Here is a 72,089-nt window from a genome sequence, read left to right on the forward strand (position 1 = left end):
CTTTGGGTGTTAGAACTCGAGGCAGGGGAAGGATTCGATTGAGCACGAGAGGAAAAAAAAGTAAAAGCCTTGTCCCTTTATAAAGAGGGTGAATATCAAGCGTCCTCCTAGTGGCCGTTTGGGACTTGCCTAAAATCTAGGAGTCCTAGGCACGGTTGGGGTACCCACGATCGTATTGATGAGAATCCCGTAATTAGGGGAACACGATCTCTGCTTTGACAAGACGTGTCAAAAAACTGCCTCGCATTATGTGCGAGGCTAATTAAAGGAAACGGTTCGAATAATCACCGGGCCACGGCTTAATGTCATGTGGCCAAAACGTGTCAGCAAATTAGTGGAAATATTATTCTCTCTGCGGAGATATGTGGAACTTGTTTTGCAGGGTCGGACACTATCCTTTTATTTGAACTCTTCCGTGGTATATCCGGAGGAGGAACCCGCCTTGCAATGCCGAAGACAACACTACGCGCCGGACTCATCGTCATTGAAGCCTGGTTCAGGGGCTACTGAGGGAGTCCGGGATTAGGGGTCTTCGGATAGCCGGATTATATCCTTTGGCCGGACTGTTGGACTATGAAGATACAAGATTGAATACTTCGTCTCGTGTCCGTATGGGACTCTACTTGGCGTGGAAGGCAAGCTAGGCAGTACGGATATGGATATCTCCTCCTTTGTAACCGACCTTGTGTAACCCTAACCCTCTCCGGTGTCTATATAAACCGGAGGGTTTTTAGTCCGTAGAAAAACATACAATCATACCATAGGCTAGCTTCTAGGGTTTAGCATCTCCGATCTCATGGTAGATCAACTCTTGTAATACTCATATCATCAAGAATAAATCAAGCAGGACGTAGGGTTTTACCTCCATCAAGAGGGCCCAAACCTGGGTAAAACATCGTGTCCCCTGCCTCCTGTTACCATCCGCCTTAGACGCACAGTTCGGGACCCCCTACCCGAGATCCGCCAGTTTTGACACCGACAGTAAGCCCAACATAAAAATTGTGAAGTAAAATCTTGAAATCTCCCTCTATGGTGCAACTACGATAAGATTCTACCATCCTATACCAAGCATCTATTAAGTTTTCTCCTTGTCTTTTTTTGAAGTGGAGAACTTCAAAATCAGGAGTACTAATAGTGATAGAAGGACTAGCCATAACAACAAAATAAACGATCTAACACACGGACACACGAGAAGCAAGAAAAAAATACGAACAGAAAAAGGGCGGACGAAAAAGAGGTGAATAAAACGGCAAGGATGGAGTGGGGGAGAGAAAAACGAGAGGTGAATGGCAAATAATGTAATGCGAGGGATAAGAGTTTGTGATGGGTACTTGGTATGTCTTGACTTGTGCATATATCTCCTCAGCAACAGCGCCAGAAATCCTTCTTGCTACCTCTTGAGCATGCGTTGGTTTTCCCTTGAAGAGGAAAGGGTGATGCAGCAAAGTAGCGTAAATATTTCCCTCAGTTTTTGAGAACCAAGGTATCAATCCAGTAGGAGACTACACGCAAGTCCCCTAGTACCTGCACAAACATACAAGAACCTCGCAACCAACACGATAAAGGGGTTGTCAATCCCTTCACGGTCACTTACGAAAGTGAGATCTGATAGAGATAATAAGATAAATATTTTTGGTATTTTTGTGGTATAGATTGGAAAATAAAGATTGCAAAATAGATAGTAAACTAGAATTGTAGATTGGAAACTTATATGATATAAAGTAGACTCGGGGGCCATAGGTTTCACTAGTGGCTTCCCTCAAGATAGCATGTATTACGGTGGGTGAACAAATTACTGCCGAGCAATTGGTAGAAAAACGCATAGTTATGATGATATCTAAGGCAATGATCATGAATATAGGCATCACGTCCGTGATAAGAACACCGAAACGACTCTGCATCTACTACTATTACTCCAGACATCGACCGCTATCTAGCATGCATCAAACAGACTTGCAAAGATCAATCTAGTAGGCCAAACTAATCCAATAATTCGAACAGACTTGCAAAGATATCAAATCATGCATATAAGAATTCAGAGAAGAATCAAATAATATTCATAGATAATCAAGTTCATAAACCCACAATTCATCGGATCTCGACAAACACACCGCAAAAAGAGTTACATCGAATAGATCTCCAAGAAGATCGAGGAGAACTTTGTATTGAGATCCAAAGAGATAGAAGAAGCCATCTAGCTAATAACTATGGACCCGAAGCTCTGTGGTAAACTACTCACACATCATCGGAGAGGCTATGGTGTTGATGTAGAAGCCCTCCGTGATCGAATCCCCCTCCGGCAGATCACCGGAAAAGGCCCCAAGGTGGGATTCCACGGGTACAGAAGGTTGCGATGGTGGAAAAGGTGTTTCGTGGCTCTCCCCGAAGGTTTCAGGGTATAAGAGTATATATAGGCGAAAGAAGTAGGTCGGTGGAGCTATGAGGGGCCCACAAGGGTGGGGCGTGCCTGGCCCCCCTGGGCGCGCCCTCCTACCTCGTGGCTGCCTCGCTGCTTCCTTGATGTCTACTCCAAGTCTCGTGGATCACGTTTGTTCCAAAAACGATCGTCGTGAAGGTTTCATTCCGTTTGGATTCCGTTTGATATTCCTTTTATGTGAAACACTGAAATAGGCAAAAAAACAGCAATTTGCACTGGGCTTTTGGTTAATAGGTTAGTCCCAAAAATAATATAAAAAGGTATAATAAAGCCCATTAAACATCCAAAACAGATAATATAATAGCATGGAACAATAAAAAATTATAGATACGTTGGAGACGTATCAACCCAAGATTGTTCAGATCCACTGTTGTCATTCCGTACTGTGGGTCTACCTGTACCCCGCCTCCTGACAGATTGACCCATTTGCACTTAAACAAAGGGACCTTAAAATCATGTCCATAGTCAAGTTTCCATATGTCCACTATGTAAACATAATATGTGTCCTTTCCCCTCTTGGTTGCTGCATCAAAGCGGACACCACTATTTTGGTTGGTGCTCTTTTGATCTTGGGAGATCATGTAAAATGTATTCCCATTTATCTCGTACCCATTGTAAGTCAATACAGTCAAAGATGGTCCCCTGGCCAACGAGTATAGCTCATCAGAAACAGTGTTGTCACCCATGAGACGTGTTTGCAACCAACTGCCGAAAGTCCTGATGTGTTCACATGTAATCCAGTCATCACACTACTCCGGGTGTTTGGGGTGCAGAATATTCTTGTGTTCATTAACATAGGGGTCACCAAGGTCGAATTCTGTAGAACGGTGTAGTGTGCTTGAGACCAAGAATGCCCGTCCCTACAATAAGCGATGATAGAAATAGCAACGGAAGAGTAAATAAGCGAAGAACAATATATGGAAAGCTCGTAGGCAATGGATCAGTGATGGAGAATTATGCCGGATGCGGTTCATCATGTAACAATCATAACATAGGGTGACACAGAACTAGCTCTAGTTCACCAATTTAATGTAGGCATGTATTCCGAATATAGTCATACGTGCTTATGGAATAGAACTTGCATGACATCTTTTGTCCTACCCTCCCGTGGCAGCGGGGACCTATTGGAAACTAAGGGATATTAAGGCCTCCTTTGAATAGAGTACCGGACCAAAGCATTAACACTTAGTGAATACATGAACTCCTCAAACTATGGTCATCAATGGGAGTGGTCCCGATTATTGTCACTTCGGGGCTACCGGATCATAACACATAGTAGGTGACTATTGAATTGCAAGATAGGATCAAGAACTCACATATATTCATGAAAACATAATAGGTTCAGATCTGAAATCATGGCACTCGGGCCCTAGTGACAAGCATTAAGCATAGCAAAGTCATAGCAACATCAATCTCAGAACATAATGGATACTAGAGATCAAACCCTAACAAAACTAACTCGATTACATGGTAAATCTCATCCAACCCATCACCATCCAGCAAGCCTACGATGGGATTACTCACGCACGGCGGTGAGCATCATGAAATTGATGATGGAGGAAGGTTGATGATGATGACAGCAACGGATTCCCCTCTCCGGATCCCCGAATGGACTCCAGATCAGCCCTCCCGAGAGAGATTAGGGCTTGGCAGCGGCTCCGTATCATAAAACGCGATGAATCTTTTTCTCTGATTTTTTTCTCCCCAAAACCAAATATATAGAGTTGGAGTTGAGGTCGGAGGACCTCCAGGGGCCCACGAGGCAGGGGGCACACCCTCCACCCTCATGGACACGGGTGTGGGCCCCCTGATGTTGATTCTTTCGCCAGTATTTTTTATTAATTCCAAATTGTGTCTCCATTGATTTTCAGGTCATTCCGAGAACTTTTATTTCTGCACAAAAATAACACCATGGCAATTCTGCCGAAAACAGCGTCAGTCCAGGTTAATTCCATTCAAATCATGCAAGTTAGAGTCCAAAACAAGGGCAAAAGTGTTTGGAAAAGTAGATATGTTGGAGACGTTTCAACTCCCCCAAACTTAAACCTTTGCTTGTCCTCAAGCAATTCAGTTGACAAACTGAAAGTGATAAAGAAAAACTTTTACAAACTTTGTTTGATCCTGTTGTTGCAAATATGTAAAGCCAGCATTCAAGTTTTCAGCAAAGATTATGAACTAACCATATTCACAATAACATTTAGGTCTCACATTTACTCATATCAATGGCATAATCAACTAGCGAGCAATAATAATAAATCTCGGATGACAACACTTTCTCAAAACAATCATAATATGATATAACAAGATGGTATCTCGCTAGCCCTTTCTGAGACCGCAAATCATAAATGCAGAGCACCCCTGAAGATCAAGGACTAACTAGACATTATAATTCATGGTAAAAAGAGATCCAGTCGCAGTCATACTCAATGTAAATTACTAGCAATGCATGCAAATGACAGTGGTGCTCTCCAACTGGTGCTTTTTAATAAGAGTATGATGACTCAACATAAAAGTAAATAGATAGGCCCTTCGCAGAGGGAAGTAGGGATTTGTAGAGGTGCCAGAGCTCAAGTTTTGAAACAGAGATAAATAATATTTTGAGTGGCATACTTTCATTGTCAACATAACAACCAAGAGATATCAGTATCTTCCATGCTACACACATTATAGGTGGTTCCCAAACAAAATGGTAAAGTTTATACTCCCCCACAACCAACAAACATCAATCCATGGCTTGTCCGAAACAACCGGTGCCTCCAACTAACAACAATCCTGGGGGAGTTCTGTTTGCAATTATTTTGATTTACACATAGGACTGGGCATCCCGGTTACCAGCCATTTTCTCGTGAATGATGAGCGGAGTCCACTCATCTTGAGAATAACCCACCTAGCATGGAAGATATGGACAGCCCTAGTTGATACATGAGCTATTCGAGCATACAAAACAGAATTTCATTTGAAGGTTTAGAGTTTGGCACATACAAATTTACTTGGAACGACAGGTAAATACCGCATATAGGAAGGTATGGTGGACTCATATGGAATAACTTTGGGGTTTATGGAAGTGGATGCACAAGCAGTATTCTCGCTTAGTACAAGTGAAGGCTAGAAAGAGACTGGGAAGCGACCAACTAGAGAGCGACAACAGTCATGAACATGCATTAAAATTAATCAACACTGAGTGCTGGCATGAGTAGGATATAATTCACCATGAACATAAATATCATCGAGGCTATGTTGATTTTGTTTCAACAACATGCGTAAACATGTGCCGAGTCAAGCCACTCGAATCGTTCAAAGGAGGATACCACCCTATCATACCACATCACAACCATTTTAATAGCATGTTGGCATGCAAGGTAAACCATTATAAACTCCTAGAAAATTAAGCATGGCATGAGCAACTATAATCTCTAATTGTCATTGCAAACATGTTCCATTCATAATAGGCTGAATCAGGAACGGTGAACTAACCATATTTACAAAAACAAGATAGGTCGGGTTCATACCAGCTTCTCTCATCTCAATCAGTCCATCATATATCGTCATTATTGCCTTTCACTCGCACGACCGAATGGTGTGGATAATAATAATAGTGCACGTGCATTGGACTAAGCTAGAATCTGCAGGCATTCAATACAAGGGAGAATACAAGGTAATATAGGCTCTTGGTTAAATCAACAATAATGCATACGAGAGCCACTCAACATTTTCATCATGGTCTTCTCCTCTCGACCCCCAAAGAAAAGAAAATAAATAAAACTATTTACACGGGAAAGTTCCCAACAAGCAAAAGAAGAGCGAGAAATCTTTTTGGGTTTTCTTTTAGTTACTACTACTACAGGAATGGAAAGTAAACTAGCTAAAAGCTACAACTAATTTTTTGGTTTTTCTTAAGGTTATTCAAACACACAAGAAAAAGGCTTAGAAAAGAAAATAAACTAGCATGGATAGTACAATGAAAAAGTATGAGCACCGACAACTAGAATGAGTGTGTGAACATGAATGTAATGTCGGTGAGAAATACGTACTCCCCCAAGCTTAGGCTTTTGGCCTAAGTTGGTCTATGCCCATGGATCGAAGCTACTCTCTCTGGTGTACTGAGGAGGGTCCTCAGGGTGCCACTGGTTGGCTATCTCCTCCGGATCCCACTGATAAACAGACTATCGGTAAGGGTCAAGTGGTGGCTCAGGCTCTGGCTCTGGGACTTGTGTCAGCCTCCAGTATGCATAAATGGCCTCTAGCAAGATGAGGTACGTGCCTGAAAGTATGTTAAACAAAGATGGTGCAGGCAAGGTAATAATCTCACAGTGAGTTTTATCAAATATCAAATTGTACTTAAGCATCTTCTTCTTATTTTTAACGATAAAATCATGTGCTACCATACTCTTATAATCTAGAAAAACATGGGGTAGCAACTTTTCCTCTTTCTCATAATGCCTAAAAGGTATCTCAAAGTGTTCAGCAGGGCGTGAAGCAAAGATGCCTCCGAAGATGGGGCCCTTTGTATGGTTCAGACTTAATCGTTTAGCAATAATAGTACCATAGCTGAAAGTTGTATCATGAAACAAAGCATGCCGCAAAATGACAAGGTCAGGAGCACTAAGATTTCCACTGTTCCCACGACCAATTAAGCATCTAACCAGCAGATATTGCAAAGTAACATAGAACAGGAAAATGTATACTAGTAATTCTTGCATATGAAACTTTCCTCGTTTCCCCTATAGCAATTCTATCAATAAATTCATCCATGTCACTACGATGTGGTTCCTCGATGCTACCCACAAAGGGTATCTTGCAGACCCGACAAAAATCATGAAGTGACATCTCCTTAACCTCATCATATAAGTGAAACTCCACTGAAGGTGGTGATTTCTTAGCATGGAAATAAAAAAAATTGCACGAAAATATTAGTGAGTAGAAGATATTGTTCGCGCTGGTCATGGAGGAAGTCGGTGAGGCCTGCATTCTCAGCCAAGTAATAAAAGTCATCGTGAATTCCGGCGGCTCTCAAGAACGCGTCATAAGGCCATTCGCATGGCCGAACCTCCGTAGTACGAGGAAGATTGTATTTGGGCTTTTTATTCTCCTCATTCTGCTTATCCTTCAAGCTTTGGCTTGAAGAGCCCCTCAACAATCTCTTCATCATTTTCTTTCTCGAAGAACAATCTCCCCAAACAGTTTCGTGAATGGAGCTTTGAGCAAGGAGATCGAAAATGGCAGTAAGAAGAGCTAGAACATGGGTTTGAGCTATGGGAGGATTTTTTTTTCTGGAGGAAGACGAAGTAAGTGGGTGCAGGAATAAGTGGAGGGTGTCCATGTGGGGCCCATGAGGAAGGGGGGTGGGCGCGCCCTGGACCCTCGTGGCCAGATGGTGTGTCCCCCGGTGTGTTCTTAGTGCCAGATATTCTTAAATATTCTACAAAAAATCATATTTCATTTTCAGGACATTTGGAGAACTTTTATTTTTGGGGTATTTTTTTATTGCAAGGATAATTCAGAAAACAGACAAAAATATTATTTTTGCTTTATTTATTCTAAATAACAGAAAGTAAAAGGAGGGTACAGAGAGTTGTGCTTTATAACTTCATCCATCTCATGCTCATCAAAAGGAATCCACTAACAAGGTTGATCAAGTCTTGTTAACAAACTCTTTCCGAATCGCATGAAACCGGGGAATTTTCGAATAACACTAGGTTACCTCAACGGGGATATGTATGTTCCCAACAATAAGAATATCATATTAGGAAGAGGGAATTGAAAACCTCAAATTTTTTCCAATAGAATTGATACTATGGACTTGAGGTTGTTTCCTCGGAAAGTGTATTGTATGCTCATGACCATTAACATGAAAAGTAACATTGCCTTTGTTGCAATCAATAACAGCCCCTGCAGTATTCAAAAAGGATCTACCAAGAATAATAGACATACTATCGTCCTCGGGAATATCAAGAATAACAAAGTTCGTTAAAATAGTAATGTTTGCAACCACAACATGCACATCCTCACAAATACCAATAGGTATAGCAGTTGATTTATCGTCCATTTGCAAAGATATTTCACTAGGTGTCAGCTTATTCAAATGAAGTGTACGATATAAAGAGAGAGGCATAACACTAACACCAGCTCCAAGATCACATAAAGCAGTTTTAACATAGTTTCTTTTAATAGAGAATGGTATAGTTGGTACTCCTGGATCTCCTAGTTTCTTAGGTATTCCATCTTTAAAAGTATAATTGGCAAGCATGGTGGAAATTTCATCTTCTGGTATCTTTCTTTTATTTGTAACAATATCTTTCATATACTTAGCATAAGGATTCATTTTAAGCATATCAGTCAAACACATACGCAAAAAGATAGGTCTAATCATTTCAGCAAAGCGCTCAAAATCCTCGTCATCCTTTTTCTTGGATGGTTTAGGAGGAAAAGGCATGGGTTTCTGAACCCATGGTTCTCTTTCTTTATTGTGCTTCTTAGCAACGAAGTCTCTCTTATCATAATGTTGATTCTTTGATTGTGGGTTATCAAGATCAACAGCAGGTTCAATCTCTACATCATTGTTATTGCTAGGTTGAGCATCAATATGAACATCATCATTAACATTATCACTAGGTTCATGCTCATTACCAGATTGTGTTTCAGCATCAGAAATGGAAATATCATTGGGATTCTCAGGTGTGTCAACAAAAGGTTCACTAGAAGCATGCAAAGTCCTATCATTTTTATTTTTCTTCTTCTTAGAAGGACTAGGTGCATCAACATTAGTTCTCTGAGAATCTTGCTCAATTCTCTTAGGGTGGCCCTCAAGATAAAAAGGTTCCTGAGTCATTCTACCTCCTCTAGTCACAACTCTAACAGCATCATCGTCTTTCTTATTATTTAATTCATTGAGAAAATCATTTTGAGCTTTAAGCACTTGTTCTACTTGAGTGATAACCATAGAAGCATGTTTACTAATAATTTTAAGGCCACCTTTAACTCTAGACATATAATCACTCAAGTGTTCAATCATATAAGCATTACGTTTCAATTGTCTATCAACATAAGCATTGAAGTTTTCTTGCTTAACAATAAAATTATCAAACTCATCCAAGCATTGGCTAGCAGACTTATAATGAGGAATATCACCTTCATCAAATCTATAGAGAGAATTTACCTTTACTACCTGTGTCGGGTTATCAAGACCATGTATTTCTTCAATAGGTGGTAAATTCTTAACATCTTCAGCTTTAATACCTTTTTCTTTCATAGATTTCTTTGCCTCTTGCATATCTTTAGGACTGAGAAATAGAATACCCCTTTTCTTTGGAGTTGGTTCAGGAAGTGTCCAATCATTATCATTACTCAATATATTATTCAATAGCAATTCAGCTTGCTCAACAGTTCTTTCCCTGAAAACACAACCAGCACAACTATCCAGGTGGTCTCTGGAAGCATCGGTTAGTCCATTATAAAAGATATCAAGTATTTCATTTTTCTTGAGAGGATGATCAAGCAAAGCACTAATTAATCGGAGAAGCCTCCCTCAAGCTTGTGGAAGACTCTCTTCTTCAATTTGCACAAAATTATATATTTCCTTTAAGGCAGCTTGTTTCTTATGAGCGGGGAAATATTTAGCAGAGAAGTAATAAATCATATCCTGGGGACTATGCACACAACCACGAGCAAGAGAATTAAACCATGTTTTAGCATCGCCCTTTAATGAGAATGGAAATAACTTAAGGATATAGTAGTAATGAATTTTTTCCTCATGAGTGAATAGGGTGGCTATATCATTCAATTTAGTAAGATGTGCCACAATAGTTTCAGATTCATAGCCATAAAAAGGATCAGATTCAACCAAAGTAATTAACTCAGGATTGACAGAGAAATCATAATCCTTATCAGAAATACAAATAGGTGAGGTAGCAAAAGCATGGTCATATTTCATTCTAGCATTCAAAGACTTTTATTTCGGCTTAGCTAACAGTTTCTTAAGATCATATCTATCTTTGCAAGTAAAAAGGTCTCTAGTAGTTTCTTCATCCATAACATAACCCTCAGGCACATCAGGCAATTCATATCTAGGGGAGAATCTTCATCATCACTTTCATCAATATTATCTGTTTCAATAAGTTCATTCTCTCTAACCCTAGCAAGTTGTTCATCAAGAAATTCACCTAATGGCACAACATTATCGAGCATAGAAGTAGTTCCATCATAAGCATCATGCATAGCAGAAGTGGCATCATCAATAACATGCGACATATCAGAATCAATAGAGGTGTAGGTGTCGCAAATTTACTCATAACAGAAGGTGAATCAAGTGCAGAGCTAGATGGCAGTTCCTTACCTCCCCTCGTAGTTGAGAGAAAAATCTTGGTTCTTTCATCTTTCAAGTTCCTCATAGTGATCAACAGATATAAATCCCAAGTGACTCAAAGAATAGAGCTATGCTCCCCGGCAACGGCACCAGAAAATAGTCTTGATAACCCACAAGTATAGGGGATCGCAACAGTTTTCGAGGGTAGAGTATTCAACCCAAATTTATTGATTCGACACAAGAGGAGCCAAAGAATATTCTCAAGTATTAGCAGTTGATTTGTCAATTCAACCACACCTGAAAGACTTAATATCTGCAGCAAAGTAGTATGGAAGTAACGGTAACGGTGGCAAAAGTAACAATAGCAGTTTTTGCAGTAATCGTAACAGTGGCAACAGAAAAGTAACTACGCAAAGATCAATATGTGAAAAGCTCGTAGGCAATGGATCAATGATGTATAATTATGTCAGATGCAATTCCTCATGCAACAGTTATAACATAGGGTGACACAGAACTAGCTCCAGTTCATCAATGTAATGTAGGCGTGTATTCCAAATATAGTCATACGTGCTTATGGAAAAGAACTTGCATGACATCTTTTGTCCTACCCTCCCGTGGCAGCGGGGTCCTATTGGAAACTAAGGGATATTAAGGCCTCCTTTTAATAGAGTACCGGACCAAAGCATTAACACTTAGTGAATACATGAACTCCTAAACCTATGGTCATCATCGGGAGTGGTCCCGATTATTGTCACTTCGGGGCTACCGGATCATAACACATAGTAGGTGACTATTGACTTGCAAGGTAGGATCAAGAACTCACATATATTCATGGAAACATAATAGGTTCACATCTGAAATCATGGCACTCGAGCCCTAGTGACAAGCATTAAGCATAGCAAAGGCATAGCAACATCAATCTCAGAACATAATGGATACTAGGGATCAAACCCTAACAAAACTAACTCGATTACATGGTAAATCTCATCCAACCCATCACCGTACAGCAAGCCTACGGTGGTATTACTCACGCACGGCGGTGAGAATCATGAAATTGGTAATGGAGGAAGGTTGATGATGACGACAGCGACGGATTCCCCTCTCCCGAGCCCCAAACGGACTCCAGATCAGCCCTCCCGAGAGAGATTAGGACTTGGCGGCGGCTCTGTATCATAAAACGCGATGAATCCTTCTCTCTGATTTTTTTTCTCCCCGAACATGAATATATGGAGTTGGAGTTGACGTCGGTGGAGCCTCAGGAGGCCCATGAGGCAGGGGCGCGCCATAGGGGGGGCATGCCCTCCACCCTCGTGGACAGGGTGTGGGTCCCCTGATGTTGATTCTTTCGCCAGTATTTTTTATTAATTCCAAAACGTTTCTCCGTTGATTTTCAGGTCATTCCGAGAACTTCTATTTCTGCACAAAAATAACACCATGGCAATTCTGCTGAAAACAGCGTCAGTCCGGGTTAGTTCCATTCAAATCATGCAAGTTAGAGTCCAAAATAAGTGCAAAAGTGTTTGGAAAAGTAGATACATTGGAGACGTATCAGTAAGCTAGAGCACCACAAAGCTCTCCCACGGCCAGCCAAAAAAATAGAGCAGTGCACTGCTCTGCTCGCGGGCAGAGGGTATATATAGGCTCTCTTAATCCCGGTTTGTGTCTAGAACCGGGACTGAAGGACCCCATTTGGTCCCGGTTCCAGCCATCAACCGGGACTAAAGGTGGTGGGACAGGAGCGAGGCCCATTGGTCCCGGTTCGTGTTTGGAACTAGAACCAAAGGGTTCAGACGAACCGGGACCAATGGCCCCCGAGGCCCGGCCGGCGCCCTGGCCTCCAAACCGGGATTGATGCCCCCATTGGTCCCGGTTCGTGAGTGAACCGGGATTAATGCCCTTTTCTGGCCTGGACCAAAACCCTGTTTTCTACTGGTGACTTGGCAACTTATGACATTCCTGTAGTGTAGGGGTGTGCAAAATTCACGCCGTTAGTTCACCGGGGACATGATACTAGCGGCATACTAGTGGACTGCTGATAGTAGATACTTCTTAACGTTCCTAATAGCCCTAAATAGAATTAATGGTGCACACTTGGTGCCCAAACCAAAGAGAAATGGAATACTTATGATTGAGGTAACTGAGTTTTTCCTTTCTAACTTCAGTTGATTGGAAACGAACAACTTCGAGTCACTAGATTAGAAACAGAAAGGATGGATATGTTTTCTCTTCCTCCAACCGTTTTTGCACTCTTTCAACCTATTCCATACATCACACTTCTCTCTCCCTGGACACCTCTCCCTACCACCCTTACCGCGGCGTCCTCATCTTGAGCTCGGCAACTACATAATCTAAGCGGCAACGAAAATGAAAAGGTCCTCCACGCACACCGGTCAACCCTCGTTCTTTCCTTCGCCGGTGAGGAACTATCTCTCCCTTCCCCCCTCCCAAATCGACTGATCTAAATGGTTTTTTTACGCAACTAATAGATAGCGGATACAAAAGAAAAAATTGGTAGACATGTACATTTGCAGAAATTCAGTGCCCCTTTAGCTGTTGCCTTTAATTAGCTTCAACCCCAAAACCTTAGGCTGGCCATAGTGATGGTATCATAGCGGGTATCATGTACTCGAGAATAGCAAACACGTTGATGTGGCAAAGAATTAAAAAAAAGAGAGGGTAAGATTGGTCATAGTGGGGAGTATCATATACTAGTATCATGCATATTATACTAGTGTATCATACTACATCAATAGTGCATAGTAACATAGATTAGTATCATAGGTGGTCTCATTTATTGCCATGCATGACACATAGTAGCATAATATTTATTATGTTACAATATCTACCTATGTTAATATAACCATCTATCTCTCTCTTTTTTAATTGACTGCCACATAAGCATGTTTGTTAGTCTCAAGTGCATTATACTACTTATGTTACCCCCACTATGGCCAGCCTCATATCATGATACTGTATCATAATAAATGTTATGTTACTATGTGTCATGCATAGCAATAAATAAAGTCATCTATGATACTAGTCTATGATACTATGCATTAGGAAGGTAGTATCACATCATATGCATGATACTAACTTACGAATTACAAGCAGCCGTATACTATGATACTAGCACGACACTCGTATTTTTTATATCCCTAGATCAGCTACAATACCTACATTTGGCAGTTGAGAACGACAAAAATGAAGTAACAAAACCAATCAAAATAAAGTTTCCACGAGCTAGACGTGCTACACGTCGCTCTATAATTGAGGTGCAGCTGCAGCTGCAGACATGATGAATGGGCTATCATCTGACTCTCCCCCTACATTGACCCTGCAACACATTTCTTTAATCCCAAGAACCCCAAACTCGCCATCGATCACCGATCACATAATACTATTAGAAAATAACCCGCATTGCAAGAACCAAAGTAAACACCGGCCAGAATGATACGATGCCTCTGCCTTGCAAACCAATTCAAACCCCCCTTAATTGGGGTTCCCACACACAAGAATATATTGTGGTGAATAAACTAACCTTTGACACCTAACTTGGTGCAGTTATAAAAGGGGGCTTGGCCTCACAGCTTCGACACCATCTCCCTTCTTCTTCTTCTTCCACCTTCCAATTTCCAGAGTCATTGCTGGTAGCTACCTAATCGACACACCTGAGACGTGCAATGGCGATCCCTGTCATCGACTTCTCCAGGCTTGATGGCGACGAGAGGGCGGCTGCCCTGGCGGAGATCGCCGCCGGGTTCGAGGAGTGGGGGTTCTTCCAGGTAAGCATACGCATATATATAGCTATTCAGAGGTTCAACAATGGATGCCAAATGTTCCATGATACTGATGAGAGGATCCTGTGATGCAGCTGGTGAACACTGGCATCCCTGACGAGCTGCTGGAGAGGGTGAAGAAGGTGTGCACCGACTGCTACAAGCTGCGCGAGGAGGGGTTCAACAGGTCCAACCCCGCGGTCAAGGCCCTGGCGGCCCTGGTGGAGCAGGAAGGCGAGGGCCTCGCCCCAAGGAAGGTCGAAGGCATGGATTGGGAGGATGTCTTCACCCTCCACGACGACCTGCCATGGCCCTCCATCCCTCCAACCTTCAAGTAAGTGAGGGACAGATGATCAGTCAGATGCCCAGTTTTTGTTGGTGGCGTTTGTTGATCGTCGTCGCACTCTGCAGGGAGACGATGATGGAGTACAGGACGGAGCTGAAGAAGCTGGCGGAGAAGATGCTGGGCGTCATGGAGGAGCTTCTGGGGCTGGAGGAAGGGCAAATCACCAAGGTCTTCTCCAAGGACGGCGACTTCGAGCCTTTCTACGGCACCAAGGTGAGCCACTACCCGCCGTGCCCGCGCCCGGAGATGGTGGACGGGCTGCGCGCCCACACCGACGCCGGCGGCCTCATCCTTCTCTTCCAGGACGACCGCGTCGGCGGGCTGCAGGTGCTCGGCCGCGATGGCCGCTGGGCCGACGTCCAGCCCGTGGAGAACGCCATCGTCATCAACACCGGCGACCAGATTGAGGTACGTTGAGTAGTACAGTATTGTACTATCATGCTGGTCTTGGTGGACTTGTGGAGCTCACGTTAATTAATCATCTTGCTTTGTGATCTGGAGAGGCTCATAAAGAAATGAGCAGTCAACCCAACAAACCACCACAAAAAATTTGGGTTCTGAATCGAGAATATCTTCAAATTACTTACTGCAATCAACTTGATCACAGGTGATGAGCAATGGCCGGTACAAGAGCGCGTGGCACCGCGTCCTGGCCACCCGCGACGGCAACCGTCGCTCCATTGCCTCCTTCTACAACCCGGCGCGCGCTGCCACCATCGCGCCGGCGATCCCGGCCGCCGCCGACTCCGGCGACTACCCGAGCTTCTCGTTCGGGGACTACATGGAGGTGTACATCAAGCAGAAGTTCCAGGACAAGGAGCCCAGGTTCGCAGCGGCTGCGGCGACCAAAAATATGGTGGACTGATCAGCCTGAGCCAGCAACCAAAAATGGCTGCACCTGCAAAGCTTCAGCTACTTCTTCCTCCACTTGCTCTCTTAATTAAGTTACTCGGTTAAGTGTGCAATTACAATACAGATTGGTACGATAAATAGGTTGTTAAGTACAGATGTATCGGTGCCGTTCGGCGGTCTCACAGCCATACATGCAAATATATGGTGGCATATGAGATTGTCAGAATGTGCTGTGGTCAGGAGATGCCGGAGTGATTTGTAGCTTGGAACGGCATCTCTCTATGGGTTTCAAATATTTTCTTCTGTTTGGGTGTGAGGTATGTCCGTGTGGTTTGTAAATGTACATTAGTGGGAGATGTGAGGACTGTGGAAAAGTCCTGTGAATGGAATATATATTGATGGGTTGCTTACGATGCAGTGTTACGTTTTTCAGTCTGGAGTCTGCACCATATATGTTGCCCGAGGCAGTACTACTTTCATGAATTTTAAGAGTATAGTAGTAAATTATATTTGACTGGCAAAACTATATTGTGAAAATTATTTATATAAAAAACTAATGGAACAATTTGTGCCTGAAGATTGAAAAATTGACTGCAGTCTACTGCAGCACTATTTTTCCTTTTCTTTTTTGAGCCAACTTGAGCACTAGTAGATCACTGATCTGCTGGCTTTTTTCTTGAAGCCTCACACGGTAGAACAATTGTTCTACGGCAATTTTCTCATATATAACCAGTATGTTAAAAAGTGGGGAGGAAAGAGTAGAAAACTAAAAAAAAGTCCTACAAATAACAGTTTAAGGATTTAACCAACTCCAGTTTTTTGGGAACATGTCCATCATGTCACTAAAATTTTATATCAAACCATTGCTGAAATTCTTCTGAATACTTATCCTTCAACTAGATCTTGAGACACTTTAAAATCTGCCTTTCGAGTGAATCTCGAATTCTGGACAGTTGGCTGAATGTTTCTGAATACTTGACCATTTCTCTGAATCCAAATACTCCAGCATCCCAACATGACTATTTCCATATCTCTGCTGTTTGTTGGGCCGGACCATGTTGCCCAATGCGAGTTTAGCAGCCGGTTGTTGCCACTGCAAGCCCATAAGAACGTGGGCAATGTGGCTAGAAGAAGTAGTTGCTAAGTGAAGAGTTTGAAGATCCAAAAACTAAACTTTCAAATATGAACTTTCAAGACAGAATTTGGAATAAGATACGAGGTTGGGTTGAGAAACTGTTATCTATGGGAGGGCATGATGTCCTGATCAAGTATGTGGTGCAGTCTATTACTAGTACATTATATTCTATGGGGTGTTCTAAATTGCCTCGAAGTCTTTGTGAACCAGGAACGTATCCACCCGAAGCGCAAGCAGTCAGAGCGTGATCTGACGGAGCCAAAAGGCGAGGCGTCCCCATGTCCCACGTCCGACGCAGAGCAGCCGATCCCCTTGCCCTCACGGTTGCAAAACGCTGACATGCTTGGTTCTGTTCTTGGCATACACTACTTGTTCGTTGTGTGGCTGTACATGGTGAATCAGACGAAGGTATCTTACGGCGCCTGCGATGATGCCCTTGAGTTTCACCTCCGTGTTTCACTTGGTCAGCACAGAGTAGCCTGCGGTTTCTCGATTTGGTGGTTGCAACCATAGTTGCGGCATGTCACGCTAATGACCAGTTCTCACTGATTTATTCGGTAGCCCGTTTTTATCACAAGTGTATCTATCACTTTACCCGCTAGAAAGATATAGCCGACATTACCAAGATTTGTGGCATGGAAATGTGCTAGTGTGTACAAGTATGACAATCAAACATGCCCTAAGTTTTGGGGCTGATGAGTCTTTGAGGGCGTGTTTGGTTGCCTGCGGCCATCGGGTCAAGCTATACGAGTAAAACGAGTCAGGCTGAGCAGGGCATGGTTAAAGAAAAACAGTGCAAAAAAGCGACGTATGCATGTTGATTGGTTACCTACATGGTGGTTGGTGGGGTTTCACAGTATGTAGGCTGCATGCGTTGTGAGAAAAGCATGCATTGTGACATGAAAAAGAAGAGAATCTTTCTTACCTGGTGGTCCGTGCGAGCCTGCATGAGTGAAAACTGCCAATTCAGCCGTTCCTCCTCAGCCTGGCCCTGGAGTGCTTTAAACATCGTGTGACGCAGGGAATTGATGTGAGACAAATAATCGAACACTGGGTGAAGTAAAAGATTTCTTCCACATGCCGCGTACCAACCACCATGCGGGCAACCAAACACGCCCCAATGCATCTCTCTCTTATTCAAATTAAGTTACATTGTAAGAGCTACTCACTTTTATTTGCTTTATTACTACTAGCAAAACGGACCCGTGCGTTCCAACGGGAGGAAAAATATATCATAATCTTCAATGGTCATGACCACACTTTGTTGTATCATCGAGATACACTATCACTCTCATTTTCGTGAAATCTTGAACAATTTTTGAAAAACATGAATATTTCTTAAACTCGTGAACATATCTGAAATCGAGAACATTTTTCAAATTCATGAACATTTTAGAGATTTTCGAACATTTTTTAAATCATGAAAAAAAAGAATTCATGAACATTTTATACTATTTGCAAAAAAAATCTAAAGTTGTAACATTTTCTAAAACATTTTTCATGAATAGGCGAATATTTCTAGAATCGACGAACATTTTTTTCGGAAATTGGTGGAATAATTTTTTTAATTCACAAACTTTTTTTGATTTAACGAACTTTTTGAAATGCATGTTCATTTTTGAATCCGCTAACATTGTATGAATTAATAAACTATTTTGCAAGTCACGGACAGTTTTTGACTATTTAGGATATTTTTCAATTCATGAACACTCTTTGAATTGGCAAATTTTTGTTCAATTTCATTAACATTTTTTAATACACGAACTTTAAAAAAGTTCATGAATATTTTAATATTTCCCGAACAAATATGCGAGCATGTTTTAAAAATCACAAACATTTTCTGAATCCACGAGCATTTATGAATTATTAAACATTTATTTCAAAAATCATATTTTTTTTTTATTTTCGGAACTTTTTGAATCCCAAATTATTTCAAGTAAAAAAAGAAGACGAAAAATAAAAGCGAAATTTGAAAAACAGGCCACCCGGACATGGGTCGGCCCAAACAGGCGTGTTTTGTCTTCTCCCAGCAACATTTTTCAAATTCGTGAACATTTCACAGATTTTCAAACATTTTCTAAAATCATGGGAAAATTGAATTCATGAACATTCTATACTGTTTATAAACATTTTTCAAAAATTATGAACATTTTCTAAATCAATTTTCAAAAGTTGGATGGCTTGGGGCTCGTCGAAGGTCGTCCTCCCGGTGAACCGGTAGGGGCGCTCTAATGTGGTGCCCTTCCCGTTGATGTGCACCGTAGCCCGGAAGTGATGGATGGCATCACTTGTGTGTTCCAGGTACACAACATATTTCGGGGGTTCATCTTTGCCAAAAGCACGGCGAGTGAGATTGGCAAGGATGGCTACAAAATCTCCAAGCTCGGATGAAGTGGTCTCGTTGTAGACGATGGGACCAGGCATCTTGGTGGTTTGGATATCAGGCCGCAAGTGAAGGCTATGAGGTGCTGAGTAGGGGCAAGGCTTCCTTATAAGCCAGCGGAGTCTTCTATTGCACGCTTGTGGATAGGACAACTCAGGTGTCGGCCATGGGCGCACGGCCCTAGGATTACTGTTGTTGGTAGACACTTCCTTAATATAGAATTCCAAGCAGTCACAAGAATTTGAGTACAAGACCATAAAGGTCCAATGAATATAACAAGGATCTTTAGTGGTGGATGATAGAAGCGACTCGTGGATCTCCAACGTTGATGGGACTCCATTCCCACAGGAATAGCTGACCTGGATAACTCCTATCTTGCGTGGCTGCTATATTCGAAATCCTAGGTTGCGAGGTGTCCTCGTAGTGCTCTTCTCGTAATCTGCCCAAGACACTAGCTAGGAACAAGCTAGTGAGTACGTTTGAATGTACTCGCAAAACACAATCAATATTTCTAGAATCGACATTTTTTTTGGAAATTGGTGGAACAATTTTTGAAATTCACAAACATTTTTTTTGATTTAATGAACATTTTTTGAAATGCATGCTCATTTTTTGAATCTGTGAATATTTTATGGATCAATAAACTATTTTATAAGTCACGAACAGTTTTTGGATTTTGAGGATATTTTTTAATTCATGAACATTTTTTGAATTGGAAAATTTTGTTCAATTTCTTTAACATTTTTTCATACACAAACTTCAAAAAATCATGAACAGTTTTTTATTTTCCAAACATTTGTTTTCAATATAAAAATTACAAACATTTTTTAGAAGTCATGAACATTTTATGAATACACAAACATTTATGGATTTTCAAACATTTTATTTCAAAATTTATATTTTTTAATTTGCAAAACTTTTTTGAAGTCCCAAATTGTTTAAAGTAGAAAAAACGAAGACCAAAAAGGAAAACGAAAAAATATTAAAAAAACAGGCCGCCCTGACATGGGACGGCCCAAACAGGCACACTGTGTCTTCTCATGCGCACAGAGCATAGTATGTATAGAAGGTGCTACCGCATGGGCTGACCCAGGCAGGGATTCCCGTATGTGAAATATTTTTTATCACTTATAGGTGGCATCGGTGGGTAATATTTGGCAACTTTTGGTGCAATTTCGGTGACATATTGCCAGAAGCAATAGCCTATTTATTATTAGGTATATAGATAGATATAGATATAGATTAGCCGTTTGTTAGTTCGTTCGATGATGCGAAAGTAAACAATAGTGTAGCCTAATCGGGAATGTTTAAACCTACAACTAGTACGACATAGCTAGAAAGACCCATCCTTTAGTTTAAAAGAAGAAGAAAAAAGATTGATCGTTATTGACTAAAAGGTACTCCCTCCGTCCGGAATACTTGTCAAAGAAATGGATATATTTAGACGTATTTTAGTTCTAGATACATTCACTTTTATCCATTTTTACGACAAGTAATTTCAGACGAAGGGAGTATGATGTCTAGCCTCATATCTCAACGTAAAGATGCAGCACCAACTTGTTTCAATAACTATTTGAAGCAAATGCTGTGACAGCACAAAGCACCATGCTTAACTTCTACTGTAGATCAGGATTCTGAATCTTCCTCTGTGAAAAGTCCATGTTGTTCTTCTCGTGCATTTTTTCACTTCAATTTTGCTAGAATTTCTAAATCAGGAGGGATGATGTTTTAGGAGAGACGGAGTCTACCTTTGCCCTACTATGCTACTGGAACTCATGGAAATACCACAACGGTGTTCGCATGTTCCAGGAGGATGCCGGTGCGTCTCCTGGATGCTCACAGTGCTCATGTCATGTGTTGGTTGGGCTGTCTAGGGTCCTAGTCATATAAATGTATTGCCTAATTTTTTTTCATCAGATCGATTTTTTGATTGCATTGACTAGAGCATGCACTTCACATTATGTTCATGGTAAAATCACTAGAGGTATGTGTGACATATCTTGATCCTTCAAATAAAATCTTCACAGAGTAACGCTAAGTTGAAATACGAAAAGTAGCCATCAGCTTCAATATATATGTCTGAGCAAAAATAGACCGGTTCATTAGAATGGGCTATCATCTTCGCGTGGGCTGTCATCTTCTGCTAGGCCCAGAGATAACGAGCTATACTGTTGATTTACAAAGCGGATAATTACAAACGCTATCAGTGTTACCATCACCTGCTGTCACTGTCACTGTCAGGTCAAAAAGTCTGCTCGTCTCCTGTGATGTTACAGATGCTACAGAAAAGATAATCTATCTTCTAACACAAGGAGGTTATCTATGTATAGAGCTATGTATGTACAGGAACATATGCTAGGGTCTAGAGCGCCTTCTGGTCCAGCCTCTCGTTCCAGTTCAGGCACCTGATCAAGCTGCGGAACCAGTCGCCTGTTTGGTCCGATTTGTTGACGGTCGGCAGCGGGTGCTCGCTCATGGATATATGAACGGAGTCTCCTCGTGATAGCTGCTGCCGCCTTTTGCCGTCGAACGACACCCACGCGTTGCTTCTCGCGTCGTCCGGGATCTGGTAATAATAACAAAGTCAATCGATCAGTGGAGCAAGACTCTGGTATTGTTGGATAAACATGGCCAGGGATATTCTAGAGACATAAGAATGCCAGAATTTATCGGGATGAGACAATGGCATAAGATTACATGACAATATTAGGCATTTCACCATCCATCTATTGGAGGATTTCCGTACCTTCAATTCAAGCCGTGCAGAGTCAGGAAGGATGACAGGTCTAAATGACAGCGAGTGTGGGCAGATTGGAGTGAACAGCATACATGGGACATTTGGATGCACCTGGACAGCAAAAACCACAATGACCCCAGTAAATAACTTGTTCTTTTCACTTGATATATCGAAGTACGCATGGAAAAGGAACAGTTGACTGGGAAGAATGAAAAGGTTGCTAAACACGAGTAGTGCGATTGTGGTGCTCAAAAGACAAAAGTACAGGTGACATAGTGCATTTGAAGGAAGCACTAGACCAGCAAAGCAGACAAACAGGCCATAGCATCACTTTCGTTATTCAACCTTGAGGTATGCGTTGCCCCCAAGTTTTTAAAATACAAGATCTTAACTGCAGCAGGTAGATTGAATCTTGCTCACAGGCAACAGAGGAAAACTTTGTATTATGATTGAGTAGATGGTCTGTATACAAAATGAATGCGCTAGTATAGCTTGTGAAAAGCATTTGTAGTTTAAGCTTGTCAAAAGGAACCACTAAACAATTCCGCAGTGGAAATCAAGGACAAAGAGCTTTCCAGATGTTCATTGGTCTGGCTTCGTTGAAACAGGTACAGGATGCATGACAGATGGAACTTTTATTTATATAACCAAAATTCTGTCTTAAATGTAAAAAATATACCCATATGCTGCATAACTGAGAAATAACATGTCACATGGAATGAAAATATAACACAAGAAACATGCATTAGGTGAATCTGGAAAATGCTTTTGTTTACATGCCATGACACAATTTAAATCAATGCTTTTGCTCAGTTCTTCCTAGTAATATAACTTGCAAAAATTAACCTACCATTGAACCCCCTGCTGCTGTAGAGTATGCTGTGCTGCCAGTTGGTGTTGCTACTATCACACCATCTCCTTGAACCTATATATATTCCCATTAATTCAAAGTAGTTGAAGTTACAGTGGATACATAGTAGTACAACAATCCTGAACATCTAAATAAATACAAGCATCAAACAGTAATATAATCTCCACGACTACAAGATCAAGAGTAGCAAGTAGACTCAGCGACACTAATATGTGATGATTATACTGCAATAACCGTTTCTTTCAGGGCACCAAGTGATAAAAGTATGAAACAATGAAGGACAGTTCAGTTTGGAGAAATTTTGAAACATAAGTGACAACTGGCTAAACTTTTCTAGCATAATACAGAATTTGGAGGTGCCACCCATGAAAATTGAGTTAATTCAATATTTGCCATTGTGAACTTTGCGTAGCCAAAAAAATCCAGACAGAAATATAGACAAAGGGCAATGATGCATAGTTACCAAGGAAAAAGGCACAAATAGAGACATCTAGTTTCTAAGGCTTTATACAGATCTTACCTTAGTGATAAGGTGGTTATGCTCATAGCATTCAATTTTTGAGAGATATGGATTAGAACCCCGATCAACAACGACTTCATTTAGCACATCAAACACTTTCCCGGGCATTGCTTTTCCATTTCGAAAGATTACACAGCGTAGACGCATTCTAAGGGTTATATAAACTCCAAGTGTATTGTTCCCATGGATGACAGCTCTCATATCTTGCCTGAAACCTTCAAACTGAAGTGAAGGAAATGTTACATGCTTAGACTTGACAAAAGAAGGTCATAGGATAAAATTCTCTTAGAATGGAGTCTGAAACATACAATATGTGAAGTCAGAAATCCAAGAGATCCAAGATTGAATGAGACAACAGGGGGTACAGAAGTCCTAAATAAGTTTGATGCGTGCAATATGACCCCATCACCACCCAAGCATGTGACAAAATCAACTCTCTCATGAAGGTCGCTGATTTTGGTACAAAATAATATTAGTAAATAGTAATGCAGAAATTAATATACAGTTATATCACTCATCAGACTTACATATGTTTCACTTATACCTGGTATCTTGAGTATAGAAGGTTTGCACAAAACCATAACCAGGAATCCTCGCAAATATATCATGAACATCAGGCTCCACAAGAACATTCATCTTTTCTTGATGATGCAGAAACGAAGCAACCTGAAAAGTAGTATACAGGATATCAAATGATGTGTATGTTGCCAAATAAGAAATAAAATTAGGTAGAAGTACATGAAATGTATATCCTAAGTGACTATCAAACAGCTTGGATAGTTGGAGTAGATAACTAAGTCTTAGACAAACTTTGACACTTACGAAGACATGTACCAAAGAGCATGGACTGCATGAGTTACAAAATTGGGAAATAGGTAACAGATACGTTAGCTACATGATATAGACTGGCTGGCACACATGAATGATTATCCCTACCATGAAGTGAGATCTACAAGTCAATCTACCTCACACAAAAGAGATACAGCTGTTTTGAATTTTAAAGCAAACCCTCATCAATCAGGCAAAACCTTTCAAGAACTTAAACTCTAAAGAAGAAAATTCAAACTATAGTAGCTCACTTAAATAATGCTCTCTTTGATACAACAATACTAAAATTCTCGCAATTAATTCTGTGTAGTTCCACATCTCACTACAAATCCATGGTGTAAGGTAAGTTTCTGAACATAAAACTAGCACTGTATCTATAATTTTATCAAATACTCCCTCTGTTCCTAAATATAAGTCTTTCTAGAGATTCCAATATGGACTACATAAGGAGCAAAATGGGTGAATCTACACTGTAAACTACGTCTATATACATCCGTATGTAGTCCATATTGAAATCTCTAGAAAGACTTATATTTAGGAATGGAGGAAGTACATAATTTGCATGACGGAACTTTATTCTTTAAGATGAGTAGAGTACATTTTGCTACCAAATACAAAAAAAGAAAATATGTATTTATATATGTATGATATGCAATAAATAGATATATACTAAAAAATGGAAATTGTGCATCCACCTCTTTAGCCTCTTCCATGAGCTCATCACCTAATTTCTTCAACAGTAAGACGGTCTTTGGAGGAGATTTCCACATAAGCATCTGTTGCTGGGTGCTAGGATGAGTAAAAGCTAAAGACGATTCTGTTACTTTTTCTCTAGTACAAGAGAATCCATCTGTACGTACTAGAAACATCTCAGCTTTTCTTCTTGACTGAACTCTGACAACACCAGTTGTGGCACAAATACTTCCATCAATTGTATCTGATGAGTATCTCTCAAGATAAGGACCACCATTCTTTTCAGATGGTTTTTGTGATCCAAGCTGAGCATTCCCATTGGGATTGCTCGCATTAGACGTTTTAGGATCGATAGTTAGGAGTGAAGCTTCACTTCCCTTTTCTTCAAAAGAAGTGGAGGTTCCATTGTTCGAGGATTTTCCATTAGTGATACCTGAAGAAACCGATAATATATAATCATTGTCAAATAATGTCCCATTTGCGTTTTTCAAAACCATCATGTCTGCTGCTTCACAATCAATGGCCTCATTATGTTCAGCTCTGAGATTTTGTTTTCTCCTTGAGATCATCAAGCTACTCGATCGTCTTCGAGAGTTCAGAACAGATTTTGGATAAACTCTTTTGCTTCTAAAAAATTTGGTCATCTCCTTTCTAGAGAAAACATTGCAAGTAGGAAACTGTGCCTTAAGGGGACTAGTCTCCAGTTTAAAATCTGAAAGAAGTTCTGTCCTGCTGTCATGCATTTCATCTTGTTCAGTGCTTTGACCATTGGGAAGGGAATTAGTAACTTCCAGATTATTACTTGTAATTTCTATGTCTATATCATGTGCTTCCCCAGCATCCACGGTTCTATCAGACTTCACTACTGCACCATTTTCACTACCATTTGACGAGGAACCTGGGCCATTTGTCGGATCATTCTTCAGCGCCTTACCATTCACAATTGGTGAATGCTTTTTGGTGGCCAGTCTCTCTGCACGAGTGGCATACTGCTTCCATCTGGAGACCATTGCAGATGTCCTATTAATCCCTTCCTTGCTATGAAGATAAATGGGCTTCTTCGTTCCATCTGACACAAGCGCCGCAAATTGCTGAACCTGTTCAGCTGAGGGAGCAGTCCCGATCTCAACTGGCATGTTGACCACCTCTATCTTTCCAGATGAGACAGCTTCGCCAACTGCTGAAAGATATAAATCATCCTTAACATCTTCCTCCCGGAGATCGACAATAGTTCGGAATCCCTTAGCCAATAACCACGCCAGACCCTCCTCACTGACTTGCCCTCCCCTCCAAAATGCGACCTCCAACTCATCTGTCTCCGAATAATCTGGCACAGCTGAAAAGTACACCGGAAACCAATTTGCAAACAATGTTGGACAGGGATGACCATCAACCCTTGCGAAACCCGCATCATAGCAGGCATTCTTCAACCTTTGCAGCCTCATCCAGATATCCAATCCTCGGGGCTCATTCGGTACAAGGTAGCTAGCAAGTGCAACCTGCATGCTCTCACAACACCGCTTCATATCACCACGGAACAGGGCCAGCGGCGGAATCCTATCCATCGTGCTGTGCTCAGATCCTTGGAATGCGCTCGCAACACCTGACCGCCCTGCAAGCACCTCAGTCCTACCCCGGTTCAGCAATGCCAGCATGCAGCCAAGCACAGCAGCAACCTTGTCCTCGAGCACTGGCAGGTCCTCGGATGGCACATCATACCGCACAGGGCACTCGCCTGTCTCTGGATCACAGAGCGCCGACATGACAGCATTTTGGAGCTGCTCTGCGGCACGGAATATGCGGCAGTATGCCTCGATCTCTGCGATGTCACCAGGCACTGGACCCACCCACAACAGCTGGGATAAGTCCCTTGTGTGAGAATTCTGCAGCAAAGAATGTGATGCATCAGTTACGAAGCAACACTACAATATCATATGGAGCTATCGATGCAATCAAACAAGCAACAAAGTTTCCACTTCATTTCTAGCCTCAAGCCAAGTGCTCGATCAAATTCCCACAGAAGCCATATACAGGCTAGAACCATATACAGAAAGCATCTGTCATCAGCCATCCACCCCATAAATGGGGTACAATTTGCATATCGAGGTTCAAGAAGTAGCAGCCGCTAAGATCGCTAGACCAAGAACAAGGGCGGCGCCCCGAGTCGCTTCGACGAACTGTTCCACGGAATGCTCGAGAACGGCAACTAACCTGGGAATCGAGCCCGATCCGGGAATTGAAGGACGACGCCCGCGCGGCGACGCCACGGCGCGCCGCCGCGGGGCGCCAGCACCACCACCGGCCGGCGGCGACCCAGGCGGCACGTTCGCCCGCGAGCGGCGGGAGCGGGAGCTTGGCGGGCCCGTGCCGCGCGCAGACGGCGAGCATCACGCGCGCGCGACGAGGACGAGCGGAGCGGGAGGGAGCGCGTTGCTGTCGAGGCCGCCCGTGGTCTCGGCGTGCCTCTCGATGGCATCCACAGGTGAGGGGGTGGAGTAAAAACTGCGGCCTCTGAGGGAGAGAGGAGAAGAATCCGAACTACCGGTAGGGAAAACAAGATGCGAACTGGCAAAACTCTCCGCGGCAGGTTGGTCACGCCGCCGCCATTGTGGGTGGCTGTGAGCGGATTGCCGTCGCCGATCCCAGATGGAGCGCCCACACGCACACAAAAATATGAGGAGAAATTGCAGAAATGTGATGGGAAGGGGAAGCGGGCAGAAAAAGAAAGTTGGGTGTTGGGGTGATCAGAGTCTCTTTTCTCCGAGATTGACATTCTTGGAGGTTTGCTGAAAGGATGAGGTTCTGTTTTGGGGAGGATATCGTGGACCACATTGTGTGGTTTGGGTTTTATGGACTTCTGTAGAAGTTTTGCTGATGGGAGGAAAAGAAAAGGGTGAACAAAATTATGTGTGCCCTTATGGATTTTAGGGTAATGATGATGGTAATGGGGCCCTACGACCCCCACATCCTTCTTCGAGGCGACGGGGGGGGGGGGGGGGGGGGGGGACCCTATTTTTTGCACCGCCTGCACCTCGCCACCGCCGTGGGCCATTGTCGGGCACATACTCTCCTGGCTCGCCCCCCTCCTCCCTGCCCATGGCGTGGGTGCTCCTCCGACAGATTTCCTTGGCTATGTGGTGCTGCGAAGGTCCGGCGGCGGCTTGGCATAGTGGCTACAGTGGAGGTGTGTGCCTCGTCCAGTGATGGGACCTGTGGCTACGGCGGCCTGTGGTCTTGCCCACATCCTAATTCGGTTCCTGCTGCCGCGGGCATGGTGACACCGGGCCTCCATGGTTGTTGGGCACCGCGTTGATGCAACAGTTGGTGCTGGTTCGATGTGCTGTGCGGTGGTGCACGGTGGGAGGCGTGGTGGGGCGGTGGTCATGGCGAGTGCAGGCAACGGTGTGGCAGCTCGGGCGTGCGCGGCAGTGTTGTCTGGAGGCGATGACGCGAGCTACTGACCAGGTCGACGGTGGCACTGTGATGGCTCGGCCTGGATGGACTTCCTAGGTTTAGGGTTTAGGACCTCGGTTACCTCCTCGGTTTAGGGTTTAGGGTTTAGGACCCCGCCATCCATGCGTGTTTCGCTGGGCTCGGCCCGCTCTGCGCCTACCCTGCCGCCGCCGCCGGGACCACCTCCATCTGGGGCGGTGCAGCTGTGTCGTCCGTGGAGCGAGGTGGTCCGCCCTTCTGCAGAGCGGGTGGTGGTCGGGCCGGGGTTCTCCGTCCCCTTCTTGGGCCATGCGATCGCCGGCGCCCTACTGCGGCAGGCGCAGGGGCCGGCGCCGGTGGAAAGGTGCTTCCTTGGGGCCTCTGAGGAGCTCGCCCGCATGGAGGCTGACCTCGCGCGCGCAGTCGTGTTGACTGTAACCGGAGACAGGCCGGAAGTGGATCTTGCATCGGCAGCTGCGGCATTACACGCAGAGTTTGGAATCGGGCCGGCCGACATGTCTATCCGCCCATACTTCCCTAAGGATTTCCTGGTGATTTGCGAGTTGTCGTTCGTTAGGCAGCTGATGGTGGAGCGGGGGAGGCTTCTTCCAGCTGGTTCTCCCTCTCCCTGCGTCCTTGGCTCCGGCAGGGGCAGGCCTCCGGTGCCGCCATGCCTTTCTTAGTGCCTCTGGAGCTCCGGGGTGTGCCGACGCATGCATGGACGAGGTGGACCGCGGAGGTGATTCTGCGGGGACTGGGGTTTGTTGTGCAGGTCTCGAGCAGCACGGAGAATCGTTTCGACATGGCTGGATTTAGAATGTGGCTTCGCACGGACGATCCGGCTAGAATCCCGGGTCGTCGCCTCATGTTCGTCGAGGATGTTGGGATCTACGTTAGGGTGCGTCGACTGCAAATTAAAATTTTCCTACGCGCAGAACAACCAAGAACATGCCACGGGAGATGGATCACAGTTCGTTACCACTAGATGCGCAGTGCCGTGCAGCGGAAGAAGAGTTGGGGCAGCGCGTCCGCGTGGATCGCCTCCTCCTCGTCCGATCTCCCTCGTACAGCCGGTCGTCGGTTCCCATGTACAGGTTCGCTGGAGCGACGCAAGTGCATCACCTCTAACGGTATCCACGCGCGCAGGAGGAACATCGTGCGGCGGACTGCTAGGTCCGATCACACAACCAGCAAACACATGCAAACCCTAGTGACAGCGCTGAAGCGATCAAAATCACGTGAGTGTACGGCACCTCCACTTTATATAGGCGTCCGTCGCAGGCTCAACACTTGGGCCTTGCACGGACCCTAATTAAAGCCCATAAGTCTACTCGGCCACAATTCGAATACAGCTCGGATCACATCCGACCAATGTCCTCGGATCCGACCTCGTAGGTTCCTTCCCTTAAGCGCGCAATCCCTTAGGTTCAAGCCGGCTTGGTCGCAGTTCGGATCACCTCCGGACTGCACAGTTGATAGCGGCCTCTAGCAAGGCATGCTGAACACCAAACAGACTATGAAGCTGGTTAGGCGAACCTGTACATCACACTTCCATTCCTTTTGCCACACGATATATGTTGTCGGGATCAAGGCGAGTCTGTCATCCTTGTGCTAGCCCGACCTCTTTCTCATTCCAGTGATGCCGACCACAAACCGGATTATCTCATAATCCTTGTCGCATGGCCATGCTTATCCTAGTCGGATCACACGAGTGGCCCAGAGTATATCTCTTCTGATCGGAGGGGCAAATCCTATCTTGCTCGACCACGTCTCGCAGCATGGGTCTGGACAAAACCGAAACCTACCTTTATAACTACCCAGTCACGGAGTAGCGTTTGGTTGGCCCAAAGCAAGTCTGTTACCATCCCAAGTACATGCGCCAGCTTAGGTCTTAGGACATAGAACGTATGTTGTACTAGAGACTCACAGATGACATATCACTGCGTCTCATAGTTGGGTCTGTCCGACTCGAACCTTATCTCAACTCGGATCCGACCACGTCGAATCCGACCAGATCCTTCTGAGTCCATATTATCCAGTTAGCATCCAATGCTCCATGGCTAGTGAGACCAAGCCATCGACCGTGTCATATGCTAGTCTAGTCGGCTACGCGTCCACACAGCCCTTTCGACTAGGGACCTTTTAGGACAGTCATCATACAATGCATAGTCCCACAAACAAGTCACGTACTTGCTGATACACATCATTGATAATGTCCAAGGACTATCTTTATTCATAAACACATAGGAAAAATCATCATACATGATTGCCTCTGGGGCATATCTCCAACAGGGGAGCCGCGTGATGCTCGGGTGGAAGGTGCGCCGGCGGCATTATGGTACCCAGTCACAATCAGCATTCTGGGTGCACCGGTGGTGGAGGCTGGGGTGGACGCGCCTGCGTCGCCGGCTCCGCCGCCACCGTCGCTGCCGTCAGGCTCGGGCAATGGTGGAGGTCCGCGGTCGCTGGGCGATGTGAGGCCGGCCGGGGCTGATCTGTATCATGGTGGCAACAGTGGGGCTAGTGGCTTGTCGGTGGCCTCGTCGGCGGCGCCGCCGGCCGGGATGCAGTGGTCGGCTGGGTTGGTGGCGCAGGCTCAACTATCTGTGGAGTCTTCCAGCAGGTGCGCTGACATCAGGCCAGTCGTGGAGACGGTGGGCTCAGGCCAACCTTTGACTGACCAAAGTAGGAGGGGCCAACCCAATCCTCTGCTTCGGGAGTCATCATGTGGGTCCAACGTGGTGCCCCAGGTCCAAGAGGATCCGAGGGTCTCGGGTGTGGGGCTGGTGTCTCCTGATTCGGTGCAGCTGGATAGATGGAGGGCACGACCATTAGCCAAGAGCAGCCCATGCGGGGTCAGGAGTGCGGACCAAGGCAGTAGGATGGATGCAGAATCACGGGAACCGATCGGGACGCGCGTCCGGATTGGGTCACTTTCCCTATCTCTCGACGGGGAAGGGCAGGTGGAGCCAACTGGCAATGCACAAGAGGACGATCGGTCTGGTGGTGTGGGAGATGGCAGTGATAGTGACAGGTTGAGCCAGGGCCACGCGCTGTCCCTTGTGGTGGATTCCCAGTTGGGCATAGAGGCCTATGTTGATCTGGTACAGGAACGGGTGTGTGCTGACCCCAACGTTGTCTTGGTGGCCCCACCTCTGAGCATGGAGACTAAGGAGGATTTGAACCAGGAGCGGATGGGCGCGGTTCCTGTCGGCAATTGGGTGGCCCCAGGGCAGGCTGTGCAGATGGACACTTTTGTCGTGAGCCTCTCGGTGGAGCCCGTGGGGGCATCTTCGCCAATCCCCGCGGCTGCAAATGAACGCATGCCATGCACGCCATGCACGACACCGGTGGACACTTGTATGGCCCCTACTCGCGGTGAGCCATGCACGCCATGCAACGTAAATGCATGTCGGAGCCACGTCGACTCGCTTTGCGCTGATCTGAGGCGTACGCTGTCCCCACTCCTATCCAGCCTGCCTGCCCAGAGGCTGTGCACTACCAACAAATGCCCAAGACAAAAGCGGCAGCTGGTTTCAAACCCTAGGAGGAGTGTGCGTTTGGCCAAGCACGGTGCACAAGGTTCTAAGGCGTCTAAACAGCAAAATGTGATCATACACAAGCTATTCTAGCGAACGAAGGAGATACGATGAGTGATGAGGCCCTGCAAGCGTACGTTCAGCTTTTCGAGACGCCACTCTCCGATGCTCACATTGAGGCTATTCTAGCGTTGTTCGGATGGCACCCGGCGATCCTACCGGTGATTGCGGAGGAGGCCCTGGGCGATGTCGTACAGTAGATCAGGACCTTGGTGGTCAGGGTGGGGCTTGAAAATGAATGGCCAACCATTCAAATCCCTAGTGTGGAATGTGCGGGGCCTCAACAGCCCAGCACGTAGGAATGTCATCTCCCAGGTGATAAACGCGGCATGCCCGAGTGTAATTTGCTTGCAAGAAACTAAGATGGAAACCATATCACCCGATGTAGTGAGGCATTGCATGGGTAATAAATTTGAGAACTTCTTCTATTTGTCGGCAATTGGTACGCGGGGTGGAATCCTGTTGGCTTGGGATGCTATGGTGGCTCATGTTTCCAACCCACATTACACGGATTACACTCTTACGGCTTTGGTGAAACCAAAAGAGGGGCCACAATGGTGGTTCACTAGCATCTATGGGCCACAATTAGGTCATGAGAAGATCTTGTTTTTGCAAGAACTAGTGGATATCGGGGAGTTGCACGTGGGACCGTGGTTGGTGGCTGGAGATTTCAACTTGTTAGTTAACCCAGAAGACAAAAGCAATAGCAGGATCAACTGTTGAATGATGAGCCAATTCCGAGCCAAACTCAACTTCCTTGAGCTAAAAGAGGTTTATCTAAATGGCAGGCATTACACTTGGTCGAATGAGCGTGAGGCAGTTACTCTGGAGAAGGTGGATCACATCTTTTGTACATCATCATGGGAGGAATTGCATCCAACGTGTTGTCTCACGGCGGTGGGTTTTGCTGTCTCGGACCACTGTTCGTTACTACTGGACCTCAATGCGGACTTGTGTATGGGGAAGCGATTCAAATTTGAGGCCTTTTGGACCAAGGACGATGGGTTCTTGGACACGGTAAGTGAGGCCTAGGGATCGGTGCCGAGGGAAGGCAATCCCTTCAAGGTTCTTGATTTGAAGTTACGCGCGATGGCAAAAAGTCTTAAAAAGTGGAGCGGCCGCTGGATTGGCAACATAAAACTTCAGATCGCGGTGGCGTTGGAGATCATTTTTTGGCTGGACAAGGCGATGGAGCTGAGAAACCTCTCTATGGGCGAGAGGGAACTACGTAGACTTTTGAAACAGAAATTGCTGGGTTTATGTTCTCTTGAGAGATCCATCACGCGCCAATGGTCCCGGATCCTGTACCTAAAGGAAGGAGACGGCAACACGAGGTTATTCCATCAATCTGCTTGCCATCGGCAGCGTAGGAACATGATCACCAGCCTGACAAATGGCAGTGAGTTGGCGACGGGCCAGGAGGAAATTGCGACCATGGTGGACAGCTACTACAAGGAGCTTATTGGAACAGCTCCACCCAGGGCTCATTCTATCAACCTGGATATCCTTGGGCTTCCCCGCCGAGACATGCTTGACCTCGATGCTCCATTCACGGAAGAGGAAGTAAGGAAAATTGTCAAGTTAATGATGTTGGACAAAGCCCTGGGTCCGGACGGGTTCACTGGTCGCTTCTACGCGACGTGCTGGGAAATTATCAAGGTGGACTTCATGGCCGCTTTGGAGTCTTTTTACCGCGGAGATATGCGTGGACTACATGCGATCAACAAGGCCATCGTTTCTCTACTTCCGAAGATTGATGGTGCCTCGGATGTGCGAGATTTCAGACCCGTTAGTTTGGTTCATGGGTCCATTAAGATTTTCAACAAAGTTCTCTCAACTAGGCTGGCAGTGGAACTACCGAATCTGGTGGGTAATCACCAGAGTGCTTTTGTGAAAGGTCGCTCCATCCACGACAACTTCATGCTTGTCCGAAGCACGGCAAGAAAGCTGCATGCACTAAAGGAGCCGGTTGTCATGCTAAAGCTCGATATTTCTAAGGCCTTCGACTCGGTCCAGTGGCCGTTCATTGTGGAAGTTATGCAGCGCGTGGGTTTTACATGGAGGTGGATTGATTGGTTTTGTGGGCTCCTTGCAACCTTGTCAACCCGAATAATGGTGAATGGGGTTCCGGGTGAGCCGATCTACAACTGCCAAGGTCTGCGACAGGGCGATCCGGTATCTCCAATGATCTTCATCCTCACCATGGAGCCTTTGCAACAGATGCTTGAGCTTGCGGCGGAGCGTGGTGCCCTTTCCTCGCTGGCACAAAGAGGACTTTCGAAGAGGGTTTCAATGTTTGCTGACAAAGTCATGATATTCCTGAAGCCGGAGGTGAGAGATCTCAATGCTTGTGCATCAATCCTGAGGCTTTTTGGGGAGGCTTCGGGCCTCAAGGTCAACCTACAGAAGAGCACAACTATTTCAATTCAGTGCAACTCAGACGTGATGGCAGAGGTGACCCGAGTCCTAGGATGCCTAGCTGGCTCTTTTCCTTGCAAATACTTGGGACTCCCGGCCACCCTTCGGAAGCCGACGGCAGCGCAACTCTCAGGCCTTGTGGATCAGCTCGCGCGGTGTCTCCCAGGGTGGAAGGCGGCAAATATGCCGAAGAGTGGGCGAATGGTTTTGGTATAAAATAAGAGAGAATAGGCATAAGTATTGTGACATAATGTGTAATAACAGCCCATTATGCAATAAATATCGATATAAAAGCATGATGCAAAATGGACGTATCAGTAACAATCGCAAAGGTGCTTCCTTTACACCCTAGCCGAACAATCGGGAACATAGGGTATAAACACAGGAGCGAGGCAACCCAGCTTGGCAAAAACTTAAGTCATAAAGGTGCATATAATGGCAAAAGGTGTATATAACAAATGACATAGGTTATGTAAGCTCCAAGCTATTAATAATAAGCTTCATCAAAGAAGCCCCCAGTCATAGTGGGGTGTATACATTTAAAGATGCGTACCCCTAATAGTTCGACATATCCGAACATACACTAGGAAGTATATGAGAAAAAAGGAAGAGGAGAGAAGAAAAAAAGGGACTAAGAAAATGATGCGGCCGAACTATATATGCTTAGAATCTTCGGAGCCGAGCAGCGTTCCATGGATTCGGCTCGAGGCGATTATCCGATGCATTACGAAGGCGATAGGCTCCTCCTGTGAGAACTTCGTCTGTGATGAAGGGGCCCTCCCATTTTGGTTTGAGCTTATCCTTCTTCTCAGGGAGGCATAGAATGAGTTCGCCGACGTTATAAGTCTTGACCCACACTTCTCTGCTTTGGTATCTCCTAGCCTGTTGTTGATAAAATGCGGAACGGGCTCGTGCAATATCGCGCTCCTCTTCGAGGCCGTCCAGGTCGTCTTGCCGATCGAGCTCGGCTTCTCTCTCTTCATACATGTGCACCCGAGGTGAGTCATGAATAATGTCGCAGGGCAAGATAGCTTCTGCGCCGTACACCATGAAAAAAGGTGTGTATCCGGTCGTTCGATTAGGCGTAGTCCGCAACCCCCAGAGCACGGAATCGAGTTCCTCAACCCAGTGCTTATCTGACTCCTATAGGGAGCGCACAGTCTGGGTTCAATGCCGCTCATTATGAGGCCATTAGCCCATTCAACCTGACCGTTTGTTTGAGGGTGGTATACGAATGCATAATCGAGCTTAATGCCCAAGTTGGCACACCAGTTTTTCACCTCATCGGCTGCAAAATTGGAGTCGTTATCAGTGATAATGTTGTGCGGGACACCAATGGTGTACCACGCCGGATATAATGTTGATCACTGGCCTTGCTTCAGTTGTTTTTACTGGTTTGGCCTCTACCCACTTAGTGAATTTATCCACCATAATCAGTAAATACTTCTTCTTGTGGCTTCCCCCTTTAAGGGGTCCGACCATATCTAGCCCCCAGACCGCGAAAGGCCAAGTAATGGGGATTGTTCTTAAAGTAGTGGGAGGCATATGACTTTGATTGGCGAAAAGCTGACATCCCATGCAACGTTGCATAAGCGTTTGTGCGTCTGCTCGGGCCGTTGGCCAAAAGAAACCTGTACGGAAAGCCTTGCTTACGAGGGCCCGAGCTGCGGCGTGATGGCCGCCTAGGCCAGCATGTATTTCAGCCAAGAGTTTACGTCCCTCCTCTTCACAGATGCACCTTTGGAGGACTCCAGTAGCGCTTTTCTTGTACAGCTCACCTTCATGAACTTTATAGGCTTTAGAACGCCGAACTATTCGACGGGCCTCATTTTGATCATCAGGAAGCTCCTGCCTATTAAGGTAGGCCAGGAAGGGTTTGGTCCATGGAGCAATAACGACCATGATTACATGGGCAGAGGGTGTTAATTCGGTACCCGAACCCCCGATGATATATGTATTGTGTTCAGCTGCTGGGGGTATGATCGGGTCCGGACTAGTATTTCCGCTCTCATCCTGCCATACCACAGATGGCTTAAAGAGCCTTTCCACAAAGGTGTTAGGCGGGACGAGATCGTGGTTGGCACCCATTCGAGCGAGGATGTTCGCTGCCTGGTTACTGTCTCGAGTAATATGATGGAACTCGAGCCCTGATACGTCTCCAACGTATCTATAATTTATGAAGTATTCATGCCAATATATTATTATTCTTGGATGTTCTAGAATCATTTTATAGCAACTTCATATCATTTTTTGGGACAACCCTATTGACCCAGTGCCCAATGCCAGTTGCTGTTTTTTGCTTGTTTTTTACATCGCAGGAAATCAATATCAAACGGAGTCCAAACACCGAAAAACTTTTTGGAGATTTTTTTATGGACCAGAACACCCAGGATGGGCCAGAGAAGCGCCTGGGGGGTGCCCCGAGGGGGCACAACCCACCAGGGCACGCCTAGGCCCCCAGGCACACCCAAGTGGGTTGTGCCCACCTCGGTGGCCTCCCGCACCCCCTCTTTACCCTATAAATTACCAAATATTCCGAAAACCTCGGGGTTAACCTAGATCAGAAGTTCCGCCACCGCAAGGCTCTGTAGCCACCAAAAACCAATCTAGACCCTTTCTGGCACCCTGTCAGAGGGGGGAATCATCTTCGGTGGCCATCTTCATCATCTCGGCAGCCACTTTGATGAGGAGGGGGTTGTCCACCCTCGGAGCGGAGGGTTTGTACCAGTAGCCATGTGTTTAATCTCTCTCTCTCTCTCTCGTGTTCTTGAGATGTCATGATCTTCATGTATCGTGGGCTTTGTTAATATAGTCGGATCATATGGTGTTTTCCCCTCTCTATCTTGTTGTGATGAATTGAGTTTTTCCCTTTGAGATTTCATTGTTATCGGATTGAATACTTTTATGGATTTGAGAACACTTGATATATGTCTTGCAATTGAATACTCGTGGTGACAATGGGGTATCATATTGATTCACTTGATATATGTTTTGGCACTCAACTCGCAGATTCCCGAGGTGACATTGGGGTAATCTATGCATAGGGGTTGATGCACGTTCTTGTCTTTGTTTCTCCGGTAGAAATCTTGGGGCACTCTTTGAAGTTCTTTGTGTTGGATTGAATATTATGAATCTGAATTTGCTTTGGTATTATTTTAGTACGAACTCTTGGTTAGATCGATCGGAAAGAATAGTTGTGTGTTATTTTAGTATGAACTCTAGGATAGATTGATCGGAAAAAATAGCTCTGAGGTGGTTTCATACCCTACAAACAACTCTGTCTTATGTTCTCCACTAGATAGAAACTTTGGAGTGATTCCTCGTTGCACGTTGAGGGACGGTTATATGATCCAATTATATTAGCATTGTTGAGAGATTGCACTAGTGAAAGTACGGACCCTAGGCCTTGTTTTTAAGCATTGCAATACCGTTTTTGTGCCCGTTTACTATTTGCTACCTTGCTGTTTTTATTTATTCAGATTATAAAAATATATTTCTACCATCAATATTACACTTTTATCACCATCTCTTCGCCGAACTAGTGCACCTATACAATTTGCCATTGTATTGGGTGTGTTGGGGACACAAGAGATTTCTTGTATTTGGTTGCAAGGTCGTTTGAGAGAGACCATCTTCATCCTACACCTCCCACGGATTGATAAACCTTAGGTCATCCACTTGAGGGAAAATTGCTATTGTCCTACAAACTCTGCGCTTGGAGACTGCTACCTCCTGAGCACTTTGTTGGTTTTCCCCGAAGAGGAAGGGATGATGCAGCAAAGTAGCGTAAGTATTTCCCTCAGTTTTTGAGAACCAAGGTATCAATCCAGTAGGAGGCTACGTGTGAGTCCCTCGTACCTGCACAAAACAAATAAATCCTCGCAACCAACACAAATAGGGGTTGTCAATCCCTATAAGGCCACTTACGAGAGTGAGATCTGATAGATATGATAAGATGATATTTTTGGTATTTTTATGATAAAGATGCAAAGTAAAATAAAGGCAAAGTAAATAGCAAAGGAAATAACTAAGTAGTAGGAGATCAATATGATAAACATAGACCCGGGGGCCATAGGTTTCACTAGTGGCTTCTCTCGAGAGCATAAGTATTCTACGGTGTGTGAACAAATTACTGTTGAGCAATTGATAGAATTGAGCATAGTTATGAGAATATCTAGGTATGATCATGTATATAGGCATCACGTCCGAGACAAGTAGACCGACTCCTGCCTGCATCTACTACTATTACTTCACTCATCGCCCGCTATCCAGCATGCATCTAGAGTATTAAGTTAAAAACAGAGTAACGCCTTAAGCAAGATGACATGATGTAGAGGGATAGACTCATGCAATATGAAGAAAACCCCATCTTGTTATCCTCGATGGCAACAATACAATACGTGCCTTGCTGCCCCTACTGTCACTGGGAAAGGACACCGCAAGATTGAACCCAAAGCTAAGCACTTCTCCCATTGCAAGAAAGATCAATCTAGTAGGCCAAACCAAACTAATAATTCGAAGAGACTTGCAAAGATAACCAATCATACATAAAAGAATTCAGAGAAGATTCAAATATTGTTCATAGATAAACTTGATCATAAACCCACAATTCATCGGTCTCAACAAACACACCGCAAAAAGAAGATTACATCGAATAGTTCTCCACAAGAGAGGGGAGAACATTGTATTGAGATCCAAAAAGAGAGAAGAAGCCATCTAGCTAATAACTATGGACCCGTAGGTCTGAGGTGAACTACTCACACTTCATCAGAGAGGCTATGGTGTTGATGTAGAAGCCCTCCGTGATCGATGCCCCCTCCGGCGGAGCTCCGGAACAGGCCCCAAGATGGGATCTCGTGGATACAGAAAGTTGCGGCGGTGGAATTAGGTTTTTGGCTCCGTCTCTGATCGTTTGGGGGTACTTAGGTATATATAGGATGAAGGAGTACGTCGGTGGAGCAAGAGGGGGCCCACGAGGGTGGAGGGCGCGCCTGGTGGGGGTGGCGGCGCGCCCCCCTACCTCGTGGCCTCCTCTTTTCTTTCTTGACGTAGGGTCCAAGTCTCCCGGGTCTTGTTCGTTGAGAAAATCATGTTCCCTAAGGTTTCATTCCGTTTGGACTCCGTTTGATATTCCTTTTCTTCGAAACCCTAAAACAGGCAAAAAAAAACAACAATTCTGGGCTGGGCCTCCGGTTAATAGGTTAGTCCCAAAAATAATATAAAAGTGGATAATGAAGCCCAATAATGTCCAAAACAGTAGATAATATAGCATGGAGCAATCAAAAATTGTAGATACGTTGGAGACGTATCAAGCATCCCCAAGCTTAATTCCTGCTTGTCCTCGAGTAGGTAAATGATAAAAACAGAATTTTTGATGCGGAGTGCTACTTGGCATAATTTTAATGTAATTCTTCTTAATTGTGGTATGAATATTCAGATCCGAAAGATTCAAGACAAAAGTTCATATTGACATAAAAATAATAATACTTCAAGCATACTAGCAAAGCAATTATGTCTTCTGAAAATAACATGGCTAAAGAAAGTTATCCCTACAAAATCATATAGTCTGGCTATGCTCTATCTACACCACACAAAATATTTAAATAATGCACAACCCCGATGACAAGCCAAGCAATTGTTTCATACTTTTGACATTCTCAAAACTTTTTCAATTTTCACGCAATACATGAGCGTGAGCCATGGATATAGCACTATAGGTGGAATAGAGTGGTGGTTGTGGAGAAGACAAAAAAGGGAGAAGATAGTCTCACATCAACTAGGCGTATCAACGGGCTATGGAGATGCCCATCAATAGATATCAATGTGAGTGAGTAGGGATTTCCATGCAACGGATGCACTAGACCTATAAGTATATGAAAGCTCAAAAATAAACTAAGTGGGTGTGCATCCAACTTGTTGCTCATGAAGACCTAGGGCATTTTGAGGAAGCCCATCATTGGAATATACAAGACAAGTCATATAATGAAAAATTCCCACTAGTATATGAAAGTGATAACATGAGAGACTCTCTACTATGAAGATCATGGTGCTACTTTGAAGCACAAGTGTGGTAAAAGGATAGTAACATTGTCCCTTCTCTCTTTTTCTCTCATTTTTTTATTTGGGCCTTTTCTATTTTTTTATGGCCACTTTTCTTTCTCTTTTTTTATTTTTCGTCCGGAGTCTCATCCCGACTTGTGGGGGAATCATAGTCTCCATCATCCTTTCCTCACTGGGACAATGCTCTAATAATGATGATCATCACACTTTTATTTTTCTTACAACTCAACAATTACAACTCGATACTTAGAACAAAATATGACTCTATATGAATGCCTTCGGCGGTGTACCGGGATATGCAATGAATCAAGAGTAACACGTATGAAAGAATTATGAATGGTGTCTTTGCCACAAATACGATGTCAACTACATGATCATGCTAAGCAATATGACAATGATGGAGTGTGTCATAATAAACGGAACAGTGGAAAGTTGCATGGCAATATATCTCGGAATGGCTATGAAAATGCCATAATAGGTAGGTATGGTGGCTGTTTTGAGGAAGGTATATGGTGGGTGTATGATACCGGCGAAAGGTGCGCGGTATTAGAGAGGCTAGCAAAGGTGGAAGGGTGAGAATGTGTATAATCCATGGAATCAACATTAGTCACAAAGAACTCATATACTTATTGCAGAAATCTACAAGTTATCAAATCAAAGTATTACGCGCATGCTCCTAGGGGGATAGATTGGTAGGAAAAGACCATCGCTCATCCCCGACCGCCACTCATAAGGAAGACAATCAAAAAATAAATCATACTCCGACTTAATCACATAACGGTTCACCATACGTGCATGCTACGGGAATCACAAGCTTCAACACAAGTATTTCTCAAATTCACAACTACTCAACTATCATGACTTTAATATCACCATCTTCATATCTCAAAATAATTATCAAGTATCAAACTTATCATAGTATTCAACACACTCATAAGAGAATTTTTTTATTCTTGAATACCTAGCATATTAGGATTTTTAAGAAAATTACCATTCTATTAAGACTCTCAAAATAATCTAAGTGAAGCATGAGAGATCAATAGTTTCTATAAAACAAATCCACTACCGTGCTATAAAAGATATAAGTGAAGTACTAGAGCAAAATTATATAACTCAAAAGATATAAGCGAAGCACATAGAGTATTCTAACAAATTCTAAATCATGTATGGCTCTCTCAAAATGTGTGTACAGCAAGGATGATTGTGGTAAACTAATCAACCAACGAATCAAATAATACAAGACGCTCCAAGCAAAACACATATCATGTGGCGAATAAAAATATAGCTCCAAGTAAAGTTACCGATAGAAGTAGACGAAAGAGGGGATGCCTTCCGGGGCATCCCCAAGCTTTGGCTTTTAGGTGTCCTTAGATTATCTTGGGGGTGCCATGGGCATCCCCAAGCTTAGGATCTTGCCACTCCTTGTTCCATAATACATCAAATCTTTACCCAAAACTTGAAAACTTCACAACACAAAACTTAAAGTAGAAAATCTCATGAGCTCCGTTAGCGAAAGAAAATAAAAGACCACTTCAAGGTACTGTAATGAACTCATTATTTATTTATATTGGTGTTATACCTACTGTATTCCAACTTCTATATGATTTATAAACTATTTTACTAGCCATAGATTCATCAAAATAAGCAAACAACACACGAAAAACAGAATCTGTCAAAAACAGAACAGTATGTAGTAATCTGTAGCTAGCGCAAGATCTGGAACCCAAAAAATTCTAAAATAAATTTCTGGACGTGATTAATTTATCTATTAATCATCTTAAAAAATAATTAACTACATAGCACTTTCCAAATAAAAATGACAGCAGTTCTCGTGAGCGCTAAAATTTCTGTTTTTTACAGCAAGTTCAACAAGACTTTCCCCAAGTCTTCCCAACAGTTCTACTTGGCACAAACACTAATTAAACACAAAAAACACAACCAAAACAGAGTCTAGATAAATTATTTATTGAATAACAGGAAGGGTAAATATTGGGTTGTCTCCCAACAAGCGCTTTTCTTTAAATCCTTAAAGTTAAGCATTGATAATTTTAATGATGCTCACATGAAAGACAAGAATTGAAGCACCAAAAGAGCATCATAAAATACGTGAAAAACACATCTAAGTCTAACATACTTCCTATGCATAGGCATTTTATAGGCAAACAAATTATCAAGGCAAGCAAAAACTAGCATATGCAAGGAAGCGGAAAGAAACAATAGTAATCTCAAAATAACGAGAGGTAATTTAGTAACATGAAAATTTCTACAACCATATTTTCCTCTCTCATAATAATTGCATGAGGGATCATAAGCAAATTCAACAAAATAGCTATCACACAAAATATTTTCAACCAAAATAGTGGGATTAGTATTAACTAAAGTCATGACCTTTCCAAACCCACTTTCAATAATATTGCAAACACTATTATAAATCTCATATTCATCATGGGGCTTAAATAAATTTTCAATGTCATAAGAAGAATCACTCCAATCATGATCATTGCAACAAGTAGAGGACATAGCAAAACTAGCATCCCCAAGCTTAGGGTTTTGCATATTATTAGCACAATTTACATAAATAGAATCTATAATAAAATCATTGCAATCATGCTTTTTATTCAAAGATCTATCGTGAATCGTTTCATAAAGTAATTCATCACAATTTTGAGATTCATGAATTTCAAGCAAAACCTCATAAAGATAATCTAGTGCACAAAACTCACTAGCAATTGGTTCATCATAATTGGATCTCTTAAAAAGATTAGCAAGTGGATGAGGATCCATAGATCTTAGGTTCTCTGTTTAGTAATAAATAAACAACTATTCTAACCATACGAGCAAACAAGAAGCAAGCGAAAAAGAGGCAAATAGGGAAAGAGAGGGAGGATAGAGAGAGGACGAATAAAACGGCAAGGGTGAAGTGGGGGAGAGGAAAATGAGAGGCAAATGGCAAATAATGTAATGCGGGAGATTAGGGTTTGTGATGGGTACTTGGTATGTTGACTTTTGCGTAGACCTCCCCGGCAACGGCGCCAGAAATCCTTCTTGCTACCTCTTGAGCACTGCATTGGTTTTCCCCGAAGAGGAAGGGATGATGCAGCAAAGTAGCGTAAGTATTTCCCTTAGTTTTTGAGAACCAGGGTATCAATCCAGTAGGAGGCTACGCGCGAGTCCCTCGTACCTGCACAAAACAAATAAATCCTCGCAACCAACGCAAATAGGGGTTGTCAATCCCTATAAGGCCACTTACGAGAGTGAGATCTGATAGATATGATAAGATAATATTTTTGGTATTTTTATGATAAAGATGCAAAGTAAAATAAAGGCAAAGTAAATAGCAAAGGAAATAATTAAGTAGTAGGAGATCAATATAATAACGATAGACCCGGGGGCCATAGGTTTCACTAGTGGCTTCTCTCGAGAGCATAAGTATTCTACGGTGGGTGAACAAATTACTATTGAGCAATTGACAGAATTGAGCATAGTTATGAGAATATCTAGGTATGATCATGTATATAGGCATCACGTCCAAGACAAGTAGACCGACTCCTGCCTGCATCTACTACTATTACTCCACTCATCGACCGCTATCCAGCATGCATCTAGAGTATTAAGTTAAAAACAGAGTAACGCCTTAAGCAAGATGACATGATGTAGAGGGATAGACTCATGCAATATGAAGAAAACCCCATCTTGTTATCCTCGATGGCAACAGTACAATACGTGCCTTGTTGCCCCTACTGTCACTGGGAAAGGACACCACAAGATTGAACCCAAAGCTAAGCACTTCTCCCATTGCAAGAAAGATCAATCTAGTAGGCCAAACCAAACTGATAATTCGAAGATACTTGCTAAGATAACCAATCATACATAAAAGAATTCATAGAATATTCAAATATTATTCATAGATAGACTTGATCATAAACCCACAATTCATCAGTCTCAACAAACACACCGCAAAAAGAAGATTACATCGAATAGTTCTCCACAAGAGAGGGGGAGAACATTGTATTGAGATCCAAAAAGAGAGAAGAAGCCATCTAGCTACTAACTATGGACCCATAGGTCTGAGGTAAACTACTCACACTTCATCAGAGAGGCTATGGTGTTGATGTAGAAGCCCTCCGTGATCGATGCCCCCTCCGGCGGAGCTCCGGGACAGGCCCCAAGATGGGATCTCGTGGATACAGAAAGTTGCGGCGGTGGAATTAGGTTTTTGGCTCCGTCTCTGATCGTTTGGGGTACGTAGGTATATATAGGAGGAAGGAGTACGTCGGTGGAGCAAGAGGGGGCCCATGAGGGTGGAGGGCGCGCCTGGTGGGGGTGGGCGCGCCCCCTACCTCGTTGTCTCCTCTTTTCTTTCTTGACGTAGGGTCCAAGTCTCCCGGGTCTTGTTTGTTGAGAAAATCACGTTCCCGAAGGTTTCATTCCGTTTGGACTCCGTTTAATATTCCTTTTCTTCAAAACCCTAAAACAGGCAAAAAACAACAATTCTGGGTTGGGCCTCCGGTTAATAGGTTAGTCCCAAAAATAATATAAAAGTGGATAATAAAGCCCAATAATGTCCAAAACAGTAGATAATATAGCATGGAGCAATCAAAAATTATAGATACATTGGAGACGTATCAGAGGCCCAACACGTGTCTACAAGAATAAAGTTGCATAGTAGACATCAAGCTCTTTTATGGCGCCGTTGCCGAGGAGGTGAGTGCTTGAAGGTATATCTTTAGATCTTGCAATTGAATCTTTTAGTTTCTTGTTTTATCACTAGTTTGGTTCGTAAAAGAAAACTAAAAAAATGAAGTTGAGGTTGCATCATATTATTCATCTTTGGGGGGCGCCCCCACCTTGGTCGCCTCCTCCTCATTCCCACTAAGGCCCAGTAAGGCCCTTTGACTCCCTGGTGGTTCCGATAACCCTTCCAGCACTCCGATATGTATTCGGTGACCCCCGGAACTCATCCGGTGTCCGAATATAGTCATCCAATATATCAATCTTTATGTATCGACCATTTCGAGACTCCTCGTCATGTCCGTGATCACATCCCAGACTCTGAACTACCTTCGGTACATCAAAACACATAAACTCATAATACCAATCATCATCGAACGGTAAGCGTGTGGACCCTACGGGTTCGAGAACTATGTAGACATGACCGAGACTCATCTCCGGTCAATAACCAATAGCGGAACATGGGTGCTCATATTGGCTCCCACATATTCTACGAAGGTCTTTATTGGTCAAACCGCATAACAACATACGTTGTTCCCTTTGTCATTAGTATGATACTTGCCCGAGATTCAATCGTCGGTATCTCAATACCTAGTTCAATCTCGTTACTGGCAAGTCTCTTTACTCGTTCTGTAATGCATCATCCCGCAACCAACTCATTAGTCACTTTGCTTGCAAGGCTTATAGTTATGTACATTACCGAGAGGGCCTAGAGATACCTCTCCGATACACGGAGTGACAAATCCTAATCTTGATCTATGCCAACTCAACAAACACCATCGGAGACACCTGTAGAGCATCCTTATAGTCACCCAGTTACGTTGTGACGCTTGATAGCACACTAAGTGTTCCTCCGGTATTCGGGGGTTGCATAATCTCAGTCATAGGAACATGTATAAGTTATGGAGAAAGCAATAGCAATAAACTAAACGATCATAGTGCTAAGCTAACGGATGGGTCAAGTCAATCACATCATTCTCTAATGATGTGATCCCGTTCGTCAAATGACAACTCATGTCTATGGTTAGGAAACTTAACCATCTTTGATTAACGAGCTAGTCAAGTAGAGGCATACTAGTGACACGTTGTTTGTCTATGTATTCACACATGTACTAAGTTTCCGGCTAATACAATTCTAGCGTGAATAATAAACATTTATCATGATATAAGGAAATATAAATAACAACTTTATTATTGCCTCTAGGGCATATTTACTAAGTTTCCGGTTAATACAATTCTAGCATGAATAATAAACATTTATCATGGTATAAGGAAATATAAATAACAACTTTATTATTGCCTCTAGTACATGTGTGAATACATAGACAAAACAGAGTGTCCCTAGTATGCCTCTACTTGACTAGCTCGTTAATCAAAGATGGTTAAGTTTCCTGACCATAGACATGTGTTGTCATTTGATGAACGGGACCACGTAATTAGACAATGATGTGATGGACAAGACCCATCCGTTAGCTTTACATAATGGTCGTTGCGTTTTATTGCTATTGCTTTCTTCATGACTTATACATATTCCTATGACTATGAGATTATGCAACTCCCGAATACCGACGTAACACCTTGTGTGCTATCAAACATCACAACGTAATTGGGTGATTATATAGATGCTCTATAGGTGTCTCCGAAGGTGTTTGTTGGGTTGTCATAGATCAAGATTAGAATTTGTCACTCCGAGTATCGGAGAGGTATCTCTGGGCCCTCTCGGTAATGCACATAACTATAAGCCTTGCAAGCAATGTGAATAATGAGTTAGTTACGGGATGATGCACTACAGAACGAGTAAAGGGACTTGCTGGTAACGAGATTGAACTAGGTATGAAGATACCGATGATCGAATCTCGGGCAAGTAACATACCGATGACAAAGGGAATAACGTATGTTGTTATTGCGGTTTGACCAATAAAGATCTTCGTAGAATATGTAGGAACCAATATGAGAATCCAGGTTCCGCTATTGGTTATTGACCGGAGATGTGTCTCGGTCATGTCTACATAGTTCTCGAACCTGTAGGGTCCGCATGCTTAACGTTCGATGATGATTTGTATTATGAGTTATGTGTTTTGGTGACCGAAGTTCGTTTGGAGTCTCGGATGAGATCACGGACATGACGAGGAGTCTCGAAATGGTCAAGAGGTAAATATTGATATATTGGAAGGTAGTATTCGGACACCGGAAGGGTTCCAGAGTGTATCGGGTGCATACCAGAGTACCGGAGGGGTTACCGGAACCCCCCGGGGAAAGATATGGGCCATATGGGCCATAGGAGGGAGGCTAACCAGCCTATAAGGGGCTGGTGCACCCCCCACAAGGGAGGAGGCCTAATTGTACTAGGGAAGGGGGCGCCACCCCCTTTTCCTTTTCCTTCTCCTACTCCCTCTCCTTCCCTTTTCCCCCCTCCGGCAGAAGGAAAAAGGGGGGGGGCGAATCCTACTAGGACTGGAGTCCTAGTAGGACTCCCCTCTCCTTGGCGCGCCCCTTGTGGCCGGCCTCCTCCCCTCCTCCTTTATATACGGGGGCAAGGGGGCACCCCATAGCACATCAATTGTTCTCTTAGACGTGTGTGGTGCCCCCTCCACAGTTTACTCCTCCAGTCATAGCATCGTAGTGCTTAGGCAAAGCCCTACGCGGATCACATCACCATAACCGTCACCATGCCGTCGTGCTGTCGAAACTCTCCCTCGGCCCTGGATCAAGAACTCGAGGGACGTCATCGAGCTGAACGTGTGCTGAACACGGAGGTGACGTACGTTCGGTACTTGGATCGGTTGGATCATGAAGACGTTTGACTACATCAACCGCGTTAACCTAACGCTTCCGCTCCCGTCTCGTTGCTATGCATCTCCTAGATAGATCTTGCGTGATCGTAGGAAATTTTTTGAAATTACATGTTGCGTTCCCCAACACTAACCACCACGCAGGAATAAGTATGGGCACTCTGCATCGTACGATTCTCTGAAAGCTCTTCGTACGTCAATGATTGAGCGGCACGCGCCTGGGTGGTCTGCGTAAGCACCTGCTTTATATAAAGAGGTAGCCATGACTGATCCCGGCCATCCACACAACACGCAAGAGTGCAAAGGGCTATGGGCCCAAGACCCCTGAGCACTTAGGATGTAGACCGGCGTGTTGGCCTCTCTATTGAGCCTAGGTAGGACTACTGCGTGTTGATCCGCTGAGATAGGGCATGACCCAGAAAAGTGTGTCCGGCCAAAGCTAATCGAGCGTGTTGGGTAACTTGGTGCACCCCTACAGGGAAGTATATCTATTCGAATAGTCGTGTCCACAATAATGGACGCTCGGGGTTGTATCCTGATCTATTACAACTAGAACTAGATACTGGAGACACTAAATGGATATGATAGCTCCGGGACCGCTTTCTCGAAGGGATTCGAGGAAGGATCTATGGGCATTACTAAATTATACTTGTTAATATATTATATGTTACTCTACTCTCTCTTGTTGCTGCAAGATGCTAGTCTTTGTTAGGCTAGGCATTCCCTTCTATTCCGGCATTCCGTAGTAAAGTCCATAGATACAACCCCTTCCCTTTGATACCGGTGCATACTTAGCATAGATTTGATGTAAGTCTTGCGAGTACTTTGGATGAGTACTCATGGTTGCTTTGCTACCCGTTTTCCCCTATACCCAATTGTTGCGATCAGATGACGGAGTCCTGGAGCCAACTGACACCGCCGATGACTACTACTACCACGATGGAGCCTACTACTACGTGGAGATTGCCAACGACCAGGAGTAGTTAGGAGGCTCCCAGGTAGGAGGCATGCACCTTTTCAATCCAGATGTTGTTGTTTTGCTAGCCTTCTTAAGGCAGACTTGTTCATCTTATGTATGTACCCAGATGTTGTTGCTTCCTCTGACTCTTGTGTATTCGAGCCCTCGAGGCCCCTAGCTTGTAATATAAAGCTTGTATTATTTTTATTTGTGTCTAGAGTTGTGTTGTGATATCTTTCCGTGAGTCTCTGATCTTGATCGTGCGCATTTGCGTGTATGATTGGTGCACGGTCGAGTCGAGGGCATCACACGAGGATGGTATGCCATCAATATATTAGCTGGTTGTCAATCTACATGTACCTTGCAGTTCTTGAAGTGGAGGCAGCAATAGTGAAGTTCTATTTCGAGGGTACTTGTCTTGCAATAGCTACATGGATCATAAAAAAGAAGAAACATAAAACAAATCTTTTGGTGTTCAGAAAAACTAATAATTGTGCATAGAAATAACTAATGTCAATATAAATTTAAGGCAACCAACCCATCATATTGGCAACATAACAAATAATCAAGTGCCATTACAACATAATTCGATACTACTGCTGGTAAAAAATTATATCAGGTCACATGTTTAAAAGAGATGGTGCAACATCAAATCCAATACAAAGACGCAACAACGAGAAATATTATATCACTACCTTCACAACGGGTGGATGCAGCCGAGGAACCTGGCTGCCAGCCTCCTACGCATAAGCATGGAAGTTTCAAAGAGTGTGCCTGAAAATGACCTTGTTGATTGCATGTTTCTCTCCTTGTCACACGTACTGCATAATTGTTGATCAAAGCATACATTCATCAAGTGGAGCTCCAGGAAGATCAAACATAGATGTCGAGTCGCTAAGACCAAATCAGTTGTACTATGCATGCAAGGTTTTCAATTCGCTGTTCAGTTCACGAATGTTTCAGTGTGCATGCACATGTTCCACTAACTTTTAATGGACGAAAACAAAAACATTGTATCACTTTGATTTTCACGAAACCAAAAATTATGTGCATTCTGCACAGGAAACAACATACTTCCATTTTATATTGTCCGCGAAAAAAAAAGAGAAGTGTTGACCATTGACTCCTAGTAAGGCATAGTTAACCAAATGATTATAGCAATACAGTAGCATTACCAAAGAAGAAAAGCAACGAACATGCTCCTCTAGATCCACACATCAAAAATACTTCCAGTGAGCTCACACTTGATGTAGTTGAACAACGTAGCTTCCAATTTAAAGTGATTCTACATGACATTGCTACTAAAGCCTCTTTTTCTAAAATAAATACGTGATATTGCATAATCATGAGCTGAGCGTAGGCCCGCAACATTTACCTCCTCCTTGTTGGCGGTGGCGTCCTCTTTCCGCTCCTTCTTCCTCCTCTTCTTGCACCGGTTGTTCTTCTTCTCCTGCTCCTACCTCCTGGGGTCTCCTTCGCCAAGTTCCACCATGGTGTCCTCGTCAACCTCCTTGTCTAGGGACATGGAGATCAACTCAGCAAACCCGGGCTGGCCTCGCGCCACCGCACCAAGAGATCAATGGTGTTGCAAGGAATATGGATCCACAATTATTGATTAAGTCAGCAGAATCAACATATACAGTAGATGCGATTCTTTTAAGAAGTTAAATGTAGAAAATAGAATAGATATATAATGCCATTCTAAAAGTAAGTTCCATCTGTTGTCACCTTGGCCTCCAAACTGAGCATGCCCCGCTCTATGCAAATTGTAATATGCCATTATGAAAGTAAGGGTGTTGTAGTGAAAGACGGAACAAAAAGCTGCCATGCCTATCAAAGAAATTAATAGGTCTTGTTAGAAAAGGAAAGCTGCATAAAGATCATATCATAGGAGTGTTTATGTACTTCGTAGTCAAGCAAAAACAGGAATCGTGAAGGACTGTGAATGAATTAACTAACACTTGTACATAATGTATATCAAATGTAGGAATAATTTCATCACAGCAAGACGGATTAGCTTCACACCATCCTGAAAAATTCACCACCAGCTAGATATCTTCTTACCTTGGCCAAACAAAAGGACCCCACCCTCTCACGCCAGTGACCAGTTCCGGCCACCGCTCCACCCAGCATGACAGAACTTGTCCTGCCGGCTGCCGCTCTGCCTCCTCCCCGGCGCCATCCACCATAGGGACTCTGCCATCAACCTCCACGGATCGGGATTCGTTATTGAGAGTATTAAGAGGAAAAAAGGGGTAGGAGACGAGATGAGAGGAGAGTGGGGTTGTGATGGAAGGGGAGTGGAGGAGGCGGCATGCGGGGGAGAGCCGGAGACGCAAGCAATCTCCAGCGTCGACAAGACGACAACCTATGGGAGAGAAGACGAGGCGAGAGAGGAAGAGAAGGTGGAGACGTGTTCGAGGAAGAAAGGCTTTTGTGCGGGGCAAGGCAAATTATTGAGCGCTATTTTCATTTGGGGGAGATGTTACCTGAGGGAAGCGTTAAAAAATATCAGCACGTTATAAAAACATGACTCGCCCGCACAGTGCACGTTGCCGACGTGAACATGCCGAGCATCCGCCCCTTCCCCGCACGTTAATGTGCTCGATATGGCACTCGGGCTAGGTTGATCGCTCTGCTTGGAGTTAATTGCTCAGAGGTACCACAATTGAAGCAGCACGTGCAGATTGGCATCAACTTTTATAATTTTTATATGTCAGTACGAAGACTGGGACGCGCAGCTGCAGAACGGACTAAACATCGTATAAACATGTACAAACGTCGTATAAACTGGCTTGTTAATAGTTGTTTATACGCCGTTTAGTCCATTTTGCAACAGCGCGCCCCAGTCTTGATACTCACATGTAAAAATTATGAAAGTTGGTACCAATCCACACGTACTGCCCCAATTGTGGTATATTTTACTTGATTTTTTTAATCATGCCCGGCAAACCATGCTGCTAGGGACAATCAGGCCAGGAGATCTTTTTCTCCACTAGGGCACCAACCAAATAGAAGTCAGGTAGGAACCAGGCACATGTCAGGCCAGGCTTGCAATGGCGTGGACTCCAACCGAACACGCTCTTGGTCCTCAGGCTCGCATGCAGCTCCACTGCCAAGCTGCTCGCCCTGGTACATCTTTCATATGTGATCGAAGCTTTCTTTTCTCTCTCCCTTTTCTTTTTTTGCATTCGATCTTGTCATAAGATTCTTGTGTTTCTCTACACGTCGGTGGTTCTCTGTAATGTGGGTGGAGGCGGAGGGACCGCTAGTAGTTTCCCCTTATGTGTGTCTTGAAGAAGAACATCATTAGCAAGCTACAACCTTTTTTTATTCAGACCGGTAGGGGAGGCGGGGTGAGAGGTAGCAAAGCCCGGTGACATGAATGGATCATTGTGTTTGATTGGGGAGGGGCGTGGGTGTAACGCCCCGAGACCGTTGCGCCAGGTGTCTTCCAGTTATTCACTGTTGTTTCCTTGTCATTTGTTTGCGTGTCATGCATTTCTTATCATGTCATCTTGTGCATCGCATTTGCATACATGTTCGTCTCATGCATCCGAGCATTTTCCACGTTGTCCGTTTTGTAATCCGGCGCTCCTATGTCCTCCGGCGCCTCCTTTTGCCTCTTTTCGTGTGCGGGTGTTAAACGTTCTCGGAATGACCGAGATTTGCCAAGAGGCCTTGGGACACTACCGGTAGACCGCCTACCAAGTTTCGTGCCATTTGGAGTCTGTTTGATACTCCAACGGTTAACCGGGGAACCGTAAAGGCCTCGTGTGTGTTGCAGCCCAACACCCCTTCAAAGTGGCCCCAAACCCTTCCAAAACCCCACCATCCTCTCGGTCGTTCGATCACGATCGCGTGGCCGAAAACCGCACTGCATTTGGACTCTTCTAGCTCCCTCTACCTATATATATGTCCTCTCCCCCGACATTTCCGCAGATGAAACCCTAAAAATCCTCCCCCCCCCGCACACCGCCGGACATGTCTGCGCCCGCCGGACGAAATCCTGCCGCCGCCTTCCGGCCAATCCAGGGGCGCCATGTGTCCCCCGGCCTCCTCCCACCTCCGCAGCCACCGCCGGCCCGCGGAGCCCACGGCCGGCCCGCGCCGGGCCTGACCGCGTCCAGCGCCGCCATCGAAGCCGCGCTGCCCGGCTCCCTTCCCCGCTGGCGTCGCGTGCCTCGCCGCCGGATCCCCGCCGCCGATGCTGGATCCTCGCCGCGTGTCGCCGTCGCCGGCCACCGCGCCCCACCGCCTCGCATCCCGCGCTGCCTTTGCCCAGCGTCGGGCCCGACCGTGCCTCGCCGCCCGCCCGTGCCTCACCGCTGCCGCCGCCTTCGCCCGTCGCCGCCATGCGCCATGCCCGGCCCCGCCTCGATCTGGATCCAAATCCAGATCCGCAGGTTGACTTCCCCCCCCCCCCTTGAATTTTTCTCTAAGTCCTTAAGTTTTCACATTCTGGTCCTATGTTCAACATGCCACAACTTCTCATCTGCTACTCCGTTTTGCGTGCATGATATATCAAATTGTTCGTCTCGATGTGCTCTTCATTTTGTTCCATTGCACCATGCTTGTTTGAGTCCATCTTGATGCCCTAATTATTGTTGCAAGAGTGCTTCATAATGTTAGGTGCTGATTCTTTTCAGTTTATGAGCATTTGTCATTTTTGCCATGATTAATGTGTGCTACATATGAGCATGAGCTCTACATGTGTTTTGGGCTATGCCATGCCATCTTTACAGGGGTGTATGCCATGTATTTTTCTGATCAATGTGGTAACTAGCACATGCATGCAAAGTAGCTCTCGTGATGTTGCTGATTTCAGGGACTTAGAATTCTTCTAAGTCATTTCCCTGATGTTATTTTTATGTCATGTATTCATGTTGCTACAGAGTGATCCATTTCTCTTTTGAGCATGTTCAGTAAGAATGATTTGGGCATATGGTTATGCTCTATCCATCCATGTCTTTGTTTGCAATTATGGAGTACCCTAGCATGACTCAATATTACTCTACTTTTGCTATAAAATGTTCCTGGCAGATTGTTTACGTGTTAATCAATTTTGCCAAGGTTGTTGTAGTTGATCCATGCATGCTATGAGATTGTTCTTGTCATGTTTAGCTTCTTCATCATGTCTTCTTGCTGGGTGTATGCTTAGTTTGTCATGCAACGCCTTGTGGTGAGTGCATCGAGATTGCAAACATGCCTTCGTAATTCTGTTTATGCCTTGTCCAGTTTTCTGCTAAGTCTGAATCTGTTAATGAAACTTGCTATGTTTACATGGGTGCCATCATATTTTCTGATCCTTTTTGGCTTATGGTCAGTAAGGGACTTTTGTTATATGCTTTGAGTAGATTCATGCCATGCCTTGTATTGCTATGTTCTGATCCTATAGCATGTTGTTTTCTTGCTCTAAACATTGCTGCCTGATGTTAATTCTTGGCATGTCGTTATTTTCACTAAGTTTGAGATGTTGTTATCTTTTGCACTTTTGCCATGCTTGTTTGAACCTGCTCTTGTGTGATTTAGCCGTAGCTCAGTGTTCATCTTTTGTCAAGCATCTTGAGTATATCACTGCCATGTGCTTTGTTGCTATGTTGGAGTGCAGTAGCTTAGTTTCTTGTTACATTCTAGGTGGCATCGTGTTGTTAATTGCAGAATTGTGCCATTATTGTTGTGCTTGCCATTTGCAAACCGTGCATCCGTTTCCGGTGATCTTTATATCGATTTCGACCGAAATCAACTCATCTTTCTAGCGGCATGGTTGGTTTGCCAAGTTGAGGCTTGGTTCCATCTTTTCCTTGTGGAGCACGCATATGCATTGCATATCACATCTCGCATATCATGCCATGTTTTGCATCATGTTGCTTGCGCATTGCACCGTGGTTGATTGTGGTTTCCTTTGCTTGTGTTCTTGCCTTGGGTAGAGCCGGGAGATGAGTTCGTGTTCGAGGAACCCGTTGATTTCGTTTACGAGGATCAAGCTTTTGTCTTCTCGGAGAACTTTGCTGGCAAGATGACCATACCCTCGAAATCACTTCTATCTTTGCTTGCTAGTTGTTCGCTCTTTTGTTATGCCGCGATACCTACCACTTGCTATATCATGCCTCCCATATTGCCATGTCAAGCCTCTAACCCACATTTCCTAGCAAACCGTTGTTTGGCTATGTCACCGCTTTGCTCAGCCCCTCTTATAGCGTTGCTAGTTGCAGGTGAAGATGGAGTTCGTTCCATGTTGGAACATGAATTTTGTTTGGGATATCACAATATCTCTTATTTAATTAATGCATCTATATACTTGGTAAAGGGTGGAAGGCTCGGCCTTATGCCTGGCATTTTGTTCCACTCTTGCCGCCCTAGTTTCCGTCATACCGGTGTTATGTTCCTTGATTTTGCGTTCCTTACGCGGTTGGGTTATAATGGGAACCCCTTAACAGTTCGCCTTGAATAAAACTCCTCCAGCAAGGCCCAACCTTGGTTTTACCATTTGCCACCTAAGCCTTTTTCCCTTGGGTTCTGCAGACTCAAGGGTCATCTTTATTTTAAACCCCCGGGCCAGTGCTCCTCTGAGTGTTGGTCCAACCTGTCAGCTGCCGGTGGCCACCAGGGGCAACTCTGGGTTGGCCTACCGGAAGTTTGGACAATCCGGTGTGCCCTGAGAACGAGATATGTGCATCTCCTATCGGGATTTATCGGCACATCCGGGCGGCTTTGCTGGTCTTGTTTTACCATTGTCGAAATGTCTTGTAACCGGGATTCTGAGTCTGATCGGGTCTTCCTGGGAGAAGGAATATCCTTCGTTGACCGTGAGAGCTTGCGATCGGCTAAGTTGGGACACCCCTGCAGGGTTTTGAACTTTCGAAAGCCGTGCCTGCGGTTATGGGCAGATGGGAATTTGTTAATGTCCGGTTGTAGAGAACATGACACTTGACTTAAATTAAAATGCATCAACCGCGTGTGTAGCCGTGATGGTCTCTTTCCGGCGGACTCCGGGAAGTGAACACGGTTTTCGTGTTATGCTTGAACGTAAGTAGTTTCAGGATCACTTCTTGATCACTTCTAGATCACGACCGTGCTTTGCTTCTCTTCTCGCTCTCATTTGCGTAAGTTAGCCACCATATATGCTAGTGCTTGTTGCAGCTCCACCTCACTACTTTTCCTACCCATAAGCTTAAATAGTCTTGATCGCGAGGGTGTGAGATTGTTGAGTCCCCGTGACTCATAGATTACTTCCAAACCAGTTGCAGGTGCCGATGCTACTAGTGCAGGTGACACAATCAAACTCAAGGAGGAGCTCGATGAAGATCGTGTTCGTTGTGTTGTTTCGTTTCCAGTTGATCAGTAGTGGAGCCCAGTCGGGGCGACGGGGGATCTATGCATTAGGGGTGGTCTTCTTTTATTTTGGTTCCATAGTCGGACCTTGATTGTATTCTGGATGATGTAATGCTATATTTATGTATTGTCTGAAGTGGCGATTGTAAGCCAACTCTTTATCCCTCTCTTATTCAGTACATGGGATGTGTAAAGATTACCCCTCTTGCGACATGCCTACAATGCGGTTATGCCTCTAAGTCGTGCTCCGACACGTGGGAGATATAGCCGCATCGTGGGTGTTACAAGTTGGTAATCAGAGCCTTCCCCGACTTAGGAGCCCCCTGCTTGATCGAATCGCTGGCGTTGTTGAGTCTAGAAAAATGTTTTGAGTCTTATAGGATTATATATATATATATATATCGGAGAGTAGGATTCTTTTTACTCCTCAGTCCCTTCGTCGCTTTGGTGAGGCCTCCCGACGTAGAGTTTTGACTCCTCTCTTCTCAAATTTCATGAAATTTTTTTTAGGATCACGCGGGTATCTTGGAATCGTTCCGATAGTTTTGTGACGAGAACATTGCTCTTGGTGCCTCCTGACATTTAGGGGTTGTGGCAGTGTCCCGGGGAGTTGAGCTCCGAGGTGTTGTCGTCACAATTTTATCGTTGTAGTTCTGGAATACCTGAGTTTCACCGACATCGAAAATCTCTTTTATGCAGTTGTTGGTGAGATAACCTCGACGCCACCCAGTACTAGGGTGGGAGTTTGGGAGTATTGCCATAACTTGTATAACGGATGCTTTTCGAAGGTTGAGGTAAATGATTTCCGAAGGTTTCTTGGTTATGTGTTGAAGGATGGATACATCTAGATGTAGGATTTGCTAGTTTTGTGTGAGATATTATGCTTCCCCTGTATCCCCAACACCTGATTGCATAACTGGAAAGTTTCGGGAGTTTATAAGTGGGAATTCGAGTAGCTCATAGGATATCTTTCTGACAGAGGCATGATATGAGATTGGGGTTCGACGTCTAGTGGTCCGCCTATCCACAGTTGGTTTCACAGTGGTCTCATTGTGTCTTAAAGAGTCCTTGGCTATGCTGACTCGGGGACGCTTCGTATGTCATGTGCACTGCCTTGTACATGATGGTGCTGTACAACCGAGCCCGTGTGGGCCCCACCACAAAAACTTCGGACGAAATCTCTATCATATGTTTGTTCCGGCTTATTTTGCAAGCCAATCCTTTGCTTTGTTTTCAGTTGTGGTATTCGAGTTGCTTCGATGTCAAATGTTGATTCCATGCCTCTTTCTAAATGGTGTTCTCATATTTCTATATGAATGCTAATCCTTCCTAATAATCGAGATTGTCATGTCAATTCTTTCCAACCGGTGTGTTTCTCTTCAAGTGGATCCGATCATTTCAACATTTGCAAGATCCAATCTCAGTTCTTCTCAACGGTGTTCATTTCATTTGTCCCAAGCTGCCTTTGTTTTTCCCGCCCTCCCACCCTTTTTCTTCAAGGACTCGGATTTCTTAATCAAGTATCATTTTATTCATGTGAAGTCTCTCCATTCTTTTCCGTCAATATCCTTATCCGATGATTATTAGAAAGATTCTAACAGAGCTTCAAGTTCATTATTCTTCATTCTTTTCTTCTCCGGTGGTTTCAATTCAAGCTTTGTCGATCATAAAATCTCCTCAGTTCAAATGCTTTCTCATGTCGATGTACCTCTTAATCTTTCACTTCTCACTATTCTTTAGTTCTGGAGGGCTGAAGATATCTCGAAGATTCGTGTTTGCACTCTGCATCCGTTCAAGCTATTTCGAGGTCTTATCTTATTCAAGCCATTTAATTTAACCGGTGCTATCTCCTTTTCAAGTAATCGTTCAACTGTGTTTTTCTCTTGAGTGGGCCCTAACCCACAGGTCTTTCCCAGGATCTTACCTGACTCTTCTAATTTTACCGGAGCTATTCTCAAATCTTTCAAAGTTTGACGTAAGAATGAATTATCATCAGTCATATGTATTTCTCCAAGATCTGTCAAATTCTTTTCATCGTTCACTCAACCTCTTCGCTTTTGATTCTTCCGAAGTGTCTAAATAATTCATGGTGTTGTTTCTCGTCGTCATTCTCAGATTTTGAAGACCAAAGAAGAGTTTTCCTCCAAATCTTGGTCCGTTCTCTCGAAGCTGCGTAGTTCAAGCTAGATGCCATCCTCTCATAATTGTTTTGATTGTGAGTATTCTTTTCACCCATTCGGAGCAATTCAAGAGTCTTTCAGTTTGATTCTCCGAAGGCCATCATCTCGGGACTATTCATTCCAGCTTTCAGCTCTCGTTCTCCAAATCTTACCGGTGCATCATTCAAATATTCTCTAATCAGATTGTGATCTCTTTGTTCTCATATATTTATATTTTCTCAAGTATCTTCATTCATTTCATAATTCTTCCCGGTGTTTCTTTATCTTTTCTTCGTTCATTTTCAATTCTTACGGCGGTTTGTTCAAGATTCCTCCTTCTATGTTATCACACTAATTCATTCGTTGTTTCCAAATCCTATCGGTGGTTCTTTGAAGACCTCTCTCAAGTTTGCGCTATATCCCTTCTTAATCCTTTTCAATGAGAATAAGTAGTATGCCAAATCCGTTGCTTGTCATCAATTTAATTGATGAATGATAATCATAATGTAATTCTTATTCTTGTTTCATCCAAGTGATTAATTCCTGCTTTCCGGAGTGGTTCATCATATCACATTCTCGGTTTGATATGCTTTATCTTTTATTTTCCAAGAGTTCCAAGCTCTCGCAATTATATCACCACGGAGATTCATCTTAATCATTGCAAGGATTCACCTTGTGTTTTCAACTTCTCTTTCCTTTCGTTTGATCATTCTTTTATTACTGGAGTTCTTCATGGAGGCTCTACATGATGGTTCATCAAGGATTTAATTCCTTCTTGAAGTTTTCATCGAGATTCTTTTCTAAGGAGCTCAAGTATTCTTCACCTTACAATCCGGAGTGCAATTATTTTTACCTTATCTTTTGAGGTGGTGTTATGTCTTTTTTGACAAATTTCTCTTCGTGTTTCATGGTTCGCAAGTTGTCAAGTATGAGATATTTTAAATTCATTAATCTCTTCATTGGAGTTATCTTGGGTTATTTTTCACCTAAAGATTTCCCAAAGGATTCTTGCTATTTATGGTGGTTATAAATGAACCAAGTTCTTCATTCATCCTCCCGGTGGAATAAGTTTCTCGTCTCCTTGTTCATATCAATCCAATCTTTTGTTTTCCATAGTGGCAGAATTTCACCTCATAGTTTTGAGATGTTTCCCATAAGCCTACTGTAAGCTTACTCTTTTCGTTGTTGGTTTTCCAACAACTCCGTTCGACTTTTCTCCTATAGATGCTTTTTCAAGTTCATTTGAGGCAGAAGATGTGGTTTTCTCCTCCGTTCTTTTGATTCCATTCTTACATTCATTCCGGAGGCTTTGTATTGTTGCTATATTCACCCATCATCTCGTTTTGTCAAAGATCATGTTCTTTTCGTGCTTGTCCATTTCCAACCGGAGTGTTGTGTCTATCATTCCTCTTCTAACCGGACTCTCATCCAAGTGCTTTCATTTTTCCAAGTTCATATTACTGCCCTCCATTTCCAACCGGAGTGTTGTCATAATTGATCCTTATCATTCTTTGTACATCTCGTTTCATCCGGAGTGCTTGCATGTACTTCCTGTCCATTGCAACCCTTTTCTTAAGTCTTTCAACCTACAAGGTTCCCGTAATGTTCTTTGTTCCTCTTTTCTAACGGACTGTTTTCAACTTTGTTCATCTCTGTTGTATTCTTCAAGTTGTTCAACATTTCAAGATTCTTTGGTTTCACTCGTTTGTCAAAGAAGCAACTTAGTTTTACCTCTTATCTTCCTCTTTCGTTTCCTCCGGTGCCATTCTAGATCTCGGGACGAGATCCTCTCGTAGTGGTGGAGTGTTGTAACGCCCCGAGACCGTTGTGCCAGGTGTCTTCCAGATATTCGCTATTTTTGCCTTGTCATTTTTTTGTGTCATGCATTTCTTATCATGTCATCTTGTGCATCGCATTTGCATACATATTCGTCTCATGCATCCGAGCATTTTCCCTGTTGTCCGTTTTGTAATCCGGCGCTCCTATGTCCTCCGGCACCTCCTTTTGCCTCTTTTCGTGTGCGGGTGTTAAACGTTCTCGGAATGGACCAAGATTTGCCAAGCGGCCTTGGTACACTACCGGTAGACCGCCTGCCAAGTTTTGTACCATTTGGAGTCCGTTTGATACTCCAACGGTTAACCGAGGAATCGTAAAGGCCTTGTGTGTGTTGCAGCCCAACACCCCTTCAAAGTGGCCCAAAACCCTTCCAAAACCCCTCCGTCCTCTCGGTCGTTCGATCATGATCGCGTGGCCGAAAACCGCACTCCATTTGGACTCTCCTAACTCCCTCTACCTATATATATGTCCTCTCCCCCGAAATTTCCGCAGATGAAACCCTAAAAATCCCCCCCCCCCCGCACGCCGCCGGACATGTCCGCGCCCGCCGGACGAAATCCCGCCGCCGCCTCCCAGCCAATCCAGGGGCGCCACGTGTCCCCCGCGCCTCCTCCCACCTCCGCAACCGCCGCCGGCCCGCGGAGCCCACGGCCGGGCCGCGCCGGGCCCAACCGCGCCCCGCGCCGCCACCGAAGCCGCGCCACCCGGCTCCCTTCCCCGCCGGCGTCGCGCGCCTCGCCGCCGGATCCCCGCCGCCGATGCCAGATCCTCGTCGCGCGTCGCCATCGCCGGCCACCGTGCCCCGCCGCCTCGCATCCCGCGCCGCCTTCGCCCAGCACCGGGCCCGACCGCGCCTCGCCGCCCGCCCGCGCCTCGCCGCCGCCGCCGCCTTCGCCCGTCGCCGCCATGCGCCACATCCCGCCGGCGCCGCCCCGGCCCTCCTCCGGTGAGCCTAGCCCCGCCTCGATCTGGATCCAGATCCAGATCCGCAGGTTGACTTCCCCCCCCCCCTTGAATTTTTCTCCAAGTCCTTAAGTTTTCACATTCTGGTCCTCTGTTCAACATGCCATAACTTCTCATCCGCTGCTCCATTTTGCATGCATGAGATATCAAATTGTTCGTCTCGATGTGCTCTTCATTTTGTTCCATTGCACCATGCTTGTTTGAGTCCATCTTGATGCCCTAATTAATGTTGCAAGAGTGCTTCATAATGTTAGGTGCTCATTCTTATCAGTTTATGAGCATTTGTCATTTTTGCCATGATTAATGTGTGCTACATATGAGCATGAGCTCTACATGTGTTTTGGGCTATGCCATGCCATCTTTACAGGGGTGTATGCCATGTATTTTTGTGATCAATGTGGTGACTAGCACATGCATGCAAAGTAGCTCTCGTGATGTTGCTGATTTCAGGGACTTAGAATTCTTCTAAGTCATTTCCCTGATGTTATTTTTATGTCATGTATTCATGTTGCTATATAGTGATCCATTCCTCTTTTGAGCATGTTCAGTAAGAATGATTTGGGCATATGGTTATGCTCTATCCATCCATGTCTTTGTTTGCAATTATGGAGTACCCTGGCATGACTCAATCTTACTCTACTTTTGCTATAAAATGTTCCTGGCAGATTGTTTACGTGTTAATCAATTTTGCCAAGGTTGTTGTAGTTCATCCATGCATGCTATGAGATTGTTCTTTCCATGTTTAGCTTCTTCATCATGTCTTCTTGCTGGGTGTATGTTTAGTTTGTCACGCAATGCCTTGTGGTGAGTGCATCGAGATCGCAAACATGCCTTCGTAATTCTGTTTATGCCATGTCCGGTTTTCTGCTAAGTCTGAATCTGTTAACGAAACTTGCTATGTTTACATGGGTGCCATCATATTTTCTGATCCTTTTTGGCTTATGGTCAGTAAGGGACTTTTGTTATATGCTTTGAGTAGATTCATGCCATGCCTTGTATTGCTATGTTCTGAGCCTGTAGCATGTTGTTATCTTGCTCTAAACATTGCTTCCTGATGTTAATTCCGGGCATGTTATTTTCACTAAGTCTGAGATGCTATTATCTTTTGCACTTTTGCCATGCTTGTTTGAACCTGCTCTTGTGTGATTTAGCCGTAGCTCAGTGTTCATCTTTTGTCAAGCATCTTGAGTATATCACTTTCATGTGCTTTGTTGCTATGTTGGAGTGCAGTAGCTTAGTTTCTTGTTACATTCTAGGTGGCATCGTGCTGTTAATCACAGAATTGTGCCATTATTATTTTGCTTGCCATTTGCAAACCGTGCATCCGTTTCCGGTGATCTTTATATCGATTTCGACCGAAATCAACTCATCTTTCCAGCGGCACGCTTGGTTTGCAAGTTGAGGCCTGGTTCCATCTTTTCCTTCAGGAGCACGCATATGCATTGCATATCACATCCCACATATCATGCCATGTTTTGCATCATGTTGCTTGCGCATTGCACCGTGGTTGATTGTGGTTTCCTTTGCTTGTGTTCTTGCCTTGGGTAGAGCCGGGAGACGAGTTCGTGTTCGAGGAACCCGTTGAGTTCGTTTACAAGGATCAAGCTTTCGTCTTCTCGGAGAACTTTGCAGGCAAGATGACCATACCCTCGAAATCACTTCTATCTTTGCTTGCTAGTTGTTCGCTCTTTTGCTATGCCGCAATACCTACCACTTGCTATATCATGCCTCCCATATTGCCATGTCAAGCCTCTAACCCACCTTTCCTAGCAACCCGTTGTTTGGCTATGTTACCGCTTTGCTCGGCCCCTCTTATAGCGTTGCTAGTTGCAGGTGAAGATGGAGTTCATTCCATGTTGGAACATGTATTTTGTTTGGGATATCACAATATCTCTTATTTAATTAATGCATCTATATACTTGATAAAGGGTGGAAGGCTCGGCCTTATGCCTGGTGTTTTTTTCCACTCTTGCCGCTCTAGTTTCCGTCATACCGGTGTTATGTTCCTTGATTTTGCGTTCCTTCCGCGGTTGGGTTATAATGGGAACCCCTTAACAGTTCGCCTTGAATAAAACTCCTCTAGCAAGGCCCAACCTTGGTTTTACCATTTGCCACCTAAGCTTTTTTCCCTTGGGTTCTGCAGACTTAAGGGTCATCTTTATTTTAAACCCCCGGGCCAGTGCTCCTCTGAGTGTTGGTCCAACCTGTCAGCCGCCGGTGGACACCAGGGGCAACTCTGGGTTGGCCTACTGGAAGTTTGGACAGTTCGGTGTGCCCTGAGAACGAGATATGTGCAGCTCCTATCGGGATTTGTCGGCACATCCGGGCGGCTTTGCTGGTCTTGTTTTACCATTGTCGAAATGTCTTGTAACCGGAATTCTGAGTCTGATCGGGTCTTCTTGGGAGAAGGAATATTCTTCGTTGACCGTGAGAGCTTGTGATGGGCTAAGTTGGGACACCCCTGCAGGGTTTTGAACTTTCGAAAGCCGTGCCCGCGGTTATGGGCAGATGGGAATTTGTTAATGTCCGGTTGTAGAGAACTTGACACTTGACTTAAATTAAAATGCATCAACCGCGTGTGTAGCCGTGATGGTCTCTTTCTGGCGGACTCCGGGAAGTGAACACGGTTTTCGTGTTATGCTTGAACGTAAGTAGTTTCAGGATCACTTCTTGATCACTTCTAGATCACGACCGTGCTTTGCTTCTCTTCTCGCTCTCATTTGCGTAAGTTAGCCACCATATATGCTAGTGCTTGCTGCAGCTCCACCTCACTACTTTTCCTACCCATAAGCTTAAATAGTCTTGATCGCGAGGGTGTGAGATTGCTGAGTCCCCGTGACTCACAGATTACTTCCAAACCAGTTGCAGGTGCCGATGCTACCAGTGCAGGTGACGCAATCGAGCTCAAGGAGGAGCTCGATGAAGATCGTGTTCGTTGTGTTGTTTCGTTTCCAGTTGATCAATAGTGGAGCCCAGTCGGGGCGACGGGGGATCTATGCATTAGTGGTGGTCTTGTTTTATTTTGGTTCCGTAGTCGGACCTTGATTGTATTCTGGATGATGTAATGCTATATTTGTGTATTGTCTGAAGTGACGATTGTAAGCCAACTCTTTATCCCTCTCTTATTCAGTACATGAGATGTGTAAAGATTACCCCTCTTGTGACATGCCTACAATGCGGTTATGCCTCTAAGTCATGCTCCGACACGTGGGAGATATAGCCGCATCGTGGGTGTTACAGGGGGCTTTGCGGGCGTGTGTAAATGTGTCTTTATGGGTTAACGGGTTTGAATTAAGTGTGTTCGAATGGTGGTACGTAACGGCCCTTTACAAATTTGACTAAGATCCAAAATGAAATCAATAAAGTTTTCAGAAGTTGGAACAAAAACGAAATGAAAAACAGCCAACTGAGTGTTCTCTCATGTATATCCAAATTCTGATGTGCATCAACTGAGTATTCTCTCATGGAGTACTGTAAAAGGACTCATAACGAGTGTTCTCTCATGTATAACCAAATTCTGAGAATCAACCAACAACGTACATATCCAAACAACAATCTGAAATGTGAAGTTGTTTGATTCCATGAGCAACTCCAACCGTCAACCAAATAATAGAAATTGAATCATAAGCAGATTTCCCTTTGCTTAGGTTCGATTGGAATTTGCTCCGAGCTCCGCTGACCGATTCAATTCAAACAGAACTCTCTGTTTTTTCTAGCAGATTGAGACTTCTACACTTTATTGAATGGAATATAATACATAGAGTGACTCAAAACAAAACAAAAAATACTGAGCACATGCGTGCTATGGTCGGCACTCGGCGCAGCGAGCAAATAGTTTGACCGGCTCACGTCTACCCGCTGACTTCAACACGCACATCTCACTGGCTGCTTCTACTCCAGTTTTGTAGCTGCATGCATGCAAGCCAAACGTACGTACACATGCAACTTGCTTGCTTATTGACTAATCTACATATAATTATACTCATTAGTACTAGGAGTAATACGTAGTAACTGCATGCCTGATCGAGCATGCCGTTAACTAATTAGTTGCCTTGGTAGGCGGCAGGGGCTTGAGCACGAGGCCGTCGCCGCCCGGCCTCTCCTCGACGGCGTAGGGCATGTGTGTCCCGAACACATGGTCCCACGTCACGAAGAAGAGGTCGGAGAAGTTGTACCGGACGCCGCGCGGCATGTGGTGCACGCCGTGGTACGCGGCGCCGTTCCAGACGGACTGCAGGCGGCGCGGCAGCAGGCACACGCCGCAGTGGTTGTCGATGGCCTTCACGGTGCAGAGGGTGAGGAAGACGGCCGTGGCGCGCGGCGAATGCGGCGACAGGCCGGTGACGAGGACGGCGAGCGAGGCGCCGGCCGTGTCGGCGATGAGGACCTCGATCGGGTGGCCGTAGATGGCGCCGAACGCGTAGGGCACCACGATGCGGTGGTGCCACGAGTGGAGGTGCCGGTAAATGAACCGGTTGATGTGCGCCAGCCGGTGCCACGCGTACCGGTACGCGTCGAACACCAGCACAGCCACCGCGATCCGGGCCGCCGCCGTCAGGTACGCCTCCGCCCGTGAGCCGCCAGCGGCCTTGGACGCCGTCGCTCCTCTTCCTCCCGTAACCTGTGTATGTATAAGCTCGACGGTCAGCGGGTGCACAAATTAACGACGTGCATGCATGCATGTATAAATAAGATCAGTAGTACGTACCATGGCGAGCACGGCCAGGGCGGCGAGCTGCATGAGGTGCTGCATGAGGACGTTGAGGATGACGGCGCGCTTGGACACCATGTTCTTGCGGTCCTCCTCGTCCTTGGTGTTGAGCCTGTACTTGTCCATGAGCCGCGAATGCCCCAGCGCCGTGTGCACGCCGGCGTAGGCCCAGTACACGGCGATGGGCACGACGGCGGCCACGGTTTCCTCAGAGACCCTCGGCATCTCCATCTCAACAAGCCTCTTCGATCGATCACCGACGTACGTGCCTTTCGTGCGTGTAGGTGTGTGCTAACTGCAGACGACGTACTGTCTTGTGTCGATCTTGTGGCTGTGTGAGTAAACCTTAGCGCGATTTCCCTTGCTTATATACACCCGAGAAGTGAGAAGCCACGTGCGTGCGTGCGTGCGTGCATGCATGGCAGGGTTGAGGAATCAGGCCGTTTGACCGTGCAAGTCGTGGTTTGTGGTTGCCATGTTTGATTGTCGTCGTGGTGGTGTACATGTTTGACGGCGACGTATGTGGGACGTGGATCGGCTTGGAAGCGTGGAGCCCAACGGATTTGTCAAGTCAGTCCGTCGCTCGATCCCATCCCGCCGCCGGCCAGCAGCGACGGTTTCAAAGCCTTCCTTCCTCGCTCTACATACGGAGTTACCATTATTGACTCTTCATCAAATCTTCCAGATATCGCCGCGAGCCGAATTGCTTTTAACCATGTGAGTGTATTTTGTTGTACGTATATAGGAAGAATTTTAAGGGCTGCATGCAGAAATATGGACGTCAGACATGACACCGTTTGTCAAAGATAGGGACGGAATCTACACGTCTCACATCCCCGATCCCGAACAGAACCAAGTTTCCTCTCGTCCCTGGCGGCTGCAACCCTAGCCGCCGCCAGGGCCAATCTCCCAACGCCGTTCTCCAGCGGCTCCCTCTCCGCCGACGATCTCGGTCGTCGGTGGTGAGGGGGGCCGCCGGATCCATGCGTGTGGATCGATTTTTCCTCTTTATAGTTTAGGTTTTTAGGTTGTTCATCGTCTTTGCTTCGGTGATGACGATGGCGGCGCTGAATAATGAATCTTCGGATTCTTCCCTGACGAGGCCATCGGTCATATGGTTGGGGATGGATTTGGAAACCAGTCTGTTCAAGCAAGGATGGTGTGGCGGCGGTGGCATCCTCGTGGTGGACCTGTGTCCTCGGGCTCCGCTGTTGCGACGACGTTTGCTCCAGCGTCGACGCGGAGCTTGGGAGGTAGTCCAGGAGCGGATGCAGATTGTGGTCTGCATCGACGACATCTGAAAGACGGAATATCTACTGGGTTCGTGGTTTGTGGATGGCAGGTATGGTTTCCTCCTTCGGCGTCTTAGTCGTGGTGGAGTGCCAGATCTGGAGTTCGATGGCGTGTCCGGGGTGTTGCCCCGGTCTGATTCGTTCAACGGCAAGGGCTTTACTTTTGGTGAGCCACTTTGGAGGTCCGCAAAGCTGCATATCAGCGATGGAGCCGCGTCGAGCTCGGGTGAGGTGGTGATTCGTCATTCTTTTCTTCGGTGGTTGCTGTGGTGGTGCCGGAAGCAGTTGACGAGCGTTGATGTCAAGCTCAGAGATGTTCTACTATCTTTTCAGTTTTGTCATGTCGGTCTTTACGTGATTTATACTTTGTTCTTTATGATATGAATGAGACACGTATTACCATGCAAAAAAAGACATGACACCGTTTGTCTTTTCTAGTACTACTAGTATTTTTTTCTAGTAATACGGTGTCTCATTAATAACATAATGATTTAATTACAAGCCACGTAAACATCTATATTACAGGACTGAAAAGATAGAATAATCCTATGCAAAAAAACCAGCGCCTGGCCCTCTCCACTAAGGAAAAAGAGACAGATCACCTCTTCATCCGAGCTCGACGCGGCTCCATCGCTGATCAGCAGCTTTACGGATCTTCAAAGTAGTTTGCCTAAAACAAAATCATTGCCATTGAAAGAATCGGACCGGGGCAACCTGTCCTCGGACACGCCATCGAACTCCAGAATTGATACCCCCACACGACTACGATGTTGAAGGAGAAAACCAAAACTGTCAGCCTCCAACCATAAACCCAGCACAAGATGCACCAAAATTGCTTTAGTAGTCCTATAAGAATGCGTACACCTACACACATATACCATTGATCCACATCCATGCGTACGCTCTTGGCTACCGGCCGGGTCGTTGCAGCGGCGTACGTAGACCCATTAGGCCATTGTTATTTTATTATTATTATTATTTTGAGAATCCATTGTTATTTAGGTAATTGGTTGAATTGCGGGATTGCTAAATGTCAGTCGATTAAGACTTCAAGTGACAAAACATATAATAAAAAATTGTACAAATCTCCATGTAAAATCTCATGGTATAGCATTGATTAAGGCTTCGTTAAATCTTAGTCGACTGAGATTTAACAATCCTGTTTTATTTTTGGTAGGCCTTCTCACACATTAATCTTGGCTTGACCGACGAGGAGGCGACAGCAGCGGCTCCGTATGATAGCGGCTCGATATCTTGGGCAACAACTCTTCATTCCGATCCTGGTGACGGCCCCGACGCCGAGTCCAGATGCTGCAAGCCCAACGCCGATCTTCATCAGGAGAAGGGCCCCACTGCTGCCAACACCGGTTGCACCCAGGCAAGTGGCGCTCAAGGCCAGGAGGAAGACCCTGGCTCCAGGCTTCTCCCTCAACCGTCGAAGTGCTCGTCTACACGCCAAGAGCAGGGCCACACCCGTGGCAAAAATGGCGGAGCTGATCCTCTGCCGCAGGGTTGGAATTGTGAGCGATGGAACCCAAGTCACGGAGGAAGCAATCACCAAGTTTGCTGAACTCTTCAGGGGCCAACTCCCCCCCTATTGCCATTGGCGCGCTCCGCGCCCTTTTCCGGTTGGGCTGCGACCTTGCGACGGCCGTTGAAGAAGCGTTGATCGAGCACGGCGGTGCTGATGGCTTGGACCACGAGGGACCGAGCAGGTGGACCGCACGGCTGCTGTCTGAAGCGTTAACAGCAGTGTCTTCTCAGAGTTCAATTTAGATTCCATGTTAGACCAGACTATCTGCATATGTGTGGGTGTTGGTGCGCCATGTTGGTTGCCCATGAGTTGCTTTGTTTATTGTTGTTGTCTGTGCTACTCCATGATGATCAACGCTTGTTATTTGAGTTTATGCTCCTGGTGTCTGCTCTACATGGCACCCTTTCTCCTATCCTGGTACTGCTGGAGCCACGCCGGGCTGCTGTGGACGGGAGACTGCTCTCTGATGTCAGCTGCTTGGCCATGTTAGAGCACAACCTGCATGTTATTAGCTAGAACGTCAGGGGACTGAACTGCCCAGATCGTAGAGCAACTGTGCATGAGACCATCAACGCCTCTCCCTGTAATCTCCTGTGCATCCAGGAATCTAAATTAGCAAACCTCGATGACGCTACTGCTGTCTTCCTTGGGGGATTCAGACTCAAGAACTTCGCAACTCTGCCTGCTGTGGGCACGAGGGGCGGCATCATTTTTCTTTGGAACGGAGATAGCATCGAAGCTTCGGACATCACCGTTGGAGAGTTCCATCTATCCGCGACGATCAGGCTGGTCCACACTGAGCTCTCCTTCAAGCTGACAACTGTCTATGGGCCAACGAATAGCAGCCGTAAGGATGATTTCTTCGCGGAAATTGTGGCGCAGAAGCCGGCAGCGGGGCACCTGTGGCTGGTGAACGGGGATTTCAACCAGATTTATAGAGCGAAGGATAAGAACAAGCGGAACGCTAACATCTCGCGCATAAACCATTTTCGCAGCACCTTGGACGCTTGTGAGCTAAAAGAGATCCATCTTCAGAACCGCAAGTTCACATGGAGCAACGAGCGCATTGACCCCACCCACTGTAAGTTAGATAGTTTTTTCTGCAACCCTGAGTGGGACCTCCATTTTGGTTCTCATGTGCTTTCTGCCATGACGACCTCACTCTCTGACCACTGCCCATTGTTCCTGTCCAGCGATTGTGGCCCTAAGCGCCCCCGCAAATTCAAGTTCGAGAACTTCTGGGTCAAGCTTCCGGGGTTCAGGCAGGTGGTCGCTAAGACTTGGGCCTAGCCTACCGCGCACTCGGAGCCATGCCGGATCTTTGCTGAGAAACTTCGGCGCACCGGGGTAGCCCTCCGGCATTGGAGCAACGGTTTCTTCTCAGATGCAAAGCTGCAGCTCACCATGGCCCAGGAGATCATTCTCAGGTTGGACATGGCCATGGACTTTCGGCCACTTTCTCCGGAGGAGAAGGAGTTGAGATTGAGACTGAAAGAAGAGTGACTGGCCTTGCTGTGCTAGAGAGAGCTAGAAAGCGGCAGGCTTCACGGATTACCAATTTGAAGGAGGGCGATGCGAACACCAAGTTTTTTCATCTAAAGGTTAATGCCAGAAGAAGAAAGAACTTCATCAAACGCCTGCGAAAAGGGACGGGCTGGGTAACGACTCATGAAGACAAAGCAGCGGTGACGCATGACCACTTCTCGACCATGCTTCGCAAGGATGCTCGACCTGAGAAGGACTTCAACTGGGATAGGTTTGAGTTTGCCCAATGCGAATTGACTAGCTTGGCTGAGCCTTTCGAAGAGGAGGTGCTGGACGCAATTGGGGACATGCCCAAGGATAAAGCCCCTGGCCCAGACGGCTTCACGGGCGCCTTTTTCAAGACCTGTTGGGAAACAATCAAGGCAGACCTCATGGCCGTAGTAAATGGTTTCTCAAACCTTCGAACAGAGCACTTCCAGTGGGTCAACACGGCAAACATTGTGCTCATCCCAAAAAAGGATGGGGCGGAATGCAACTCAGATTTTAGGCCAATTAGCCTCATTCATGCTGTGGCAAAGATTATGGCAAAGATGATGGCTTCCCGACTTGCCCCTTTCATGCATACGCTCATCTCCTGCTCCCGGACTGCTTTCATCAAATCTAGAAGCATCCATGATAATTTTATGTATGTGCGCAACATGGCGAGAAGGATGCACCGTCTCAAGAAGCCTACGCTCCTGTTTAAGTTGGACATCAGAAAAGCCTTCAACTCTGTGCGGTGGGACTACTTGTTGGAGCTTTTGCGCCGCCGCAGCTTCCCGACACGTTTCAGAGATATGTTGGCCGCTCTTCTTCACACGTCATCCTCCAGAGTCCAGCTTAATGGTGTTCCGGGTGAGCCTATCTGGCATGAGAAGGGTCTCCGCCAGGGTGGCTCGCTCTCGCCGTTGCTTTTCGTCCTGGCAATCGACCCTATTCAGAGCATCCTTGACACCGCCACGAGGCAGGGCAAGCTACACCAGGTCGGGGGGAGAGCTATTTGCATGCGCACCTCCTTATATGATGACGATGCTGCAATCTTTGTTGCCCCTTTCAAGGAAGATATCCAGCAGCTTACTACCCTCCTTGAAGGCTTCGGGGACGTAACCGGCCTCGTGACGAATCTAGGAAAAACCATGGTGGCTCCAATTCGATGCTCCGGAATCGACCTTGACGATGTCCTACAGTGCTTCCCTGCAGCTCGCTCCAACTTCCCCATGCGCTATCTCGGCCTACCCCTCTTGATCCATCGATTAAGGAAGATCGGCCTGCAGCACCTCGTGGATAAGGCAGCTGGTAAGCTAGTGCCATGGCAGGGTCGCCTCATCACCACGGTGGGCAGGTCTGAGTTAGTCAAGTCGGTGCTCTCTTCCATTGCCACCTTCCATGCCACGGCCTTGAAGCTGCCGGAGGGAACAATCTCCGCCTTTGTGGGCATCGAGAGAGCCTTCCTTTGGTCGGGCTCGGACAAAGTGTCTGGAGGACAGTGCAAGGTCAGTTGGCGGCTGGTTTGCAGGCCTAAGCGTCTTGGTGGTCTCGGTATCCTTGACTTCCGCATGTATGCTCGGGCACTGCGGCTTCGTTGGCTTTGGTATGAGTGGAAGGAGCCACATTGGGCGTGGGTGGGGTACGGAAACCCTTGTGACTCCGCTGACAGAGCCCTCTTCTACGCTGCGACGACCATCACTGTGGGGGATGGTCGGAAGGTCCGATTTTGGCATTCCCCGTGGCTCAATGGAAAGAAGCCCAAAGATCTCGCACCTATGGTCTTCGAGATCTCTGCCAACAAGAACAAATCTGTAAAGGAGGCCTTGCTTGAAAACAATTGGATCCGGTGGATCAACCTTTTGGGAGGCCTCTCGATG

At 45.2% G+C, this 72,089-nt stretch overlaps 3 protein-coding genes across 3 annotated transcripts; 1 reads left to right on the forward strand and 2 right to left on the reverse strand.

Annotated features, from left to right (window-relative positions):
- Positions 1 to 14,316: 14,316 nt before the first annotated feature.
- Positions 14,317 to 16,123, forward strand: LOC125553613 (1-aminocyclopropane-1-carboxylate oxidase). The gene is made up of 4 exons (XM_048717372.2): positions 14,317 to 14,521; positions 14,611 to 14,849; positions 14,927 to 15,269; positions 15,469 to 16,123. The coding sequence occupies exons 1-4, from the start codon at positions 14,420 to 14,422 to the stop codon at positions 15,724 to 15,726; spliced, it is 942 nt and encodes a 313-aa protein (XP_048573329.1). The 5' UTR covers positions 14,317 to 14,419; the 3' UTR covers positions 15,727 to 16,123.
- Positions 16,124 to 21,270: 5,147 nt separating this feature from the next.
- Positions 21,271 to 27,639, reverse strand: NADK2 (NAD kinase 2). The gene is made up of 8 exons (XM_048713965.2): positions 27,092 to 27,639; positions 24,883 to 26,763; positions 23,904 to 24,025; positions 23,668 to 23,809; positions 23,360 to 23,581; positions 22,819 to 22,893; positions 21,978 to 22,079; positions 21,271 to 21,797 (listed from the first exon to the last, which is right to left on the reverse strand). The coding sequence occupies exons 1-8, from the start codon at positions 27,266 to 27,268 to the stop codon at positions 21,594 to 21,596; spliced, it is 2,925 nt and encodes a 974-aa protein (XP_048569922.1). The 5' UTR covers positions 27,269 to 27,639; the 3' UTR covers positions 21,271 to 21,593.
- Positions 27,640 to 64,870: 37,231 nt separating this feature from the next.
- Positions 64,871 to 66,197, reverse strand: LOC125553614 (sphinganine C4-monooxygenase 1). The gene is made up of 2 exons (XM_048717373.2): positions 65,872 to 66,197; positions 64,871 to 65,784 (listed from the first exon to the last, which is right to left on the reverse strand). The coding sequence occupies exons 1-2, from the start codon at positions 66,103 to 66,105 to the stop codon at positions 65,203 to 65,205; spliced, it is 816 nt and encodes a 271-aa protein (XP_048573330.1). The 5' UTR covers positions 66,106 to 66,197; the 3' UTR covers positions 64,871 to 65,202.
- Positions 66,198 to 72,089: the final 5,892 nt, after the last annotated feature.

Source organism: Triticum urartu, chromosome 4A (assembly GCF_056163025.1).
Source record: "Triticum urartu cultivar PI428250 chromosome 4A, HENAU_Tu73, whole genome shotgun sequence".
Lineage (NCBI taxonomy): Eukaryota > Viridiplantae > Streptophyta > Magnoliopsida > Poales > Poaceae > Triticum > Triticum urartu.

Excerpts from the sequence above, each read along its gene's own strand:
- LOC125553613 (XM_048717372.2), top strand. The coding sequence starts at position 14,420 with ATGGCGATCCCTGTCATCGACTTCTCCAGGCTTGATGGCGACGAGAGG. Across the intron at positions 14,850-14,926 it reads TCCATCCCTCCAACCTTCAA|GGAGACGATGATGGAGTACA; the intron begins GTAAGTGAGGGA and ends CGCACTCTGCAG. Across the intron at positions 15,270-15,468 it reads ACACCGGCGACCAGATTGAG|GTGATGAGCAATGGCCGGTA; the intron begins GTACGTTGAGTA and ends ACTTGATCACAG.
- NADK2 (XM_048713965.2), bottom strand. The coding sequence starts at position 27,268 with ATGCTCGCCGTCTGCGCGCGGCACGGGCCCGCCAAGCTCCCGCTCCCG. Across the intron at positions 24,026-24,882 it reads TCATGGAAGAGGCTAAAGAG|GTTGCTTCGTTTCTGCATCA; the intron begins GTGGATGCACAA and ends ACTACTTTTCAG. Across the intron at positions 22,894-23,359 it reads ATAACCACCTTATCACTAAG|GTTCAAGGAGATGGTGTGAT; the intron begins GTAAGATCTGTA and ends GAATATATATAG.
- LOC125553614 (XM_048717373.2), bottom strand. The coding sequence starts at position 66,105 with ATGGAGATGCCGAGGGTCTCTGAGGAAACCGTGGCCGCCGTCGTGCCC. Across the intron at positions 65,785-65,871 it reads CCCTGGCCGTGCTCGCCATG|GTTACGGGAGGAAGAGGAGC; the intron begins GTACGTACTACT and ends ATACATACACAG.